Consider the following 72,089-nt stretch of genomic DNA (forward strand, 5'->3'; position numbering starts at 1 on the left):
ATTTAAAAATGACAAAACTACTTAATGATGAAAGGTCATCATGTTACCCATAAAGTAGCCATCTTATAAAGGTACACATCCACTTATACAATTCTCACTTTAAATTTACTTTGTCTTTTATCCATTTTCTATAGACATATCAACAATCGCATAATGTTTAGAACGTACATACACTACAAGAATTCTTTGCAGACAAGTTCCACTACTTATCGTAGCTAAAAAGTCGCCGGAATCAACCTTTAGTGACGAGATACCGTCGCTACAGGGTCGTTGTGAAAAATTGAACTTGAAAATAATTCAAAAATAAATATTAAATATTATTTTCCCCACGACATGTTGTTGCTAAAGATTTGTTTCCAGAAAAATCTTTTAAACCTTTAGTGACGACGAGTTGTCGCTAAAGGGTTAGTTATGACAAAGTTTAGGTTTCCTTAGCGACAACATGCTGTCGCTAAAAGGGTTGTTTTCAAACATCATTTACACACTGTGTTCCTGAGTTAAGTTAATGATAGAAAAGAAAAGATTCTCTCATTTTCTTTTCTTTTCTCTCCGTTTCTTTCCAAATTGGAAAGATTAATTTTAGACAAAAAATCTATCTTTTTCTCTTATTTTCTCTCCTTTAATGAAACTCTGGAACACAATTAAAAATTATTTCGTTTCAAATCTCTTCTTTTCTCTTATTTATTTAATGAAACTCGGGAACATAGCGTTAAGGTTTCAAGTCGTCGCTAAAGGTAAGTTTATTTCTAAATGGTCCCCATATTTTCTCATTAATTCACAAAAATATCAAATCGCATGTACCTAACCATTAATACAAACACAAATAACAATCAACCATCATAAATTATATATGTTGGTTCTAATAAAACCATAAATTCAAGTTATGATAACAAACTAACAATTGTTTTCATCTTCATCTTCGTCTTCATCTAGGGCCTGCGACAACGACCCGAGCTTTTCCATCTTCGTGACATTGGCAAATAAGTTTGCTTGCTGAGAGAAGTTTTCTTTCAACGCATTGTATTCCACTTGTGATGGTGAGCTGAATGTGTACGACACATTGGGGCGTATATTTCGCACCTTTCACCGCATTCCCCAGATCCAACCATTCTTTTCACCATGAATGCACCTGAGAAACTCTTCCTCGTCAATTAGTGCATCACCTGCTTCCTTTTTCATTTTGGCGTGCTCGCTTTCAATGCGATCCTGTAGTAAACAATAATAAAATACATGAGTAAATTGTCTTTTTAGTCGCTGAGGTTCGACCCAAAATGGATCTAGTCAGTAAAGTCCTCGGTCAGAACAACTCCATCGATGTCCAAAATTTTTACCTTCTAACCCAAACTACTTACAACATGTCATCTGTAGGAGGGACCCTTGCATTTTGAAGTAACAACCCGAAAGGGTTCTCGTCATCCAACTCCTTTTCAACAATAGTTTTGGTTTCGGTATCCCCTCTTGATGTTGGTTCAGCTCTAACTTCCTTACCCCCCGGTAGTCGTGTGATATCTTCGTCGAGTGAATCATGCTCAATGATAGCGTTGCCTCCATCAGCGTTTATACGCAAGGAAATTGCACCTCTTCTAAGCCTAACCGTAGCTATGACACCACTTGATGCAAATGGAAGCTCAATCAAATGGTAACCCAGAATGTACATATAATCAAATGATTTTGAGTCAGAAGCTTCATAGCCGAAAGCTTTGATCGATAATTTTTCAATAGTAAACTTAATCAAGTCTGGAAAACAAAGTAAACTCTAAAACCCTATTAAATATTTCGACCACACATGCATCAAAATAAGAAACAAATTAATTAAAAATTAAGAAAAGATAGTTATATATTCTTGATTCTGTTGTGCCATCAATTATACATATATTTCATGAATAATTACCCCCATTTTATGATAATTTTTACGGCTTTATTATTAGAAACACTACCTAATTCTTACGTGATAAATGCAGGTTTTTGGGCACTCCAAATGAAATGAATAGAAGCGAAAGAGACCCAAAAAGACATGGAAAAACCCGAAATTTTCGATATTTAGCAAATGAACTAGCAATCACGTCTGTGCCAGGCTATAGTCATGATCGTGCATTAACAAGAAGTAAACATTAAGTCAAAACGTCAACCCAATATGGTCAACAAAAGTCAACAAATGTGCCGAGGCATGATCGTGCATACTTAGGCTCGTGGAGGAAAAGGAAAAACTATCGAAGCTTCGAGATCCGACAAAGCTAAAAAGACTTAAGACCATGTCCAGACACCTGTTCACGCACGGTCACGCACAAGTACAAGCAAGATTGTGGGTGTAACGACCAATGACAATTTTCTGCCAAGACGTACAAGTTCAGAGATTGTGTTGGGATGGCTGACAGGCCACGATCGTGTGCAAGTACACGTACACACGTGCTAGTACAAAAGGACGATTCTATGTCAGTAGAAAGTACTACGCACGACTGTGCACTGTAGGGCATGACCACGCACTACAGGGCCGACCAAGCACACCCACTAGACAATAATGACCTAGAAATAGTAGCCCTTGCAGCCCATTTCAACCGTCCCTTTGTTTTCCACCCTCCCTAATTTCACTCGCACATACTCTCTGATTTTAGAGAGACTTCCACTTCCACCCTTAGAGTTTGGATCACTCCAAAATTCATCTAAAATAGCTAAAATAGAGAGATATCGAAACTTGTAATCATGTATATTTGAGAAGTTCTTTGTTATTACACTTGTTCAACATGATCCCTTACATGATCCTTGCTTGTGAATAAGCTTGTATGGCCATTCTTGGCTAAACTTCTTGTATTGCTTGGGTAAAGATGAAGTTTGGTATGAATTAGATTTTTATCTTTAGCAGAGTCATGTGTTTATGTCTTTGATAATTCTTTCTACCAATTTTCTTTGTTAATGGGGCTTTGTTCTTCTATATTAGTCTTTGATCTTGTGAGTTCTCTTGATAAATTAGTGGTATGAAGCTCATCAATACACTCATGGTGTGTTGCAACCCATATATTGGTGAGGGGATCCATTTTCATAGTGGTTAATCTATTTGTAGGTTGAAAAATCCATATCTTGAGACTAACCCTTGATTATAAAGTCTTCATTGGAGCATGTACGATTTATATACTAGGCTTCAATGTTAAGTCAAAACTTGGTCTGCTAACATTACCTACGGGGTCTTTATGCTACGCTTTGGCGCAGACCAAGAGTTGGTGAAAAATTATACGTCTTTATATACATTCTTTTATTATAATGCCTCCCGTTATTTAAAGATATATCACCTTCATTAGCAAGAACAAGTGTCCCGAAGAGGTAGCACGACCCCAGGTAGGGCGAATACATCGTCATATCACCTAGGGCTAACGTGTTGGGTTACGGTTGGCCTAATGGGCGGCGAGAAGAGGAGATCGGTCATTTCCATGTCTCCAGCAGGGGATATGATGACATGCATCGGTTGTGTAGGATTTCGTGGTGGTGCAACGGCATACACCACCACAGCCACATTTTTTACTCAGCGATGGAGGTGGTGTTCTTTGTTTAGATTTTCAAGATTCTTTTCTTTGGTACAGCAGGAATGTTAGATCCAGTTCAATAGTCAAAACCCAGGCGAAGAACACAAAGCAAAAAAGAAAAGCGGAAAAATGGTCGTTGCGACTGTAGCAGCGATCTTGACGGAGTCCTGGTCACTGGAGGTCGTCTTCCTTCTTTGAAGGCTTTCTGTCTCTGATTTGCTGGGTGTCATGTGTGGGGTGGAAATGGAAATCAAAAGTAAACTGTGCTTTGAGAAGCACCGTCGATCAGAAAATTAACGGCTCAGATTTCTTACTATAGCTAAGAAGCCACGTTAAATGTTATATATAGATAATGTTTAACTAGTAATTATAAAGTGCCTTGCATTTTACATAATCATAAAACACATTAGACAATGTGAAAGGTGAAGCCATGTTTTCCTACATGGCGGTGACGTGACAACATTTCTTTCATCTTTCACAATAGAGCATGCGTTCTAGGTTTGGAAATTGGATGTGGAAACAAACCATGTCGAATGGCTCGGAATGTCACACCCCCAAAATCCACATGCGGAGTGCCACCGCCTGGGGGCGTGACTGACAAGGATCCAGCCACCAATTATACTGAGCAATTTAATTAATAACATAAGTGGTATTCACCAACCAAAGTTCAAAAGTTTTAGATTCAAATAGTAGTTTAGGTAAGTAGCGGAAGCATGGACAAAATAGTTTAAAACAAAGTTCATAGTTCAAGTTAGTTTAGAACCCAACACATGGGTTAGACGACCACTACACATCCACAAGCTGCAAGCTCCTGAGTCACTGGGTACCTGCAAAGCATGCAGTAGGGTATCAACATAATGTTGGCGAGTCCACGAGGTGTCAAGTTTTAGTTTTCGAAAACGTAAGTTGTTTAGATAAAGCATTTATAATCACGTTATGGGGAGCTACCCCATCTGTAAGCTCACTAAACTGTAGATACCGAAACTGTTGACGGAAAGTTGTTGTGCCCCGAGTCAATGTCTATCGTCATTGACCAAGATGCAAGGTCTACTAGTTCACGCCCGATCTCCCCGGTCACGGTGTGAGGTTGTCAAACCTAATAGCGCTATCAACTAATAACCCGTTCGCCCCCGGCAATTAATCGGTACTGTAAGCAGGGACTTAATGTGATAAAGTTTCGTTTAGTTTTGCTAGTTGTGATTTATAAATAATATCCAAATGTATCTCCCCCGGAGATAGTAATTTAAAAGTACCCATTCGTATTTCCCCCGGAAATAACAGTTCGAAAGTGTTTTTCTCAAAGTTGGCAGTTTGTCCGTGTCCCTCCCTGGGACGCATGCTTTTAGTGTGTGAACTCACCTTGGGTTGCTCGGCAGATTAGGTTACTTGGTCAAGCACGCTGGTCACCACGTCCTAGCATGGTTACCAGTATAGGTCAGGTTTGGGTACAGAGAAGTCACGTATATTCTACACGTATCTATCACACAGTACCTATAACATATACGGTTATTAGGCTAGTCCTACCACTTGATCAGTTAATAGTAACACATAGTCCAGTTAAACAGTAGCAAGCATGAACAGTCCATACAATTCGGCCCAATAACGAAGACAAGCAGCCCAGTCGAGACCAGGCGGTCTTGACTCGAGAACATGCGGTCTCGAGTCGCATCCAGGAGATCTCGAGTTGTAAATGGCTGGTCTCGAGTGGTGCAGGCATGAGTCGCAACCTCAGAGGTCTCGAGTCCCATCTCGAGCCGAGACTATGTGATCTCGAGTCGAGACCTTGATGGTCTTGAGTCCCTGCAGTCTGTTTTGGGTTGCTTGGTCCAGGTCTCGAGTCGCAATCACTGAGGTCTCGAGTTGTAACTCAATGGTCTCGAGTCGAGACCAAGGGTTTCGACTCCACCACCTGCTGTTTCCTGCATGTCTGCACAAGTCGTACTATCCAATAGAATTCCCATGTCATGCTCCCATGTACTATCCAATGAAAATGCACAAACATGTTTTCTTGTCTAAACTTCATTCAAAACGGATCAAAACACACAAATTCAAATCTTCATATCATATTCAACACATATTCACCTAGTTCATCATTAGGGTTTTCATCCTAAACAAACATGTTCATTTAAACCGATTTATGCTAGCATAATACACCTAGTTTAATGTACTATCAATCATCATCATTCACACACACAACCGAGAACATGATAGCACCATATTCAAAACATTTTTCTACTTATTCATATGTCAAGTTAGCATGATAATTAACATATCACTCTATTCTTCCTAACCATAACTTTATCTAGAAATCAAGCATCTACATCATAGATAAACAACAATCTTCATGTATTTCATCATTTTTTTTACTCACTAAATCAATCAAGATCATGCGAAAGAGGCTAAGCATATATTTCATCAATCAAGCACACATGACATCTAGTACACATATAACACCTAGTACACATTAGAACACTAACCGGTAGAGACTCGAAGTGTGAGGGTATGAAGGGTCGATGAGTGAGCTTCCGAATGATGATCCCGAGCTTAAACCGAGGGTCCTTGTTGTCACTGGTTTGGTCCGAGAGAAAGGAGAGGAGGTTTTGTGGTTCTAGGGTTTTAGTGAGGGAGAGTGTGTGTGTAGGATGATATGTGAGAGTGTAAGGGAAAAGGTGGATGATGGGTTTTTATACTTGGTTTGGGTGGTGCACCCTACAAGGGTTTCGAGTGGGGCTCAAAGGGTTTGCGGCCCAACCGGCCCAATTATTTACGGTTCACTCGAGACCGAGTGGTCTCTAGTCGTGGTCTCGGTTCACTAGTTCTTATGCACATATATATATATATATATATTTATTACATACACGTTATCAACACATAGTACATCAAGATAATTCACATCTTTCATTTAATAATTCATATGTACACACTGTTAATACAAGAGGGTTATTCGGGAAAACCTAGAGTGTCACACGGAAGATAGGGAGTGAACACCATTATGGCTCCATGGTGAAAGGGGCGCAATCATACCGAAGGTGGAGCTCGTAGTAGGCATGAGGGCACCCGACTCTCTCAGATATTCCATATCATATATTTAACTGGTCAGTCAAAAATATATATCTTACTCTCTCACATTTTACCTCTTCATAACACACCTAGGTGAAAGCTGAAACTATCTCTACCCATGTAGCATGTTTTTAGCTTTCGCCCTCCAAAACACACAGGCATACCATCACATCCACCCTCATTTATTTCATTTCGGATATTCAATATTGACACACATATTTTGATGGTGTTTTGTTTTTTTCTTTTAAAATGACAATGGGGACACATAAAAATATGTCATAAATTCTATCGATTTTTGTAAACAAATATGTTTTTTTAATACACACGCTTTTATATGTCATACATAGTTCACATGTCATTAATACCCTTAGTTTCTAGTAATGTTTAACGTTTTACCTAAGCATAACACACGCTTAGATCAAAAATGAAACAAGCTCTACTCACATGGAAGCATTTTGTTTTCAACTTTCACTCTCCAAAATACATAACCTTACCATAACATATATATATTGTCACATTTATACTGATAAACACGATTAATGATCATTTATCAATTAGAAAGTGATCTTTTATCCAATTGGGAATAGCCCGATAATATTCTTGAGTCAAATAGAGTTTAGGATAAAAGAGCTTAGGGGCTCAATCACCCTGATATGCAAGTTTTAGCTGTTAAAAAAATGATATTTGTGTTTAATCTATACTATATTATAAAGCAATTCATAAGGGTGACTGTAAAATTTAAGTAAATACAAGTTTTGATGCTTATAGTACAACACTGAATGAGATTAGTTTAGGGATAAAATTGACTTTCTACATGACTATTAAATTAATCATAAAATATCAAATTAAAGTAAGTTAATAAATCCTATAGTATTAAACTAAATTGGCTTAAATGAAACCATAATTTATATCTTTTGCACTTCCGTAACCTGTGACTACATCATATTCCCTTAAATTTTAGTTGAATGAATATGAATGCAACCATTATCACTGCCCCCTTCTCACCTTCCTGTCAATGAATTTGTTGTGAAATCCGGACAACGAACCGTTCAATAACTCTCTTCAAAACCCAAACATGGCAGATGTGAGATGGTTGCTCGGATGGAATCGTTCCCTGGCCGCTTGTACTCGGTTCGTCTCCTCCGTTGCTCAACTATTTGATTGTTTTCTGCAGATCATATTGTTAAAGAAACCCAAGAACCGAATTGCACGGTGAGTGACTTTAATGTTTGACGGATGCTCATATATCTTTTGACATAATTTTCATTCTGAACACGTCGATCAATTGTGTTTTATGGGGGTAAATCAAGTTATGGTTCTGTGTGTTTTCATCTGAGTTTTTTTTTGTTTTCTCGCGCAGTGTGTTCACATTCCTTTGGCTTTTTTTGTGTAACTGATCATACGCATAGAAACTGTTTGTTAAAAGTCTTCAGTGAAATTATCTTTACTATTACTACTTGTTAAACACAAGCATTGCAAATATAAGCATGGTGATGTTGAATAAGATGCAAAATTCAACTTTGTATTTGAAATCTACTACAATTGACATCAAATTCTGAAAGGTAGATGTTCTTTGGAAAGCAAGGAGTATTGTATATGTGTCCGATGTTAGCCTTAATTGTGTGATCAAAGTTTGATAGAAATGCAAGGGTTGATTATGCATTAGTTTAAAGTTATTTAGATGGCGGTTACAAGGTAGTTATAAAATATGGGGACTAAAGTTGACAATATGGAAGTTGGCAACTTCTCCTCTAATCGAAAGGGTATGTCCCTAAGGACATGTTTGTTCGCGACTGGCTGCATACAAGGGATCAAGGGATGCGACTTGTGGATGTAAGGACACACCTCTTCAAGTTTCATTCTCATCCACATATTCTAGAGACGTGACTATTCGTGAAAGGACACGACTCTACACTCGCACCCATTGAAGTCTATAAATAGTTTAGGATTTTCATTTGTTATTGTAATTTGGAATATTGTATCTTGCATCTTGTAACAATCAGGTTCTATTATTCTGTTTATTAATACAATTGCATATTAGGGTTTATCCCTCTCTTCTTATTCTTTGTTCGATTATTATTTTGTTCTTGATTGATGGGTTGAATTCATGGTCTTCTGGGATCTATATTGGTATCAGAGCCAAGGCTCAAAGAATCAAGATCATGGGTTCAATTCTTTAAACAAGGCAAGGGTTATGCGGTTCGGAAGAATCATCTGAGGGAAAAGGGAAATCGGTTGGTGTCGGTTTCAGTGATGAAAGGACGAGCGGTGGAAAGTGCGGACGAGGCTGCAACAAAGGGAAGAATGTTGCACAGGGGAAACCATCCACAAGTTCGTGAAAATCATCCATTAAGAAATTTCCCAAGAAGTTGATCACGAAGTCGCATACAGTTAAAAAATATTGGGTTCAGAGATTGCCCAAGAAAAAGATACAGAGAAGGAATAGAGGATGTCATCACAAAGATCAATCGCAAGAGATGATGTTCGGGTCAGAGAATTCCCTAAGGACTTGCAAAGTTGAAGATTGTTGATGGAATCATTGCGGGAACATAGTGGTTTGCACAGTTATATGTAGACATGGATGAGGCCGCAAAGGTTTTGGTGTTGTGTGTGACGCATACACAGGATTAAAGTTTGCCCAGGAAGAAGCATGCAAAGTTCAAGAATCAAACTTGGATCAACAATTAGGGGGGTGAATATTGGCCTTTGTGTGATCAAAGTTTGATAGAAATGCAAGGGTTGATTATGCATTAGTTTAAAGTTATTTAGATGGCGGTTACAAGGTAGTTATAAAATATGGGGACTAAAGTTGACAATCTGGAAGTTGGCAACTTCTCCTCTAATCGAAAGGGTATGTCCCTAAGGACATGTTTGTTCGCGACTGGCTGCATACAAGGGATGAAGGGATGCGACTTGTGGATGTAAGGACACACCTCTTCAAGTTTCATTCTCATCCACATATTCTAGAGACGAGACTATTCGTGAAAGGACACGACTCTACACTCGCACCCATTGAAGTTTTTAAATAGTTTAGGATTTTCATTTGTTATTGTAATCTGGAATATTGTATCTTGCATCTTGTAACAATCAGGTTCTATTATTCTGTTTATTAATACAATTGCATAAATTACAAGTTTTGTCCTTTATGTTTGTCCCAAATTTCAAGCGCTGTCCTTTACCTTTAAAATTGATGACTTATATACTTAATGTTTGCAAATGTTGCACGTTATGTCCTTTAGGGCAAACCCAGTTATAATTTTCAGTTAAGTTATGTCATGTGCACTGCACATGAGGGTAGAACGGTCATTTCACCTCCCCACTTGTCTTCAACATCAATCATACACATAATAAAATTCAGATCTTGATTTCAAAGAACAATACCCTTCCCCTTTTCTCCAAATTTCTGCCATTAACGGCGTCGATCACAACCTCTAGCTCCACACTCATCCTCTTCACAACCATTGTCTCCCAACAACACCACCATCTTCCTCACCATTAATAACCATCTCCATCATTTGCCCCAATTCTTAGGGTTTCAACTGATGTCAAAGTCTCGAATTAATCTAGTCTGTTTGTCACGTCGGTTGGGACTGGGGTCTCGATTACAACCGATTCGGCCATTAATCCAGGTACTAATCATCAAAACCCCTCCAATTTACATGGTGTTTCTATGCCTCTTGCTTCACATGGTGCTTCTTTGGAAGGATCTACGAGGAAGAGAAAGGTCACCAATTGTGTGGGACAGATTTGATGAGAAACAAGTGAAGATTTGTTCAAAGATCAGAAGTTCAAATGTTCATCAAGAAGATATCACTGTATTGTGTTAGCACCGAGAATTTGTAGGTCTCCTTGTCTGCTAAGTTTGAGCATGCCTGATCTATCTGTGATTGGTGTCTCCCTGTTAGCAACCCATACGACTGTACCCGTGGATATCTTCTTGTACCAGATCCCTAGGTACCGATTCATGGATTTTCCCGGGCTAAAGAACCCAATTTCAAACATATTATCTTCTGAAACTATTGTGTCTCCATCTTTGAATACTTGATTTGTAGAGATGGTGTCTACTGTTGCACAAGATGACAGAAGCAAGACTAAGACACATGAGAATAGTATTATCATGAAACCAAATTCCATTGATGTTAGTGTGGGTGTGAGATTTGAATGATGGTTTTGATATATAGCAAAATTTGACTCATCTGCCGTTAATGGCAGAAATTTGCAGAAAGGGGAAGTGTTTTTTTTTTAAATCAAGATCTGAAGGTTATTATGTTTATGATTGGTGTTGAAGACAAGTGGGGAGGTGAAATGACTGTTCTACCCTCATGCGCAGTGCACATGACATAACTTAACTGAAAATTATAACCAGGTTTGCCCTAAAGGACATAACGTGCAACATTTGCAAACATTAAGTACAAAAGTCATCAATTTTAAAGGTAAAGGACAACGCCTGAAATTTGGGACAAACATAAAGGACAAAACTTGTAATTTACTCTTAATACAATTGCATATTAGGGTTTATCCCTCTCTTCTTGTTCTTTGTTCGATTATTATTTTGTTCTTGATTGATGGGTTGAATTCATGGTCTCCTGGGATCTATATCCGGGTTATCACTTCGTTCTATAGAAGCGTTTGGTTCCTCTCTTTCTTGATATTTTGCAGTTGCTGAAGATTGACTGTGCTTAGCCATTTTTAGCTTTCATTTCTCTCTAACTTCCCGCTAATTATACATGGTGGTAAGTTTATCTTCTTAATTGTTTTTCTACTCCCTTTCTATCTCTATAAATTGCGCATCTTTTAAGCCTATTAAAAATACGTTCTATTGCATTTTTAATCTATTTGTTCTTTAGTCGATGAAGGGGTTTGGCGTATTGACGTGTCACATAGAAAAAAGTTACATTTTGCTTTAGAGAAGAATAAATGGCAACTGTGGATGGGAAAATTTGTAATTTTGATTTGCAGGTCCAACGTAGGATCACTTGAGATATTTGTGTTTGCGCAGCCACCAGCTAACGATTCTAATGACGACAACACCCTTCAAGCGGTTATAGGTAATGGGCTTTGTTTTTTTTTTTCTTATGGGCATTTTGTCAAATGGGTTGGTTAATGGTGGACAATCCGATGTATTAAAGCTTTAGGAACTGGGGTAAATTGGATTTGAGGTATTTAAGTAGAGCTTCATATACGAATTAAGAATTAGGTGATTAAATTATGATGAAAAGCTACATATGGATACCACAATTTCTTCATCACTGGTCTCAGCAACATCAAATTGATATGTATTTTTGTTATCAAATAATGCCTGATATTTTATACTAGCAGGCCATCATCAAGCTGGTTCACCAACATCAAATATTAAATTTTCTTTACAAACCTTTGTACAGGATATATATCATTCAATTATAAGACAATATTAAAAAGTGAATAATGGTTTATACATAAAGCCATCATTATGTTATATGAAATCATGTGTCATCAGAGAGTAGTTTCATTGTGACAACCCTCACCAAATCAGGTATCCGTACGAATTAATTAATATTTAATTAATGCTTAAATATTGTGCTTGCTTACAGTTGTGATTAAACTGCTTCTTGATTTCTGATACATACATGTTCATGCATCATACTTTATTGTTGTCACTCCATTATTTACACACAAAACTATAGTGACAAACTTGATGCACAAAAGCACAGTTAGCACAATAAACGGATAACCCAGTAAATATGTTAACATTGCCAGCACTAGACAGACACTGTCTCTGAGGCCAGTATGAGCCGGAAATAGATTACTACACTAGTAGGGAGTGTAGGGAGGCGAGGATGGTAAAACTACGTCACTAGGTGATAGTTATAGTGACCGGATGTGCCTAAAACATGCTCTAACTACAAAATTCTGCACTCTATTACAAAATTCAGCATTTAACTTAACTAGTGAAGTGCAAAAACACGGAAAAATAATACTAGACACTTTCCAAAGTGTCGGGAATTAATTGTGTCACTAAAAACACTATAAAAGGGCACTTTAAAGCTTTACTTGACACTTTAACGGATCAATATCCAACCGAACAACCGTACTTTACCCGGAACATAAAAATATTGTCAATGACATTGTTTTTGCTTTTCTGAGCTAGTTAGGGTCCCCGAACACCCTAATACCCGCTATATTACATAACACACTAACAACCCACTTGAAGTCCTAACTAAACTAACTAACACTTAACTATATCATCCAAATCCATCCAATAACCCCCCCCCCCCTAATCCGATCGGTCCCCATGTGGGACACACTCCACAAATTTTTGATTATTTTATTTGAGGTTGTCTAGTATCTTGATGACACTTTATATATTGGGTAAACACATATGATGGTTTATAAATAAGGTTAAGGGATAAAGACTTTCATTTACATCAACACTTCACAAAAACTTGTTCTCTCTTCCCCCTTGATATCCTCGGCCGAGATCACAACCATAGCCACCACCATCATCAAGTTTTGATCTTGCTATTTCACATACACACAAAGGTGAAGGGTGACGAACGAGGAGACCCAGTGCTTTCGGAATCTCAAGAACCTCTCTACGTTGCTTTTATTAACCTTGTTTACGTTTTGATTCTTCCCTAGCCACGAGCTAGTAGTAAGTGCTTCTAGACACTCTCTTGATCTTGTTTAAAGTGGTTAATAAGAGATTTAACGCTTAAACATCAAGAACATACAAGATCATAACTAAAAGTCTTGAATGAAAGATAAACTAGTTGGTTAATGGGTAACAAATGGTGTAAATCTTGTGAATCTTGTTTAGATATCATTATTTTATGTTGTTAGTTGCTAGTAGTGGAACGGATCGTCATCTAACCATGCTAGATCATGTTCATGGAACATGAACTAGCAATATGTTAAGTGTAAAAGATGCAAGATGATGAACCCTTCCATACATAAACATGAACTTGTGTAAAAGTGATTTCTCTTGTAAAATAGAGTTCTAAACTAGTAGATCTAAAGATCTACAAGTGGTTTTTCGGAAGAACCAATTGAAAGATACAAGACTTGTTTTAAACCCGGATCTTACATAAACTACAAGCTTTTTAGTGAAAAAAGTGTGAACACTTGTGTGACAAAAGATTTAACAAAGAAATATTTTCGTAAATATTGACTAGAAGTTGTAAAATCACATATCCTTTAAAAATAAAGTTTTCAAGAAACTAATTTTATTTTTAAAGATGACAAGATCCACTAAATATGCTAGAAGATTACTACATATTTTTATAAAACTTACAAGTTCATGAGTTTGCGATTTATACTTGTTTTGACTAGTTTGACGTTTGAATATTGTATATTGATGATTGGAAAATTGTTTGATTGAATTTTTAAAAGAAAATGATACGCTAGTAAGTGTGGCCACCTCCAGTTACAGAGGAAACTCTGGCCTCTGGCGAAATTTTTCCAGAAAATAACACTTAGAAATATTTTGTGACAAGTGTTATGAATATATTTTTAACTTGTTTTTCCAAACAAAATTCGCCATAATTTTTGTTACAAAATAACCAAGTGTCGGAGGTGGATTTTCGTAAATAAAACTTGTTAAATATATATTTGGAATATATATTTCATAGTAAAACGCTTGTGTGATTTTATGATTATTTTGTGAACTATATATATATATATATATTATTTTTAGGATAAAAATAATATTACTTGAAATATCATGAAGTTACGACCTCCAAAATAATACCAACGCCCTCACAGATAAATATTTAAGTTACACCGGTATTATTACTACCACGCGAACCTTAAAATGTAACTTATATATTTTCAGAAAATACCCTTAAATGCGTATTTTGATGAAGTATTATTATTTTGGAAATTGTATGGAATAAAATATAATATTTTTGGGAAAAATATGTATATTTTGGAGATAGACATTTTAGACAAGTGATTTAAAATATATTTCTTTAAGTGAGACTTAAAAATATATTTTTGGAATTATAAAAACGCACATGTATTAAAACCCCCATCCTTGGGAAGGAATATATTTATAAATAATTAAGAAGTGTAAATACGAAATAGTTTCCTAACTATTTCCCAAAGACGTTAAACCTTAAGCCAAGGCACGGCCGTCCGTCTAATAGAAGTTAGTATGTGTAGGTCGTCACGCAGCAGGTTGATTGGGATTTACTATTTCGAGACGTACTTCTGTGAGTTCATGTCCCCCTTTTCTCTTAACTGTTTTCAGTTTTTATACTTCGGGGGTGAAATACATGTTACTATGATTACGAATACTTTTTACATGGTATGGTTAGCGTAAGGAGGGTTACTATTTAGATCATGTGAGTGGGTAGGCGGAAACTGGAGGCCATTAATCCTTGTTGTAGGACCGAGGGTCATTAGTGGTAGATCTATCTGGGTGTAGCGAGCCCAACTCCAGGCCCAACAGAACGGACCTCGGGGTGACTTTGAGCCCGACGCAAAAATCTGCTAGGTTTGAGTCTTCCTACTGCACTTCACCATATCAATGGCCTTGCAAACTATTGGTGATCTCTTTATTTCCTTATTTGCTACATACCAGGGTTTTTTATATTACAAAGGTTTTTACATACTCACTTACACATGAACTCGCTCAACTTTTTGTTGATTTTTTTCAACTTACATGTATTTCAAGGAATTAGGGATCTGGCGAGGTATGCTACGTTTTCATGCCGCGTAAGAGAAATGAGGTCATCCAAGTTTAGGGATTGTGGCTTTTGCCTGGACGAGTCACAAGTCTTAAACTGTGTTTGTTTCATGTTTGTGGTTGTGTCTTATGAACAATGTTTTTATTTTGTAGTGTTGTAAACTCGTTGCATGTGTCGACGTTTGAAAACATTGATGTGGTACTTTTTTTTTAAACATGAATCTATGGATGATCATCATGGTTTTACTTTCATATAGCTTTGTTGTGATTAGGCTATGGTATTAAGAAGTCACACCAAATAAACCCACGGTTCCGCAAAGCCAGGGTGTGACAGCTTGGTATCAGAGCTTTGATCATAGCGAACTAGGATTCCTTCTCGAGTCTAGACTATGATCAATAGGCTCTCACGAAAACATTTTTACCTTGCATACACTTTACTTCCAGATCCCGGATACAAAACATTTTTACAAACAAAAAGTATGAACACTTTTTCCACATTTAAGGTTCAGTCATATAGACTGAGGGGTCAATCTGAGAGATTGGGGAGGTTCTAGTCTGAGAGGCCAGAGAGTCAGTCTGAGAGACTGGGAGGGTAGTCTGGGAGACTAGAAGGTTCAGTCTGAGAGGCTGGAAGTTAGTCTGAGAGACTAGGAAGTTCAGTCTGAGAGACTGGGAGGGTAGTCTGGGAGACTAGGATGTTCAGTCTGAGAGGCTGGGAAGGTAGTCTGGGAGACTAGGAGGTTCAGTCTGGGAGGCTGGGAGGTTAGACTAGTGGACTAGGAGAACTATTTGATTGCTTATTGGTGACTAACATGTTTATTTGATTATATGATTGATTGTTTGTGCATGTGTGTGTTTGTGTTACAGGCGTCATGCCTTCATTAGGTACTGGAGAGTCGGACACTACAGATCCCATGGCTATAGTATCAGACGACATAGTTTCATCGGAGCACGAGGTGTACACTTCCGATACTACCAGCACATACGATGACGACTTCCAGCCCTTTGCGCTGCCTGATGTCGTAGCAGAGCCTGCTGATGGCCATCTCGTTGGGGACTAACCACTCGCGGTGATCCCTGCTTCTGTGCCCCTCGCTGCTTACCCCGTTGTTGATATGCCCCTCGACATTGTCTCTGATGACGATGTCGATCTATTTGAGGAGGACCCACTTGAGGGCGAGGCCCATATTGTTGCTGATGATATCCTACTTCTTGCTGATGCTCCTGCAGAGGAGGCTCCCATTCATTCACCTGTTCCAGACTCATTTGAGTCGGTGGCATCTGCACCTTCGCACGCGTAGGGAGTGCAGCACCACTCACACGACGCCGACCCGGACATGGCGTCATCAGCTGCACCGGTTCCTGCACACAGCTTTGAGTTTGATCATGATGCTGATGATGATTCAGATCCTGTTTTTCCACCTAGTTTTGATCCAGACCATGACATTGAGTTTATCCATTTAGACCAGCCGCTGGAGGATCCTGTAGCCCTGTCGATCCCTTGTTTGATGACCCAGCTGATTTTGACATGGAGTTTGTTGATCCGGAGCCTGCTGTGGCCCCTCAGCCAGTTGTTTCTCCTGACCCCGCATTAGAGCATGACCCTGTTCATGTCAATGCACCTGTTGTTGCTCCTTTCATTGATGATATACCTGTTGATGATCATCCTGCTGTTGTTCCACCATTAGTGGATGATCATGTTGCTGATGCTCATGTTGATGCTCCACTTTTGTTAGAGGATCCTGTTGTCGCCCCACTTCCTGATCCTATGCCGGTGATGTTAGACCATGCACCTTTTGCGACCTATATTGATCCACGATACGCTCACACCCATAATGGGTGGATAGATGATGACGATGATTTCCCACCTTTCGTGGTACCTGTTACACCCCCTGTAGCCCCCGTTTCAGCCCCTGTTTCAGTTCCTATTGATGTTCCCTTGCTTCCCACACATACCACAGATGTTCACCGCACTGACTTACCTGTCACATTTCTTCAGGACATAACCCCACCACGTCCTGGAGAGGGTTCATCACGATATCCTTTTGGTCATACACCTTTCATGACAGGAGGAGATCAGTTTGTACCTCAGATTTCTCATCATACTGTTGTTCCCACTGTTGCACCATTTACTGTACCATCCTTCGCTCCATCTGGTGAGCCATTCCTTTGGACTACACCCCCCATTATGCCACCATCTGATCCGTATCACCCATACCACGTGGGGTATTCTACGGAGGATATTCTCAGATCTTTCATCATACAGCAGGAGGCGCTGACCTGTCGCGTACAGGAGCAGGAGAGAGCTCAGCGACCCCCGTGCCAGTGCCAGACTCCACCTGCAGTATCACACCCTCCGCGTCCACTTTCACCCGATTCTACCGCTCGCTTTTGGACTCCTGAGCAGCAGATAGCATACTTGTTGCGCTCTCATCGTGCTATGGAGGAGGAATGGTTACATATGCGACGTTTACTCTTTTCTCGTTTTCCCCCTCCTCCACCGCCATCAGCATAGGCCTTTTTGTACGACGCAGGTAGACTTTTGATGAGAGGACCGCGATTGTGCAGACTATACAGCCTTTTTGAAGACCACATTTTGATGATCATGATTTTTGATGTTTTGTATATGGGTTGTTGATGTCACTGATTAGATAGTTTGGACTAGGGCAATGTGGCCCTTAGTCATTGATGATGTACGATACAGTTGTGAACTTGTAAACCTTACATTGTGGTCTTGATTTATGACAGCACAATCGCAGTATTCTCATTATATGTGATGTTGATTGATTATTTATGTTCTATAACATGGGATGTTATGTGGTTGATTTATTTATAACATGAGATGCTATGTGTTAATATTATTGTTACATACGTATAATTTACGTACTATGACCTGACCAACGTGAAACATCTTTTAGAAGATGCCTCCAAGACGCCAGACGCGTATGCCTGCCAACGAGGCAGAACTTCAAGGAATCATTGCTGCCGCCATAGCGCAGTATGCAGCCTCACAAGGAGGAACCAGTGGAAGCAATTCGAACAACAACGGCAATAACAATCCACCTCATGGTAATGTTTAGTCGTTGAGACATACTACGATACAATTGGATATTTTAGCATGATTCGCTAATACCATTTGTATATTCTAACGTATGTGAAGGGTGCACTTACAAGTAGTTCCTCGACTGCAAGCCCGTGAACTTCGACGGCACCGGAGGTGCTGTTGCTTTTGTAAGATGGGCCGAAAGACGGAATCTGTTCTCAGAATGAGCAAGTGCGCCCCAGACCAACAGGTGACCTACATTTCAAGGCTATTCCTGGACGGAGCCCTATCCTGGTGGAACTTACAAGTACAAACACTTGGTGAAGCCGCCGCTTATGCGATGACATGGAACGAGCTGAAGGAGCTCATGCGAAGAAAGTACTGCTCATGTGTGGAGATTCAGAAGCTGGAAACGGAATTCTGGCACTTGAAAATGGAAGGTCACAAAATCGCGGAATATGTTCAGAGATTCCACGATCTGTCTCATGTGGTACCTTATATGGTTACACCAGAATTTAAGCAAATCGAGCGCTTTATTTGGGGTTTAGCTCCTCAGATCATGAGTATGGTCACTACTTCCAAGCCAGCGACAATCACAGAGGCCATCGATCTGAGCGTAGCTCTTACTGAGGAAGTCATCCGCTTAAACAAGTTTTTGAATGTTGAGCAAAAGAAGAAAGAGACTCACGTAGAGTCATCTGGCGAGAACAAAAGGAAGTTCTCGAACTTCAAGCAGGGTACAAGTAGTGTTGGCAAGAAAAGAGAACCAAGCGCACCGGTCCAAGCTGCAACCGGTTTTGGGAAGAAAGGAAAAGGTTATATGGGTACACAGCCTAAGTGTAACACCTGCCAGCGTCATCATTCTGGCTGGTGTGGGCCAAAAATTTGTGAAGCTTGTGGAAAAGTTGGCCACTTGAAGGATTCTTGCTGGACTAATGCTGGCCGGGGAGGCCAAGGAGGTTTTGGTAATAGGAACAATAATCGTGGTGGTAATGGAAATCGTTCACATGGGAATAATGGAGGCAATGGAAACCGAGGAAACAATGCAAATCAAGCCGTAATGCGAATCGAAATCAAAACAACAATCAAGCTGGGAACTGAGGAGGTAATGGTCAAAAATTGGGTTGTTTTAACTGCGGTGACATTGGGCACTTTAAGAGGGACTGCCCAGGATTGAACCAAGCATGGGGAAGAGTCTTTAACATCGAGGCGAGGAAAGCGCGCCAGGATCCCAATGTTGTTACTGGTACGTTCCCTATAAACCAACGCTTTGCATCCGTTTTGTTTGATACTGGTGCCGATTATAGCTTCGTGTCGTTAGAATTTAAGAATATGCTTGGGTTAGCCGCTAGTAAATTATATATCCCGTACTCAATTGAACTGGCTAATGGAAAGCTTGTTGAAGTTAATGAAGTTGTCAGAGGTTGTGTAATCGAGTTGGGAGAGCGTGAGTTTACTTTGGATCTACTACCAGTCAAGTTGGGAAGCTTTGACGTGGTAGTAGGGATGGATTAGTTATCGAGCAACAAGGCTGAGATTGTCTGCCACGAAAAGATCATTCGCATCCCAACAGAAGATGGAGAAACGATCGTAGTTCATGGAGAAAAGCGCGATACCCCTCTAAGAATCATCAGCTGCCTGAAAGCTCGAAAGTGTTTACAGAAGGGATGTGCTACCTTCTTGGCACACATCGTGGATAAGAAGGCTGCTGAGCCAAAGATCGAAGACATCCCTGTCGTAAAGGAGTATCCTGAAGTCTTTCCAGACGACTTGCCAGGATTGCCACCCCAAAGGCAAGTGGAGTTCCGTATTGACTTAGTTCCAGGCGCCGCGCCTGTGGCTAAGGCACCTTATCGACTTGCCCCGTCTGAGATGCAGGAATTCTCGACACAAATTCAAGAGTTGTTAGACAAGGGATTTATCAGACCAAGCTTCTCACCTTGGGGAGCTCCAGTTCTGTTTGTCAAGAAGAAAGACGGTAGTTTCCGTATGCGCATTGACTACCGGGAGTTGAACAAGTTGACTATCAAGAATAGATATCCTCTGCCAAGGATTGATGACCTATTCGATCAACTGCAAGGTTCAAGCTTTTATTCAAAGATCGATTTGCGATCAGGTTACCATCAGCTGAGGATATAAGAGGAAAGTATCCCGAAGACAGCCTTTAGGACTCGCTATGGATATTACGAGTTCCTAGTTATGCCGTTCGGATTGACGAACGCACCTGCAGTTTTCATGGACCTAATGAACCGAGTCTGCAAGCCATATCTCGACAAGTTCATGATTGTGTTTATCGACGACATTTTGATTTATTCGAAGACGAAGAATGAACACGAACAACATTTAAGAGCTATTTTGGAGTTGCTGAAAAAGGAACAGTTGTATGCCAAATTCTCGAAGTGCGAGTTTTGGCTATGCGAAGTCCAATTTCTTGGACACGTGGTTAATGGAGATGGGACTCATGTGGACCCCACCAAGATTGAAGCGATAAAGAATTGGGAGACTCCAAAGACGCCAACCGAGATTCGACAATTCTTAGGTTTGGCAGGTTACTATCGAAGGTTCATTGAGGATTTTTCAAAGATCTCTCAACCATTGACTTACCACACACAGAAGGATATTAAGTTTGATTGGGGAATCAAACAGGGAGAAGCGTTTCAGCTATTGAAAGACAAGCTCTGCAATGCGTCGATCTTAGCGCTACCAGAGGGAACTGATGATTTTGTGGTATACTATGACGCCTCACGTCAAGGTTTGGGTTGCGTGTTGATGCAACGCCAGAAAGTTATAGCTTACGCTTCGCGCCAATTGATGGTTCATGAAAAGAACTATACCACGCATGATTTGGAGCTAGCCGCAGTGGTATTTGCGCTAAAAATCTAGAGACACTATTTGTATGGTACGAAATTTACAATCTTTACGGATCATAAAAGTCTGCAGCACATATTCGACCAGAAAGAGCTGAATATGAGGCAAAGACGCTGGGTCGAATTGTTGAACGATTACGACTGCGAGATCAAGTATCATCCAGGGAAGGAGAATGTGGTCGCCGATGCCCTAAGTCGAAAAGAAAGAATCAAGCCCATAAGGGTTAGGGCTTTAGAGATGATTATCCAGACAGATCTTTCCCTTCGTATTCGTGCCGCGCAGAAAGAGGCTCTGAAGGAAAGAAACATTGAAGAGGAATATCTCCGTGGGATGGAGAAGCAATTAGTGCCAAACGAGGTAGGAAAGTTATGTTTTATGAGACGAATTTGGGTTCCTCTGTTTGGTGGTTTGAGAAAGGCTATTTTTGATGAAGCTCACAAATCACGGTACTCTATCCATCCAGGAGCGGATAAGATGTACCAAGATCTTAAGGATTACTATTGGTGGCCAAGGATGAAAGGCGACGTTGCTGTTTATGTCAGCAAGTGTTTGACATGCGCCAAGGTAAATGCTGAATACCAGAAGCCTTCAGGACTTCTGTAACAACCTGAGATTCCTAAGTGGAAATGGGAACAGATCTCAATGGATTTTATGACAAAGTTGCCAATATTGCCAAGAGGTCATGACACTATTTGGGTAATAGTGGACCGATTAACGAAATTAGCGCACTTCTTACCCATCAGAGAGAAGGATAACACGAGCAAGTTGGCCGAGATATATATGAGAGAAATCGTTGCATGCCTTGGAGTGCCTCTCTCGATTATCTCTGATAGAGACGGAAGGTTTGTGTCAAGTATTTGGCAGTCCTTCAAGGAAGCATTCGGATCCTAGTTGAATCTGAGCACTGCGTTTCACCCACAGACCGATGGACAGAGCGAAAGGACGATACAAACATTGGAAGATATGCTGAGAGCATGTGTTATGGATTTGGGTGGTAGCTGGGATAAGCATTTACCATTGGTTGAATTTTCGTATAACAACAGCTACCACACCAGTATTGGAGCCACACCATTTGAAGCTCTATATGGCCGCAAGTGCAGATCACCACTTTGTTGGTCTGATGCAGGGGATAGACAATTGGTTGGTCCTGATGTGGTCCAGGAAACCACAGATAAGATTGCACAGATCCGAGATCGCATCAAGGCGGCTCGTGATTGACAAAAATCCTATGCAGACCGAAGAAGGAAACCTCTGGACTTTGAGGTAAGTGAGATGGTATTGTTGAAGGTATCACCCTGGAAGGGTGTGGCACGCTTCGGGAAGCGTGGAAAGTTGAATCCACGATATATTGGTCCATTCAAGATTCTGGAAAGAATTGGGTTAGTAGCATACAAGCTGGACTTACCTGCCGAACTGAATGGTGTTCACGATACATTTCATGTATCAAATCTGAAGAAAAGTCCAACGCAAGAAACTGTTGTCATTCTCGCAGACGAGATTCATATTGACGACACGCTCCATTTTGTCGAAGAACCAGTTGAGGTCACAGATTGGAAGATAAACAAAACCCGCAGGAGCAGTGTCAAACTCATCAAGGTTCGTTGGAATGCAAGACATGGTCCAGAATACACCTGGGAACGTGAGGACCGAATGAAAGAGAAACACCCCCACTTATTTCCCAAGACCCCTGCAACCAGAAGCAGAGCCTAAAATTTCGGGACGAAATTTTCTTAACGGGGGGAGAATGTGACAACCCTCACCAAATCAGGTATCCATACGAATTAATTAATATTTAATTAATGCTTAAATACTGTGCTTGCTTACAGTTGTGATTAAACTGCTTCTTGATTTCTGATACATACATGTTCATGCATCATACTTTATTGTTGTCACTCCATTATTTACACACAAAACTATAGTGACAAACTTGATGCACAAAAGCACAGTTAGCACAATAAACGGATAACCCAGTAAATATGCTGACATTGCCAGCACTAGACAGACACTGTCTCTGAGGCCAGTATGAGCCGGGAATAGATTACTACACTAGTAGGGAGTGTAGGGAGGCGAGGATGGTAAAACTACGTCACTAGGTGATAGTTATAGTGAACGGATGTTCCTAAAACATGCTCTAACTACAAAATTCTGCACTCTATTACAAAATTCAGCATTTAACTTAACTAGTGAAGTGCAAAAACACGGGAAAATAATACTAGACACTTTCCAAAGTGTCGGGAATTAATTGTGTCACTAAAAACACTATAAAAGGGCACTTTAAAGCTTTACTTGACACTTTAACGGATCAATATCCAACCGAACAACCGGACTTTACCCGGAACATAAAAATATTGTCAATGACATTGTTTTTGCTTTTCTGAGCTAGTTAAGGTCCCCGAACACCCTAATACCCGCTATATTACATAACACACTAACAACCCACTTGAAGTCCTAACTAAACTAACTAACACTTAACTATATCATCCAAATCCAACCAATAACCCCCCCCCCCCTCTAATCCGATCGGTCCCCATGTGGGACACACTCCACAAATTTTTGATTATTTTATTTGAGGTTGTCTAGTATCTTGATGACACTTTATATATTGGGTAAACACATATGATGGTTTATAGATAAGGTTAAGGGATAAAGACTTTCATTTACATCAACACTTCACAAAAACTTGTTCTCTCTTCCCCCTTGATATCCTCGGCCGAGATCACAACCATAGCCACCACCATCATCAAGTTTAGATCTTGCTATTTCACATACACACAAAGGTGAAGGGTGACGAACGAGGAGACCCGGTGCTTTCGGAATCTCAAGAACCTCTCCACGTTGCTTTTATCCACCTTGTTTACTCTTTGATTCTTCCCTAGCCACGAGCTAGTAGTAAGTGCTTCTAGACACTCTCTTGATCTTGTTTAAAGTGGTTAATAAGAGATTTAACGGTTAAACATCAAGAACATACAAGATCATAACTAAAAGTCTTGAATGAAAGATAAACTAGTTGGTTAAAGGGTAACAAATGGTGCAAATCTTGTGAATCTTGTTTAGATATGATTATTTTATGTTGTTAGTTGCTAGTAGTGGAACGGATCGTCATCTAACCACGCTAGATCATGTTCATGGAACATGAACTAGCAATATGTTAAGTGTAAAAGATGCAAGATGATGAACCCTTCCATACATAAACATGAACTTGTGTAAAAGTGATTTCTCTTGTAAAATAGAGTTCTAAACTAGTAGATCTAAAGATCTACAAGTGGTTTTTCGGAAGAACCAATTGAAAGATACAAGACTTGTTTGAAACCCGGATCTTACCTACACTACAAGCTTTTTAGTGAAAAAGCAAGTGTGTGAACACTTGTGTGACAAAAGATTTAACAAAGAAATATTTTCGTAAATATTGACTAGAAGTTGTAAAATCACATATCCTTTAAAAATAAAGTTTTCAAGAAACTGATTTTATTTTTAAAGATGACAAGATCCACTAAATATGCTAGAAGATTACTACATATTTTTATAAAACTTACAAGTTCATGAGTTTGCGATTTATACTTGTTTTGACTAGTTTGACGTTTGAATATTGTATATTGATTATTGGAAAATTGTTTGATTGAATTTTTAAAAGAAAATGATACGCTAGTAAGCGTGGCCACCTCCAGTTACAGAGGAAACTCTGGCGAAATTTTTTCCAGAAAATAACACTTAGAAATATTTTGTGACAAGTGTTATGAATATATTTTTAACTTGTTTTTCCAAACAAAATTCGCCATAATTTTTATTACAAAATAACCAAGTGTCGGAGGTGGATTTTTGTAAATAAAACTTGTTAAATATATATTTGGAATATATATTTCATAGTAAAACGCTTGTGTGATTTTATGATTATTTTGTGAACTATATATATATATATATATATATATATATATATTATTTTTAGGATAAAAATGATATTACTTGAAATATGATGAAGTTACGACCTCCAAAATAATACCAACGCCCTCACAGATAAATATTTAAGTTACACCGGTATTATTACTACCACACGAACCTTAAAATGTAACTTATATATTTTCAGAAAATACCCTTAAATGCGTATTTTGATGAAGTATTATTATTTTGGAATTGTATGGAATAAAATATAATATTTTTGGGAAAAATATGTATATTTTGGAGATAGACATTTTAGACAAGTGATTTAAAATATATTTCTTTAAGTGAGACTTAAAAATATATTTTTGGAATTATAAAAACGCACATGTATTAAAACCCCCATCCTTGGGAAGGAATATATTTATAAATAATTAAGAAGTGTAAATACGAAATAGTTGTCTAACTATTTCCCAAAGACGTTAAACCTTAAGCCAAGGCACGGTCGTCCGTCTTATAGAAGTTAGTACGTGTAGGTCGTCACGCAACAGGTTGATTGGGATTTACTATTTCGAGACGCACTTCTGTGAGTTCATGTCCCCCTTTTCTCTTAACTGTTTTCAGTTTTTATACTTCGGGGGTGAAATACATGTTACTATGATTACGAATACTTTTTACATGGTATGGTTAGCGTAAGGAGGGTTAATACTTAGATCATGTGAATGGGTAGGCGGAAACTGGAGGCCATTAATCCTCATTGTAGGACCGAGGGTCATTAGCGGTAGATCTATCTGGGTGTAGCGAGCCCAACTCCAGGCCCAACAAAACGGACCTCGGGGTGACTTTGAGCCCGACGCAAAAATCTGCTAGGTTTGAGTCTTCCTACTGCACTTCACACATATCAATGGCCTTGCAAACCATTGGTGATCTCTTTATTTCCTTATTTGCTACATACCAGGGTTTTTCATATTACAAAGGTTTTTACATACTCACTTACACTTGAACTCGCTCAACTTTTTGTTGATTTTTTTCAACTTACATGTATTTCAGGGAATTAGGGATCTGGCGAGGTATGCTACGTTTTCATGCTGCGTATGAGAAATGAGGTCATCCAAGTTTAGGGGTTGTGGCTTTTGCCTAGACGAGTCACAAGTCTTAAACTGTGTTTGTTTCATGTTTGTGGTTGTGTCTTATGAACAATGTTTTTATTTTGTAGTGTTGTAAACTCGTTGCATGTGTCGACATTTGAAAACAATGATGTGGTACTTTTTTTTAAACATGAATCTATGGATGATCATCATGGTTTTACTTTCATATAGCTTTGTTGTGATTAAGCTATGGTATTAAGAAGTCACACCAAATAAACCCACGCTTCCGCAAAGGCAGGGTGTGACATTCATGACATGAAAATTTTGATTATAGATTTTGCTTATTCCAAACATTGATCGGTTTACATAAAAGGGTAAATCTATAATTCTCTTTTGAAGTGTTTAATAACCGAATGATCGGTTTCTTAAGTTTTTTTTATATCACTTGACCGTCTAGAAAAAACTATAATTATATGAGATCGTTATCTGTTCTCTAAATCACAGCTCATTGCAGAAGAATATAATTATTTGGTCGACACATTATAGGACAGACCACCAGCCTAAGCGTGTATTGTTAGTAATTCAAGAACTACAAAACTAATAGACCACATATTTTTCCAATATAATTTGGTGGTTGTGGATTTAGATGAACCATAAATCCTTTGATGGAATTTGTTTGAACAGGACACTGTATTTGATTCAGTATCTGTTACTTGTGGGCATATCTTCTGCTACGTGTGTGCTTGCAAATCTGGATCGGTGACAATTGTTCATGGATTACAAGCAGCAAAATCGACAGCAAAATGCCCTCTTTGGCGAGAGGTATGCCTCTTGGGTTTTTTTTCCAAATTTTACCAACATCTACATACAGTATTCCACTGAAATATAACTTGTTTTTATCTGTTATCATGTAGATATTTCCTAAGTGTTTTTGGTTCCCGCTGCAACGCGCCGACTCCCCACTAGTGTTTTATTATCATCCCCTCTACTTTTCACATGGTATGATTATAATTTATGAGTTAATTACGTTTTTCGTCCCTGTAGTTTGTCAAAAATCATTATTTTATTCCATTAGTTTAATAATTTTTAAAACAAAATCTATGTGGTTTCATTTTCGTAACTAGTACAGTTCACCCTCACTAACGCCATCCAATTATTTTGTTATTTTATTTGACTTGACCATAATGCCCCTTTTATTAAAAAATAAAATTAAAATAAATATTTTCGTCCCTGTGGTTTGTCAAAAATCACTATTTTATTCCATTAGTTTAATAATTTCTAAAACAATCCATGTGGTTTCATTTTCGTAACTATTACAGTCCACCCTCACTAACGCCATCCAATTATTCTGGTATTTTATTTGAAATGACCATAATGCCCCTTTATTAAAAATAAAATTAAAATAAATTAAGTGTTAGTTATGTTTTCCGTCGCTATGGTTTGTCAAAAATAAACATTACAGTCCATGAGTTTTAGATATTGCCAAAACACCTCATTGTAATGTTTTGACAATTTTTAGAACTAATAGATTGTAATGGTTAATTTTAATAAACTACGGGGACGAAAAACGTAACTAACTCTTTATTATTTTAATTTTAAGCAATAATGGAATTTAATAATCCCAACTTTCACCAGTTGGCCGGCAACGGACCCAACTTTAAAAATAACCACTGACAGTCCCACCTTTTTACATTTTGTAAAACATTGGACCTTTGCTAACAGTGTTATAACGTTGATGACGTGGCATGATGTCATGTCATAAATTTTAAATTGGGATGATTACATGGCAAGTTGGCTGATTATGTGGGCCTGAACTTGAATATGTGGCATTTATAATAACATTTTTATTTTATATCTTTCCTGCCATCATATATAATCCAATTAAACCTTAAAATCTATAACAAACATAAGATGGAACTCAGCTGCTCATCGTCTTGAACCTCTGGTACCCAGAAAAACCCTAGAAAGTTCAAAGTCGATAGAGACAGAAATGTGTACTGCAATCACGATATCCTAGCCATATCTAGGGTTGTTGAACGAAGAAGTGCTCGAAGTGGGGAAGCATTTTATGGTTGTGCTTTATGGCCTGTAAGTTAGCATGTTAAATTAGGATTTTTGGTTGTAATTCACGTTTAACTTGGTTATTTATCTTCTGATAGAAACAAGACTGCAAATTTTTCATTTGGAAATCTGACATCGAAGCATTCTGTATTGAACATGGAAGAAATGAACAAGAATTGGTGATTGAGAATCTCAAATTGCAGGAAGAGAACAAGATGTTGAAACAGCAACTTGCAAATAAAAAATCGACTTGGAAGAATCTGCTTTGTTTGGCCATTGTTGTGATAGGAAGTTATCCGATAAACGGTTGGCAATTGTTAGTATTTTCTGTTAGGAAATGGGAATCCCTGGTAATGTATGCACTGTTTGTATTATGTGGCTGTTGCCTAATGATTTTGTAATGCTAGTTATTTTGGCTGTTGCCACTAGTATTTTGTGGCTGTTCGGAACACATTCAAACCAACATTACAAATGTTCATACACACTACATATTGACCATATTTAAACTAACACTAAAAAATGACCAAAACATCCCACTGCATATACAATACATATTGACAAGCAACACCTGCAAATGACCAAAACTAACAATAATTGACCAAACTCACCACTGACCATACATATTGACACACAAAAAAATGACCAAAACTGGACCAAAGGTAGATAGTAAGGCTGCAACATAACAGCTATTAACATTAAAGCCACATAATGATCTGATAAGTTTGTTGTTCACAAGATACATGATGCATCTAGTAGAAGTTGTTTAAAGGGGACACATCAAAATAGTTACATAGTTAATGCATACAAAAGCATGAACATCATAAGCATATAAGATTCACTGATCAAACTATGCAAAATAGCATGACATCTTCAGCAACTAAGCATCCTTCCCCTGCAGCCTTCCCCTGCATGCCCTTTTTGAACCAGTTGATTGCTGAGATGGTTGGCTTGATTGTGTAGGATTCTGTGATGCTTGACTTGATCTAACCTTTGACTTTGACTTAGCCCTTTTCCTTTTAGAACCAACAACAACTTTCACCTTAACGTCTTTCCGCTTTGGCCTACCCCTTGATTGTTTAGGCCCACCTTCTTCTCCATCAACTGCACCAACCTTAGCCTTACCCTTTGAACTGCATTTCCTTACATTGTGGCCTTTTTCATTGCAGTTGCTACATGTCATTTGTATCCCATGCTTTGTCAATTTTCCAGGTTTCTTAGGGTCTTCATGTGGAGCTCTCTTCCAGTTTTTTTGGGTCTTCTAGGAGCAATTTTAATTGGTGGTGGGTCTAGAGGATAATCAACCTTAGGCCAGTATTTTTCACTAGGTAGTGGTGGGATAGTGTTTTCATAAGACATTAGGTACTGGTCTTTATGATACCATCCATGCACAAAGTTCTCAGCATTCTTTCCTAGAAAACCTGCCATAACACACACATGCTTACAGGGTATCCTGTTAGGTCCCACTTTCTACAAGTACAGGTTTTCTGTGATAAATCAACTGATACATCATCTATATCCCTCACTTGGAACACATGCAAAGATGATGGGTACACTTCACTTTTGTAAGCCCAAAACTTCTCTTGATCAAGTATCTCTTGTATCCTAGGACACACAACCCCATCAAAGGCAGCCATCTCAGAATACTTTGTAGTTATCCTTGTCATCATTGAAACCCTTATATCGTCTAACATATGGATAATGTGCTTTGCCCTAGACAGAACTATGGTACCATTAAAGGTCTCAGCCATGTTGTTGACTATGACACAACACTTGGTATCATTTTGAAGATAGCACCTCACAAAGCCTTTAGGATTTTGCATCATAAACGCATCAACTGCTTCAGGTTCCAGGTTGTTCATTTCCTTTATAACTTCAAGAAAGTCAGCCTCATTATAAGATCTACATGCTTGCCAATAAACCTCCTTCAATTCATCACCTTTGAATTTCTTATGCCAGTTAGCATAAATATGCCTTGCACAGTTTTTGTGCTCAGCACTACCCCACACCAAAGCAACTGCATTTAGTATTCCCTGTTATGACAAACAAGACCAACCAATTATGCAATTGTAGTAATCATGGATTTTAATAATTATAGTAAAGTATAGCTGCTAGATTTACGTTTTGTTGGTCAGAAACAAAGGTCCAACCTTTTCCACCATCATGCACAACTAGACATTTCCTTTGTTCCTCCATAAACCATTCCCAGCTATCATTGTTTTCACCCTCAACTACAGCCCAGGCTAGAGGATACATTTGGTCATTTGCATCTCTTCCTATAGCAGCGAACAACATACCCCCTAGAAAAGTTTTAAGGAAACAACCGTCCAGGCATAACAACTTCCTACAACCTGCCAAGAACCCCTATTTCAATGCGTCAAAACACACAAATATCCTAAAAAAAGTCTCCAAGTCTGAGTCTAGATCCTTGTTAAGAAAGCCTGGTGGGGTAGTTAACATTTCAAAGGTTGAAGTACGGTTTGCTGTAATGCTCCCTCATTGAACCATGAAGCTTATTATGTGCAGAAGTTTTAGCCTTGTATGCCAACCATTTTGTCACACCCCCAAAATGCCACATGCGGGAACCCCCGCGAGGCGTCTGACGTACCAGGATCTAGCCACCAATCACATTGAAATCATAACAATATTTGAAATAAAACTTTCATTTATTAACATAAACGTTCCAAAACATTATTTACTGTTCAACGGAAGCATACTACAATAGTTAAGAATTTCATAACTCAAATGTATAAAAGCCATTAGACGTGTCTCGTGATTCCATGCAACTCGACCCACGACCACTCCAGCATCCCAGACAGCAAGATCCAACGACATGTACCTATAGGCCTGCAAGCATGCAGAAAAGTGTATCAGACAACGCTGGTGAGTTCACAGTTTGTTTAACCGTTTGTTACCATGTATTGATTTATGTTATGTTGATAATAACTCGATACCGCAGACGGCTCCTTTTTGCCCTTCTCCAATGCTCTATCAAACATTGGTCATGATTTTAAAGTTATTAGTTCACGCCCGTCCTATCCAGGTACGTCGTGAGGGTGCCAAACCTAATAGCGCTATCAACTAATAACCCCGTTGCCCTACAAGCAACTAACCCGGTAGTATGATGGGACTTAAGTGATAGAAAGTGAGTGTATTATGCAACATCAACATTTACTAAAAACTGCCTCATATCCCCTGAAAGGATATGGGTTTGTTGTAACACCCCGAAATTTAAAAGCTTTATATTACCATTATATAAAGTACAAAATAAACGAGAATAAGCTAACTAGGAAATAAATAACCCAGTTAGTTGGTTGTCTTGTTTTAAAGCATGAATGATGTCACACCCCCAAAATACCACATGCGGAAACCCCCGCGAGGCATGTGACGTACCAGGATCCAAGCCACCAATCACATTGAACTCGTAAATATATTAAATAAAGCTTTCATTCATTAACATAAAGTGTTACAAACGTTTCATGTCATTCATTGTATACAGCGGAAGCATAATTCATCTATTAAGTGTTTCGTAAAACATGTATACATAAACCATTAAGCTTGTATTGAGATTCCATGTATCTCGACCCATGACCACTCCAGCCTCCCAGACAGCAAGTTCCAAATGATATAAGCCTATAGACCTGCACGCATGCAGACAAGTGTATCAGACGACGCTGGTGAGTTCAAAGTTTTATTAACGCGTTTAGTTACCAGATGTGTGTTTAAAATAGTTCAACGTTATGTTTTGATGTTGTTATTACTCGATTACCGTATGTGGCGACTAGATGTGAATGCCCAACCCCAATGCCTCCATTTAGGCATTGGTCATGATGTCAAGGTATCAAACAACCTTGAATAGATGTAAGGGGTCTTATATGTACACGATGTGAATGCCCAACCCCAATGCCTCTAACTAGGCATTGGTCATGAAGTCCAGGTAATTAGTTCACGCCCGTCCTTTCGGCCCGGTGTGAGGGTGCCAAACCTAATAGCGCTATCAACTAAATACCTTGTTGCTTCTTCAGCAACACGGTAGATGTATGGGGTCTTACATGATTTATACTGTGTTCAATAACCAACATCCCAAATAAACAATTTACCCAGTATTCCCTTCAGAAACGTTTACCAGATGTCCCAAACCACAGGGACGCATGCTTAGAAAAGTGCAGTGAACTCACCTTAGATTTGCTCGGTAAGAATAGGTATTCATTTATGTTCACAATTGGTCAAACCAGTCCTAGTACGGTTACCAATAGTAGTCAGTTTTGCATACAACTACTTCACGTGTTCAATTAGATTGCATGTAGTAAACATTATCAACACACATCACATAACAATCATTTAGATTATATGCAAGTTCTCATCATACGTTCCTATGTCATAATCACATCTAACAGTTACTCCTTCATTTACCCCGGGTGTGCGGCCCATTGTTTTTCTGGCCCAACAAGTGTGTGGCCATCACAACATGTTATATGGTAGGCGTGTAAGTATGTGGTCCATTGCAGCCCATTACGTTCTCACAACCCGACCAGCTTTGAACCCGAAGGAACCAACTGATTCATCAGGGCCCAGCCCAATTCCGGGTATGGCTTGTTTAGTTTAGATGCCCCGATTACTAAGTGAGGCCCAAATACTTCCCTAATTTATTCCAATACACTTTATTTTGAACCACTTCATTATAAGTTATCTTATAATATTAGCAACAACTATATGTAATCAGCAACAACACGTTGACACCACATTAACCATTAACATAACAAACAAATCGAGCAACGTGATCATGCACACTAACCCTTGAACTCGTCCGTATTAACAATTTTCCTACGTATATACATTCAATACATACAATCCATGCGTGATATTAGCATAGGTTAATCCATCTATACAATCCGTACATACACAATTCGACCCACTGTGGTTGCCCTCATTCCATACACACATGTTAATATGAACTAATCAATTATATATCAATTAACAATAACCATCAAGATTTTTCCATAGCCAAAGTAATCACACTTTCATCATAACTTGTACTCGGATTTAACCTACCACTATAATCGTTCTAATAATTCATCACAACCACACCAAGAACCCTTACCAATCAATCATGTTATTTGCTATCTAACAGCTTAATGATCGGTCCAATTCTAATGTGCGGCCCAGTGTCATCATATAGTTACTTAGCATGCAGACCAATCAAGTTCTAGTAACAATATTTAATGTGTGGTCACGTGATATTCAAGAACATCGGTCCAATTGAAATATTAAATGACAAATTGAGAGTAGCCAACATTCAATAAAGTGTATCATAAAATCACATGTATATGTCAGTTAATAGATAATTCAGAATTCCAGGTCCAATAAAATTTCATGCACATTTAATGAAAAACTAATCTTGTCAGATTCACATCACTTCTTGGTCAACAATACTCACATGAAGAAGTTTTGGTTAAAGAAAAGTCATTACATATTATCACAATTAATCAATCATATATGAGTGTCACACCTTCAATACCACATATGAACAATACCATTCAATTATGAATATCGCAGGTAAGAATCACTAACCAATAGTTTAACCGAACAAGATGCTATCTCGGAAGGGGGGGGGGGTCTACCTCTGTCGTCGCACTATAAGGGAGTCTAGGGCTTGGGGTGTGATTGGGTTATCATGATACGTAAATCATGTGTATAAAAGCTAAGCCAAAGGCCGACCCCTAATCAAATATCCACTTGGGCTCTACCAAGCCCAATCATAAATCTAATGTATAAGGTGTGTTCGGTTTTATTTATTTATTTATTTATTTATTTTTTTTGGTTATAGATTGGGCTCATGTAACCCAGTCTAGGATATCCTGTTGCAAACCCCTTTCGACCCAATTATAAATTAAACGTGTGTGTCAAGACGCGGCCCAATATCGGTGGCCCAAACACACAAACAACAGTTCGTTTATAATTAACAAATTTATAATAACACAAGGCGTTTAACAAGTTTAATCCTAAAAAGAACGTAACAGAGGAACGATGGGGGAAAAAAAGTAGGACCGCGAGTCCAAAAGATAATAACCTCAAAGTTCGGGTTGTCACATCATCCCCAACTTGAAAGAAATTTCGTCCCGAAATTTGACAAGTAAGCACAGAAGAGTGAAGCGATAGAAACTCTAATTAAACTATATGTAATACTACATAAATAATAATCACAAATAATAATCAAGCATTACACGCAATCACTAAGCATCCAGATAACTGCACAGACACCACGTAAACCAAATTGTAAAAACAGGATTGCGAGGTCAGTTGGGTGCCACATCATCCCCAACTTGAAAGGGAATTTCATCCCGAAATTCGCCTATGATATCGAAAGTTGGTCCCACCGTTTGAACAATCGGGGATAACAGAGCTTCACCTGATCTTTGCGTTCTCACAGGAACTTCGGTCCACGTCTTGGGTTCCAACGAACACTCATGATTGGAATTCGACTAAGTTAACGAACCTTGACTTCCTGGTCCATGTGCTCGATAAATTCCTCCAGTAAAGGTATCGCACGTGTTTCATCAGACAACCACTGCCTTAGATCCGAAACATAATTGACATCGCGTACGTTACCCGATTCGTCGGGTAACTCGAGTTTGTAGGTTACGCTACCGATTCTTCCCAGACCGTTGAATAACTCAACGTAACGTAAGTTAAGCTTGCCACGCTTCCCAAGCGTACCACACCCTCCCAGGGTTTTCAACATGATTCGTCCGCCTACAATGAACTTCCAGTGTTATCCGATCCCAGCAATCTTCCCAAGAGTTTCGAGTATAAGTCCTAGACCTGTGATTAGGTTGTCATCCATCCCAGTCTATCAAGAAGGTTGGCATTATTGTCTTATGTAATGCCTCAACAGAGCTGTCTGGTTACCAAGATGATAACTGCCACAGTAGTACTCAACCATAGGTAAGAGTCCTTCCAATTTACACCAAAGCCAGTCACACACATGCTCGCAGCATGTCTTCGGGTGACAGGCTAGTTCGTTTTCTCTGATCGTTTGCCCAACGGCGATAAGCAATGCTCTGGTCCTGACGTGAGCCAAGGGTGTTGTGTATTGCCTGCATAGATCAAATTCAGAGGTAACAGGAGTTGGCACCTCGTGCCTAGAAGCCGCCTCTCTCAGAGGAACATTCACAACTGTGAAGACTCGTCAGTTTTCTTGATTGCAAAAGTGTGCTGGTAACGTGTGTCCATCAACGATCATCCAGGTGATAATATTTCTGTTTCAAGTTGTAAGTAGACTAGTGATAAAATCCATAGCAGTCCGTTCCCATTTCTTGCGTTTCTGGTTGCCAATATCCCACCTTGACTTTCCCACAAGTCAAACATCGTTCTCATGCGTTGCTATGTGGGCCTTCAGGCCCGGTCATCCGTACATGGTCTTCAGGTTTTAATTCATCCTATAAACTCAGATGAATATGATATCGAGGCCCGTGTGCTTCGCCTGCACCAGTTCCCTAAGGTTGCTGTATAGTGAGGTCCATATTCGTTCCATGAAGTAGCAAATATCGTTCGACTTGCCAAAGATTGCTTCCACATGCCCCGCATGGGTCAATCTTGAGACCTCTCTACCTTCAGTTCTTCAGTTCAAGCAAGGCGAGTCTGATCAGGTATGTTAGAGTCAATAGCAAGTTGCAAGGCTCGTGCACGTCCAGGTTTCACGGTCGTATTCATTCAAAAGTTCCATCCAGCGATGCCATCACATGTTTAGCTTTCTTGAAACAAGGGTACACGGGAGGCTCTTGTGATCGGTCTAAGTGGTGCATTCGGTACCGTCCAAGTAATGCCTCCAATTTAAACCCAAAATCTACGGCTTACACCGCAGGTCGTGACTCGTGCAGTTCTTCCTGCAGGTCTATTACGTAAGTCATCACTTTCTCGTGTTGCGTCGGTGTGTAAAAATTACAGAGTTGGGATTCGAAAGCTGAAAAGACGTCCTCCTGTTTTGTCCTCACGAACACAGCACCCTACTGTGCTAAAGAGATTTAAGCTGCGCGATCTTCGAAAATCCTGTGGTGAATCTGCGATAGTGTCTAGTGTGACCAAGAAATGGCTGCATCCTCGAAGGGATCTTTGGTGCTGAACAATATCTAACGAAATGGGTCTTTAGCGAGATCCACGTGTATTCCCACTTCGTTGATCATATGACCAAAAAGGTATCTCTCGAATCCAGAAGTTACCTTTAACATGACTTCGCGCGGAGTGGCTCTTCCCTCAGGAGCCCTAAAATAAGATACAATGCCGCCCATGATGTTCCTTCCTCTTGGAAATGATCCAGAACGTCATCCATAAATACAGTCGATTCATGTGGTCCATAAAGCTGCTGGTGTGTTGATTAACTCAATGGTCATGGTGTGCAAAGTCGCAATGGCCGTATTGCGTTCGATATGCCGTTTCAGGAACATTCTCCTCTTGGTCTTCCGTCAATACATGGTCGAGGCAAACAGTTCTTGATTGTCACCTTGCTGAGTTATGGATAATCGGTACACATACGAAAAGGCTTTATCTTCCCGAATATAGCTGGGGCTTCCCAAAGCGAACAAAAACTATGTCCAATAAAACTCCTGTCCAACAGTTCCTGTAGATAGTCCTTGCAACCCTCCTGGTGCAAGACGGTATGTAGCACGAGTAATCAGGGCTGCCCCTGTCGTGAGATCAAACTGAGATTCTGCCTAACAGTGGTGGAAGTAAATCTGTAAGCTCTTCGGGTAGCACACTGAGAGGAATCACGAACAATTGGTGGATCCTCGATCCTCTTTTCCTTAGCCTCAACATCAGTAACGGTTGCTAACGGAGCGGGGTGATCCCTCCGTAGACACTTCTGGGCCTTCATAGCTGATATGACGCTAACCTTTGGACCACTCTGTTGCTTTAGAACAAATAACGATTCTCCACACAAAATTTTCTCCTCACAAGGTATGTCTGCGCAATTTCTGAATAACCAATCCACACTAACTACTGCATTGTAACCATCAGGGGTAGTAGAAGGAAGGTCGATGTCGAACACCTGTCCCCCAAGGTCGAGTTTGCATCTCAGCGAACATATAAGGCTTCAATTGTCTTGCATCAGCCGACTCCACAACAGGTTCGGTTTCAAGAAGCATCAGGGTTAAACAGAACAGAAACGAAGCGAATAGCTACCCATCCAAGCTATCGTGTTGCTATTACGCCTGGTATAGCCTATGCCAATATTAAATGTCCTTCCATGAGCTTCATTTCCAGTGTTGTTTTTGTCATGAGAATTTCCAGTACTGCCGTCGTTCCCTTGGTTGTCGTCACCTTGACTTAACACAGTCAATCCTTGTCGAGGTCACCTTCGTTTCCATACTGTAAGCTACGATTACGAGTACCTTGATGTTGTCGCGACTGTTGCGTCTAATATTGTTGCCTGTAACGGTGTCCTGCGTCCTTTCACCAACAAGGTCCATCTTTTCACATTCCGTGCCACGTCCAAAGGCACTACTCATGGTGTGGGCAGTTACACAGTCCGCTCTACAGTCAATCGTCATCGATTCTGTCCCGATTGGTTCGTGAGAGTCGACTCTCATGAGTCGCTGGCTGGGGTTAAGGATTCGATTGGAGTAAAATCGCTGTTGTTCGTTACGGTAACTAGGGTCGTTCAAATGCTGAACTCGGTAAGGTACTACGTTTACCCTATTGTCCGTCGTTCTTGCAAGTTGACTGAGTAATACACGGTATGTCGCGAGAGTGTTGCAAAAGTGATCGCACTTCAGGATCTAAGGCGTCAACACGCTAAGTTCCAACAAACAAAGATAAGTGAGGAAAGTATAGCCCAATCATTTGACACTGAGCCATCCAACTCAGGGACGTTCGTACTAGCACCTAACATTCTACACAGTTCGCTAGGCGTTCAGATGTGTGATCAGGTGATACTCGATAGCATCGAGATTCATAAGGATTTAGAAAGGGGTGAAAAGATCATGTTTGAGTAGGAGACAATCACTGCTATGACTCCTCTAGACTGCTGAGTTCTAACATAACATCAATTAACAGAGCGGAACCCCTCTCACACTCGTTAAGCCTCACTGGGACTCACATGCACCCCACATTATTATTATGTGTGCACCCATAATAATAAGGCAATTTGCATGCTTATCCCAGTGCCTCTTAACTCGCGCTAAAAGGTTCCCCGAATTCGAGTAATAAGACAGATGACGCAACAACATAGATCATGAAAGTTCATGAAGATTCGCACTCTTAAAACACGTAACATGGGTTGGTAACATAGAAGTTCATACTGCAGTGCTAAGTGTGCATTCACGTGTGATGTTATTCATAAGCAAACACTAGATATACTATGCAATAGTAAACGAGAAACGAACCTTGCAGTCTGGAGCTGAGTGTCATGGTCGATTTTGGATCTGTTCGATTATAGTCTGGTTTTATAAAAACGTTTTAAAACCAAGTTCACTATAACTAGTGGCTCTGATACCAAACTGTCACACCCCCAAAATACCACATGCGGAAACCCCCGCGAGGCATGTGACGTACCAGGATCCAAGCCACCAATCACATTGAACTCATAAATATATTAAATAAAGCTTTCATTCATTAACATAAAGTGTTACAAACGTTTCATGTCATTCATTGTATACAGCGGAAGCATAATTCATCTGTTAAGTGTTTCGTAAAACATGTATACATAAACCATTAAGCTTGTATTGAGATTCCATGTATCTCGACCCATGACCACTCCAGCCTCCCAGACAGCAAGTTCCAAATGATATAAGCCTATAGACCTGCACGCATGCAGACAAGTGTATCAGACGACGCTGGTGAGTTCAAAGTTTTATTAACGCGTTTAGTTACCAGATGTGTGTTTAAAATAGTTCAACGTTCTGTTTTGATGTTGTTATTACTCGATTACCGTATGTGGCGACTAGATGTGAATGCCCAACCCCAATGCCTCCATTTAGGCATTGGTCATGATGTCAAGGTATCAAACAACCTTGAATAGATGTAAGGGGTCTTATATGTACACGATGTGAATGCCCAACCCCAATGCCTCTAACTAGGCATTGGTCATGAAGTCCAGGTAATTAGTTCACGCCCGTCCTTTCGACCCGGTGTGAGGGTGCCAAACCTAATAGCGCTATCAACTAAATACCTCGTTGCTTCTTCAGCAACACGGTAGATATATGGGGTCTTACATGATTTATACTGTGTTCAATAACCAACATCCCAAATAAACAGTTTACCCAGTATTCCCTTCAGAAACGTTTACCAGATGTCCCAAACCACAGGGACGCATGCTTAGAAAAGTGCAGTGAACTCACCTTAGATTTGCTCGGTAAGAATAGGTATTCGTTTATGTCCACAGTTGGTCAAACCAGTCCTAGTACGGTTACCAATAGTAGTCAGTTTTGCATACAACTACTTCACGTGTTCAATTAGATTGCATGTAGTAAACATTATCAACACACATCACATAACAATCATTTAGATTATATGCAAGTTCTCATCATACGTTCCTATGTCATAATCACATCTAACAGTTACTCCTTCATTTACCCCGGGTGTGCGGCCCATTGTTTTTCTGGCCCAACAAGTGTGTGGCCATCACAACATGTTATATGGTAGGTGTGTAAGTATGTGGTCCATTGCAGCCCATTACGTTCTCACAACCCGACCAGCTTTGAACCTGAAGGAACCAACTGATTCATCAGGGCCCAGCCCAATTCCGGGTATGGCTTGTTTAGTTTAGATGCCCCGATTACTAAGTGAGGCCCAAATACTTCCCTAATTTATTCCAATACACTTTATTTTGAACCACTTCATTATAAGTTATCTTATAATATTAGCAACAACTATATGTAATCAGCAACAACACGTTGACACCACATTAACCATTAACATAACAAACAAATCGAGCAACGTGATCATGCACACTAACCCTTGAACTCGTCCGTATTAACAATTTTCCTACGTATATACATTCAATACATACAATCCATGCGTGATATTAGCATAGGTTAATCCATCTATACAATCCGTACATACACAACTCGACCCACTGTGGTTGCCCTCATTCCATACACACATGTTAATATGAATTAATCAATTATATATCAATTAACAATAACCATCAAGATTTTTCCATAGCCAAAGTAATCACACTTTCATCATAACTTGTACTCGGATTTAACCTACCACTATAATCGTTCTAATAATTCATCACAACCACACCAAGAACCCTTACCAATCAATCATGTTATTTGCTATCTAACAGCTTAATGATCGGTCCAATTCTAATGTGCGGCCCAGTGTCATCATATAGTTACTTAGCATGCAGACCAATCAAGTTCTAGTAACAATATTTAATGTGTGGTCACGTGATATTCAAGAACATCGGTCCAATTGAAATATTAAATGACAAATTGAGAGTAGCCAACATTCAATAAAGTGTATCATAAAATCACATGTATATGTCAGTTAATAGATAATTCAGAATTCCAGGTCCAATAAAATTTCATGCACATTTAATGAAAACCTAATCTTGTCAGATTCACATCAGTTCTTGGTCAACAATACTCACATGAAGAAGTTTTGGTTAAAGAAAAGTCATTACATATTATCACAATTAATCAATCATATATGAGTGTCACACCTTCAATACCACATATGAACAATACCATTCAATTATGAATATCGCAGGTAAGAATCACTAACCAATAGTTTAACCGAACAAGATGCTATCTCGGAAGGGGGGGGGGGGGTCTACCTCTGCCGTCGCACTATAAGGGAGTCTAGGGCTTGGGGTGTGATTGGGTTATCATGATACGTAAATCATGTGTATAAAAGCTAAGCCAAAGGCCGACCCCTAATCAAATATTCACTTGGGCTCTACCAAGCCCAATCATAAATCTAATGTATAAGGTGTGTTCGGTTTTATTTATTTATTTATTTATTTATTTTTTTTGGTTATAGATTGGGCTCATGTAACCCCGTCTAGAATATCCTGTTGCAAACCCCTTTCGACCCAATTATAAATTAAACGTGTGTGTCAAGACGCGGCCCAATATCGGTGGCCCAAACACACAAACAACAGTTCGTTTATAATTAACAAATTTATAATAACACAAGGCGTTTAACAAGTTTAATCCTAAAAAGAACGTAACAGAGGAACGATGGGGGAAAAAAAGTAGGACCGCGAGTCCAAAAGATAATAACCTCAAAGTTCGGGTTGTCACAAATGAACTTTTATTGCCAAAGATATAAACTAAATAAAAGTGGAGGGGCCTATGTTGTTAAAATTGAATCTTAATTTCATAAAACAAAATTAAAAACAAACCAAACACACTCAAAAGGTATGTCTGGTCGATCAAGAAGCAGGGGGCGACAAGGGTTCTTCACCAAACCCTAATTCTCACAAAAAACTACAAATTGAGGGTCTAAGCAAGTTAAAATCGAAATCTAAACATAGATTCGTGATCACCTCGTCAAGGGGATCATAAGGTATGTCAAATTAGGTTGTTTTGATTCAACCCAAATTCCTTGCATATGATAGAAATCGAATGTTGAGCTTGATTATGTGTTGTAAATATGAAATTGGAAATGATATGAGGTTTAGGGACAAACCCTAGATGATTTCTTGTCAAAATTCTTGCATGATATTTGTAAGGTTCATAATCACTATAGTGGGTGATTAATAAGTTAGTAGAACTTGAAAAACACTAGGATTAAGACTCTTGTTTTAGTATAAACTGAGTTTATGAGATAATCTCTGAAATATTGATGTTGAAATATGTGTATATTTGCCTAATTAAAGTTGATTTAGGTAAGTTAACAAGTCGTGAACTTGGTAATGATTATGTGAAAATTTGACCCGCTAGGTGTTTGTTGTAATGCCTAAGTGGGGGATTAATATGTTGAAAATCGGATAAAAACGCATAATTGACTATTGTGACAATTTATGAGTTAATAATTGCAAAAAGGGTTTTAAATGTAACTAAACTTGAACTCTTTAGGTAAAGAATCCGGATCGTCAAGCGGACAAGCCGGAGGAGGAGATACGCGCTTGAAGGGTGTGCTCTAAAGATACGTGACTTTAGTCTTGTTAAAATGATGCATATATGTTTGGGTTTGATGTATAAATGGAGTCGTAGTGTAATAGATGCGTTTGATGTGTCTTTAAAGTGGCGAAGTTCACTCGACCATCAAACGGGTCAAAATAAAGATTTGGAATTAGGTTTGGCTTGTTAATAAAGAGATGGTTTTCACTATATAGTCAAACGGGTCAAAATAAAGATTTGGAATTGTGTTTGGCTTGTTAATAAAGTGATGGTTTTCACTATATAGTCATACGGGTCAAAATAAAGATTTGGAATTGGGTTTGGCTTGTTAATAAAGTGATGGTTTTAACTATATAGTCAAACGGGTCAAAATAAAGATTTGGAATTGGGTTTGGCTTGTTAATAAAGTGATGGTTTTCACTATATAGTCAAACGGGTCGAATTGATTCCATAAAGAGAATTATGATAGTAGCGACTTGAAAGTCTCGTATGTTGTTAAGTGTTGGATTGCACTACGCTTATGAAGTTAGCTAGAATACCTTAAGTTTGTGAATCCAGGATATTGGATCAAACAATATGAAGTAAGTTGCAAATGTTGCTTGAAACGGAATGTTTGAATTTCGAGGAAACAAGCTTTTAATTCTAAGGAAACACAAGCCATGAATGGCGCAAATACACCAAGATGTATAAGCCCGGGAACTTGGGTAATTGCATCTAAAAGGTTTTAGAATGAGAAATTGGAATTATGCACATATAGCTAACGGGTCGAATAATTAAAACAAGGATTTTGTAAACCGTTTATTTGTAATTTGGTTTCTATAATACGAAATTTACATGGTTGGCTCTGTAATTTTATTACGGACTCATAGGAAAAAAAATCACCTAAAACGGATAACCGAGTAAAAAGTTATAAAGATTTAAAGGTGGAATTTTATGAATTTTCGGAGCTGGGAATAATGCAGGTCCAGTTTCTGGACCTGCTGGAAAATGTACTCCCCCGCGCCACGCTGGGGAAGCCTAAGAATCTGGTGCGACACGCGGGGCCTCCAGCGCCACGCGAAGACCTGTCGTGACACGCGACAGGAGCAAAGCTGAAATTTTATTTTTTATTTCGATGGTTTCATATGCATTATAATCATGTCAATACTAACTTTCTAAGTGGTTTTGACTCTAGGTAAAAGTGTGGACATTCCGGATGGTGATCAAGCATGCTTTCAAGAACCGAACACTAATTTTTGAAGCTTTCGCGTTAAACTTAACTTTGTCTAGACAATGACTATGTTGTAAATGAATTGTTAACCATGTTTTGAATGTTTAAACTAGTTGATAGTTGACTAGTTGGTGTTACTTTAAAACTTGTTTTGTACACATCATGAATGTGCTTGGTCTACAAACAGGAAAACTTTTTGTAAACTCAGATTTAGTATGAAATTCATGTAATTTATTATTAAATCTCGTCCTTTTAACAAGGGTCTTACAAGTTGGTAATCAGAGCTTAAGGTTGTTAACAAAGTGTGTTCGGTTCAAGCTTGATCAAGCATCCGGTAAGAGTTAATTGTTCTAAGTAGAATTACTAAGTATAAAAAGGAAATGATGAATAGACATGCATGGGAAGAGCGTGTTAACACACTCAAACCCGGAGAGTGCATTAAATAAGAGCGGTGAAAACAAGTTATGAACTTGAACCGAAGCAAATAAACCATATGCTATAGATGAAATGTTTAACGTTTGATGTAAACATTTCAGTTAAAGATGACGGATAAAGGTAACGATGATGCGGTGCCGAGAGTCACCGAACAGATGAGAGAAGTGATTGCTGGGGAGGTAGGAAAGGCAATCGAAAACAGTTTGTCGGGTTTTATCGACAAAATTCAAAACACGGTATTATCAGTGGTGGATGAAATAATCAAGAAATTGGAGGATAATACCAATTTAGCAAAGGAAAAGCCGGGAGGACGAAAGCCTTGTTCATATAAAGAGTTTATGGCGTGTAAACCACCAATTTACAATGGGGAGGTTGACCCGATAATATGCCAACGGTGGCTAAGTGATATGGAGGGAGTATTCGAAAGGACCCATTGTGACACAGATGACTACGTAGCCTATGGCACGGGTCAGGTAAGGGGTCAGGCGAAAGATTGGTGGGATAACAAGAAGAAGGAAATTCGAAGTGAAGCGGCTAAGGCTATGACATGGGATGAGTTTAAGACGCCGTTTCTTAAACATCATAGTCCCAAGGCAGTCATTAACAAAATCAAGGAAGAATTCATGCAGCTTCGACACAAGGGTGAATCCATCGATAAGATCACGGGAACATTCATGGATAAAATGAAGTTTTGTGATGAACTGATAACGAATGAAGAGCAGAAAATATATTATTATTATTATAATATGTTGAGCGCCGAGTATATGAGACTCTCACCGAGATTATAAACGTTGCTCGGGAACGGGAGATAGAGTTGAAGAAACAGATTGAAAGAGGCGAAAGAAGGGCGCAGGTAGTCAATCCAAGCCCAACGAAAAAGGCGCGCATGACCGAATCCTCATAGAAACAAGAAGGAAAAGGCGGGTCATCAAACTGCAAGATATGCGGGAAAGGGCACAAGGGTGAGTGCCGGTTTAAGGACAAACCGTGTTCTATCTGTGGGAAGACAGGGCACACTGCTGCGTTGTGCCCGGGGAAAGTGTCGGTATGTTATTAATGTTATCAGCCGGGTCACAAGAAATCTGAGTGCCCGGAGTTGACTGGAAAGAAAGGAAGCAACGATACACCTACAGAGACACCAAGAGCAAAAGCTAGATCTTTCCAATTAACAGCAGCAGAGGCAAAAAGGGAACCTGATGTTGTTTAAGGTATATTTGCTATAAACTCAATTCCCGCACATGTGTTATTTGATACGGGTGCGAATAAAACCTTTGTTTCACATGGATTTATTCGACATCCTTCTTTTGTACTAACAAAATTGCCTATGCCATTAGAGGTAGAAATAGGTGATAACAAAAGTTTCCTTGTGTGTGATGTATGTCGAGATTGTAAGATAAGCATTGACGATGAGGAATATTCAATAGACTTGATTCCTATGTCGATGGGAGAATTTCAAGTAGTGGTCGGGATGGATTGGCTATCCCGACATCATGCGAAAGTCGTATGTTTCCGCAAGGAGATAAAATTAACATCTCCAAGTGGAAAATCGGTTACCATATACGGCGAAAAGGGGGTAATCCTGTTATGTGCTCAATGCTAAAAGCTCATAAGCTCTTGAGGTGCGTTTGTAGGACATTCATGATATACGCAAACGAACCAGACAAAGGATCGGTAAAGATTGAAGACGTACCGGTGGTACGCGAATATGCCGACGTATTTCCGGAAGACCTACCGGGAATACCGCCAGAACGGGAGGTAGAGTTCGGAATTGAATTGATTCCGGGCGCGAAACATGTGGCCAAGGCGCCGTGTCGGCTCGCGCCATCAGAATTACAAGAATTGATGTCTCAAATCCAAGATCTGCTAGACAAAGGGCTTATTCGGCCAAGTGTGTCTCCGTGGGGCGCACCGGTGCTATTTGTGAAAAAGAAGGATGGAAGCATGCGAATGTGTATCGATAACCGAGAGTTAAATAAACTCACGGTGAAGAATCGATACCCACTCCCAAGAATCGACGACTTATTTGACCGATTGCAAGGCGCAAATTGGTTCACCAAGATCGACCTTGGATCGGGGTACCATCAGTTGAAAGTCAAAGAGGAAGATATACCGAAGACGGCTTTCCGTACTCGGTACGGACATTACGAGTTTCTTGTAATGTCCTTCGGGTTAACTAATGCACCCGCGGCATTCATAGACCTCATGAACCGGGTTTGCAAGCCTATGCTAGACAAGTCGGTAATAGTGTTCATTGACGAGATATATTCGAAGAATGAAGCGGAACACGCAAGTCATTTGCGTGAAGTATTAGAGATGCTCAGAAAAGAGAAATTGTATGCAAAATTTTCAAAATGTGCCTTCTGGTTACGAGAGGTGCAGTTCCTGGGGCACGTCATTAGTGCAAATGGGGTGTTAGTAGACCCATTGAAAATAGAAGAAGTGGCGAGTTGGAATCCCCCAAAGAACCCTTCGGAGATCAGAAGCTTCTTGGGGCTTGCGGGTTATTATCGGAGATTCATACAGGATTTCTCCAAAATTGCTATGCCATGAACCAAATTAACCCGTAAGGACGAAAAGTTTATCTGGGGCGAAGATCAAGAAAGGGCGTTCCAAACGCTTAAGGAAAAACTGACCCACGCACCGTTATTGTCATTACCGGATGGAACGGACGATATGGTAGTTTACTCGGATGCATCGCATTCAGGGCTTGGCTGCGTTTTGATGCAACGAGGCAAGGTTATAGCCTATGCCTCGAGTTGGCAGCGGTGGTGTTCGCCTTGAAAATATGGAGGCATTATTTGTATGGGGTAAAATGCACTATCTTTACCGACCATAAAAACTTGAAGTATTTCTTCGATCAGAAGGAATTAAATATGAGGCAGAGGCGGTGGTTAGAAACTGTCAAAGACTTTGATTGTGATATACATTACCACCCCGGGAAGGCTAATGTAGTGGCGGACGCGTTGAGCCGAAAGACAGATTATACGCCTATCCGAGTGTGATCGATGCAACTAATTGTGACATCGGGTTTGCTTGACCAAATCCGGAAATCTCAAACTGAAGCAATAAAGGAAGAAAATGTGAAAAAGGAAAGAATAGTTGGGCAGTTAAAAGACTTGGTGGACGGTAACCAAGGATTGAAAACTCGATTTGGGAGGATTTGGGTTACAAATTCATGTGGGGCCAAGGCACTTCTACTTGACGAAGCCCATAAATCCCGCTATTCGATACATCCGGGGGCCACCAAGATGTATAATGATTTAAAACAAAATTATTGGTGGCCCAGAATGAAAAGAGATATTGTGAAATATGTGGAGAAGTGTCTGACCTGTTTGCAAGTCAAAGCAGAGCACCAGAAGCCATATGGTAAGCTGCAACCGTTGGACATCCCAGTTTGGAAATGGGAACAAATCACAATGGACTTGCTGACCAAACTGCCCAAGACCAACCGCGGGTTTGATGCTATATGGGTAGTTGGGGATAGGTTGACGAAAAGTGCTCACTTCATCCCGATTCGTGAGACTTATACATCCGAGAAAATGTCAGAGGTATACACCAATGAAATCGTGGCACGTCATGGAGTACCGATATCCATTGTGTCTGACAGAGATACTCGGTTTACCTCAAACTTTTGGCGTGAATTCCAAAAACAAATGGGAACTAAGCTGTTCATTAGCACTGCTTACCATCCACAAATGGATGGGCAAAGCGAAAGAACAATTCAAACGTTGGAAGATATGTTGCGGGCTTGCATCATCGACTTCGGAGGTAGCTGGGATGTCTATCTACCCCTGGTCGAATTTTCATATAACAATAGTTATCACGCAAGCATAGGAATGGCCCCGTATGAGATGTTATATGGTAGAAAGTGCCGAACCCCGGTGTGTTGGGGAGAAGTGGGTCCACGTGAACTAGCACATACGGATATAATCCGAACTACGAATGAGAAAATCGATTTGGTCCGAACTCACTTGAAAGTAGCACAGGATCGACAAAAGTCGAATGCGGATAAACGAAGGAGGTCGATTGAATTTCAAGTGGGCGATAGGATAATGTTGAAAGTATCGCCGTGGAAAGGAATAATTCGGTTTAGAAAGAGAGGAAAGCTGAGCCCAAGGTTTATTGGGCCATTCAGGATCTTAGAACGGGTTGGTAAGGTAGCTTACCGACTTGAACTCCCTGAGGAGCTGAGTGGGATACATAGCACATTCCACGTGTCACATCTCCGAAAATGTCTAGCCAACGAAACTGCTCATATCCACTACGAGGACATCGAGGTGGATAATAGTCTTAATTACGCGGTAAAGCCGATTGTGATTCTAGATCGTAAGGTGAAAAGTTTGAGGAACAAAGTGATTAACCAAGTGAAGGTTAAATGGGAACGCAGGAAAGGTTCGGATACCACATGGGAGTCCGAAGAAGAGATGCAACGGCTCCACCCTACATTATTTGGTACGTATTCTGGTTTCAGGGACGAAACCCTTTTAAGGGGGGGTGGACTTGTGACACCCCAAAATTTAAAGGCTTTATATTAGCGTTATATAAAGTACAAAATAAACGAGAATGAGCTAACTAGGAAATAAATAACCCAGTTAGTTGATTGTCTTGTTTTAAAGCATGAATGAACTTTAATTGCCAAAGATAAAACTAAATAAAAGTGGAGGGGCCTATGTTGTTAAAATTGAATCTTAATTTCATAAAACAAAATTAAAAACAAACCAAACACACTCAAAAGGTGTGTCTGGTCGATCAAGAAGCAGGGGGCGACAAGGGTTCTTCACCAAACCCTAATTCTCACAAAAAAACTACAAATTGAGGGTCTAAATCAAGTTAAAATCGAAATCTAAACATAGATTCGTGATCACCTCGTCAAGGGGATCATAAGGTATGTCAAATTAGGTTGTTTTGATTCAACCCAAATTCCTTGCATATGATAGAAATCGAATGTTGAGCTTGATTATGTGTTGTAAATATGAAATTGGAAGTGATATGAGGTTTAGGGACAAACCCTAGATGATTTCTTGTCAAAATTCTTGCATGATATTTGTAAGGTTCATAATCACTATAGTGGGTGATTAATAAGTTAGTAGAACTTGATAAACACTAGGATTAAGACTCTTGTTTTAGTATAAACTGAGTTTATAAGATAATCTCTGAAATATTGATGTTGAAATATGTGTATATTTGCCTAATTAAAGTTGATTTAGGTAAGTTAACAAGTCGTGAACTTGGTAATGATTATGTGAAAATTTGACCCGTTAGGTGTTTGTTGTAATGCCTAAGTGGGGGATTAATATGTTGAAAATCGGATAAAAACGCATAATTGACTAATGTGACAATTTATCTGTTAATAATTGCAAAAAGGGTTCTAAATGTAAGTTGACTTGAACTCTTTAGGCAAAGAATCCGGATCGTCAAGCGGACAAGCCGGAGGAGGAGATACGCGCTTGAAGGGTGTGCTCTAAAGGTACGTGAATTTAGTCTCGTTAAAATTATGCATATATGTTTGGGTTTGATGTATAAATGTAGTCGTAGTGTAATAGATGCATTTGATGTGTCTTTAAAGTGACGAAGTTCACTCGACCATCAAACGGGTCAAAATAAAGATTTGGAATTAGGTTTGGCTTGTTAATAAAGTGATGGTTTTCAGTATATAGTCAAACGGGTCAAAATAAAGATTTGGAGTTGGGTTTGGCTTGTTAATAAAGTGATGGTTTTCACTATATAGTCAAACGGGTCAAAATAAAAATTTGGAAATTGGGTTTAGCTTGTTAATAAAGTGATGGTTTTCACTATATAGTCAAACGGGTCGAATTGATGCCATAAAGAGAATTATGATAGCAGCGACTTGAATGTCTCGTAGGTTGTTAAGTGTTGGATTGACTACGCTTATGAAGTTAGCTATAATACCTTAAGTTTGTGAATCCGGGATATTGGATCAAACAATATGAAGTAAGTTGCAAATGTCGCTTGAAACGGAAAATTTGAATTCCGAGGAAACAAGCTTGTAATTCTAAGGAAACACAAGCCATGAATGGCGCAAATACACCAAGATGTATAAGCCCGGGAACTTGGGTAATTGCATCTAAAAGGTTTTAGAATGAGAAATTGGAATTATGCACATATAGTTAATGGGTCGAATAACTAAAACAAGGATTTTGTAAACCGTTTATTTGTAATTCGGTTTCTATAATATGAAATTTACATGGTTGGCTCCGTAATTTTATTACGGACTCCTAGGAAAAAGAATCACTTAAAACGGATAACCGAGTAAAAAGCTATGAGGATTTAAAGTTGGAATTTTATGAATTTTCGGAGCTGGGAATAATGCAGGTCCAGTTTCTGGACCTGCTGGAAAACGTACTCCCCTGCGCCACGCGGGGGAACCTAAGAATCTGGCGCGACACGCGGGGACTTCAGCGCCACGCAAAGACCTGTCGCGACACGCGACAGGAGCAAAGCTGAAATTTTATTTTTTATTTCGATGGTTTGATACTAGGACTTGTTCATATGCATTATAATCATGTCAATACTAACTTTCTAAGTGGTTTGAGTCTAGGTAAAAGTGTGGACATTCCGGATGGTGATCAAGCATGCTTTCAAGAACCGAACACTAATTTTTGAAGCTTCCGCGTTAAACTTAACTTTGTCTAGACATTGATTATGTTGTAAATGAATTGTTAACCATGTTTTGAATGTTTAAACTAGTCGATAGTTGACTAGTGGGTGTTACTTTAAAACTTGTTTTGTACATATCATGAATGTGCTTGGTCTACAAACATGAAAACTTCTTGTAAACTCAGATTTAGTATGAAATTCATGTAATTTATTATTAAATCCCGTCCTTTTAACAAGGGTCTTACATTTGTGAAATCTGCCTCACATCCCCTACAAGGGTGTGGGTTTACGAAAATCCGTTTATTTGTTTGTCTGTTTGATTGTCCCCACCGGACGCGTGCTTGTTTTGAGAGAAGTGAACTCAGCTTAGATTTGCTCGGTCTGTTACGTTACATTACCCGTTCCAAGTTGGTCAACCAAACCCTACCGTGGTTACCAAAGATGATCAGTTTCGTAAACACATATCTAAACACGTATTCAACGAGTCACATGTAATACTATTGTCACGTAACACATAGCAAATGTTTAGATTTCATACACGTTTATAACACAAGTTCATGTTCCCAACAGTAGTTACCAGTAACATCAATTTCATAATAATTAAATCACGTATTTTACACAGTTTGCATTCATCACAAGATCACAGTATATTGCATAGCAGGTACGTAGTTCTCATGTAAATCCACATTTCATGTGCAAGTCTCATAATAACATTTAACAGATGAAATGGGCTACTCCCACTAATCAAGTCATGGTCCTCATTTCTAGTTAACTTCGTTATCATGCAACAAATAGAATTCTACAAACACAAGTGTCTAACGGCAAAGAATCCCGACGGCGAAGGACTATCCTTCGTCGGGATTGAGTACGGCGAAGAATCCCAACGGCAAAGATCCATTCTTCGTCGAGAATGGATGTGACGAAGAACCTTAGAGGTTTGTCAAGGCCAGCCAACGAAGAATCACACTCTTCGTCAACTTAAGTTCGTTGTGGGGAACCTTTGTCGCAGTATATCAACAGACGGTTATGGTTTTCCTACAAACCCTAATCATCGATTAACAGTTTAATCATCATCAATAACTAGTCATCATCATAAGCTTGTTTACCATTAATTCATTACTAATCATTCGCATCATTCGACAACTTCATACCACAATTATCAGATTGATCATTTAAGAAATTCACAAGCATTGTTCCAATCTAACATGTAAACAAATCTAGATCTTGACGTCAATACCATTCGTAACAGTTTGAGCATGCATTGTACCCTAGATCATCGATCATCAATATGGAGGCTTATGTTCAGTTTCATGTCATTCATTTAACATAATACTAGTCATCGAGGCCCTCACTACTCACAACAACTTGATTACAGATATTGTTCATGATCTCGGCTCATGATTATTAGGTCATATACATGCTCTCATATGTGTACCAATCATAAATTCACATTCAAGCACATAATCAAATCAACAGGGAATGCAATACAACTAAATGAAGGACATACTAACCACAGAAGTGTAGGTTGCATGCTAGAATGGTTTCGCTAAGGAGTTGGGCAGCCGTCGATACCAAGAGGAGAGAAGGAGGGTGCTAGGGTTTGTTATATGGTCAGTAATGTGAGATAATAAAACCCATTGCGTATATATTCTCAAATAAATGAATCGGGCTTAATCTGGGCTTCGAAGAAGTTGGGCCGGCGACGAACCTTCCCGGTGAAGTCTCTTCGACGAAGAATCTTCTTCGTCATGAGAACTTAGTGGTGACGAACCTTAGTGGTTCGTCGACTTGTGCCTGAGACGAAGGACCCTAGTTCTTCGTCGACTTAGGCTTTTGTGATTCAAGTGTGGTGCTAAGTTGTGTTATGTCTAGACATAAAACACTAAACAACTCCTAAAATTTCATGCAATCAACCAAACAACAACACTTTAATCATTCCAACATCCTGCACCTGATACAATGTAAAACGAATTGTGAAGCAAGGTTATGAAACAAGTGATGTGTAGAGGAAAGAACTTGAAATCTCAGGTTTTCACACATTTACCAATCAACACCTTGTACTATTCTTTAATTGCCAATTGGATCTATTTAGCTGACCACTGAGGATTGGACTTGAAAATTTGTAGGAACTCATTTGCTATAAAGTGAGCTATCAATTGTCTGTATTTTTAACATATTCCTTTGCCAGTTATGCTTATCCTTTACCCTTTTAACCATGTAACAACCCTTTCCCTCGTGAAATGAACAAAACAGTTCGAATAGGCACCCAGTCACACAACTAACACCTTATCTACCAACTCTCTTCTTGTTACTAATAGAAATGTACAAGTTTCTACCATTTAACACATCATACCTTCTCACAGCATCTTTGAAGGCATCCCTAGTAGGGAACCTTATCCCAACTACCCATTTAAAAGTACTCCAATTTGTCTGCTCATTCACAACAGGAACATTTTGTCTATGCTTCTTACATCTTATGTCATCTTCTTTACTTTCACCTGGTGTTGGAACATCAGCATCGGATTCTTCATAACTGCTGTATGTTTCTACATGAGAACACTCTACATCATTCAACTTACCTGGTACATCATCATTTTGTTTTAAACATTCAGCAACCAGCTTCTGTTTGGACAGAACTTCTTCTTTATTCGCCTTTTTTATTGTAGCAACTGACCCTAACCACTCTTCATCATCTTTTTCTGTCCCGTCATCAGCCAAATCATGTTCATAGTTCACATCATCAGAATCAGAATCTTCTGACCTTCCCTCTTCATCCAAACTTTCCTCAGCTGTTACACCATATGTTGAAGCAGGTGGTTCAGTTTCAATTGGTTCAAGTGTTACAGGAGGTTCAACAAACCTAACACTCTTGCTTGGTGATGCAATTGGAGATGCAACTGGAGATGTAAGTCTGCTTGCAGTAGACTTCCTATAACCACTTATAGGTTTACTAGGGCTCATGCTTATCCTAGAAGAACCAGGTTGTGAACTGGGCTTCATAATGAGCTGGTTATTGGGCTGGGCTTCAGAATTAGTGGGCTGGCTATTGGATTGTGCCTGATGATTTGTTATTGGCCCCATTTGAACATAAACATCAACTATTTCATCATCCGTTACAAACAATGCCATGTCCATGACATCTTTGTCACTAACTAACCTGCTCAATCTACCATTACCACCAGGTACACAACTATAAAGATGAAAATCCTTGGAATCGTATGAACCATACTCCATTGCATAGTCTACTAGCTCAAAAAACGACAACTTGTCTACATCTAAGCTTAAAAGTGTGGATTTACCACCAACATACCTCATATTCGGAGTTGCAACTTCGAATGTCCCACTAGTCCATACGTTGATCTTGATGATTTCTACCATTGATTATGATCGCTTCTTCGTTTGTTTGATCGATAGTGAGAGAGACTAGGGTTTGTTCTTCGTAGCGAGAGAGGATGAAATTAGGGTTTGAATTTTATGTTGTCTGAATGATTGTGAGAGTAGTGAAGTGTTTTAAGTATCGATTGTAGTGGGTTGATATTATTTAGATAGTGTTAATTAATTGTAAATGGCACATATTCAAGTCCAGGCCCACATAATCAGTCAACTTGCCATGTAATCATCTCAGTTAAAAATTTATGCCACGTCATCAACGTTATAACGCTATTAGCAAAGGTCCAATGTTTTACAAAATGTCAAAAGATTGGACTCACAGTGGTTATTTTTGAATTTGGATCCGTTGCGGGCCAAGTGAAAGTTAGGATTATTAAATTCCATTATTCCTAATTTTAGTTATAATAATAGGGCATTTTGGTCATTTGAAATAAACTAATAGAATAACTGGATGGTGTTAGTGTAGGTGACCTATAATAGTTTCGAAAGTGAAACTATAAGGACTGTTTTCACAATGTTAAAATTAATGGACTAAAATACTAATTTTTGACGAATCACATAGAAAAGAAAATAACTAACTCATCATTTATTTGAAAAAAGTTCAAACATTCGTCTATGGAGGCTGGCCTGTGCAGCAGTAGGTTTGTATGGTTTCTAATATATATGAAAATAAAATATTGATTCATTTATACTTCAATAAACCTGTTATCGTAAAACTTATTAAATGTACGAATAAATTTTGCATCTTATTTCTGCCTACCATCATATTCTCTTCAGATGTATAATATTGACTCAGTTTTTGTGGTTCTTACAAATTTAATTTTCATTAATCTGTTATCTTTCCTTAATAGCGGATTTGTTTCTTCACATTTTATAGATATTATTTATAACACGTCAAGTAAAACTCATACTTAAAATATTTTTAGAGTGTCTCGTGTTTTTTTTTTTTCGAATATCTAAATTTGTATACCATGATTATTGAATCTATAACCTCATACTATCTTATACTTTATCTAACTCACTAACATCATTGAGCTATTCCCAATGGATTGTCTCGTGGTTATTTAGGAATAAACTTGTCTTTAAAAATATATGAAGAAGCTAATCATATATGATTTGCTGAATTATTTTTCTTTATTCTTATTTTTGTTATAATTCTTTTAAATATTCTTATTTATGTTATAATTCTATTAAATAAACGGAAAATTAAGTTTAAGCAACTATATGGTTTTGAAATACTGATATCAATGGCAACTCATATAGTTTATAAATTCAAGCAACTATATTCTTGTAGAATTTCATATTTTAAGGATAAAGTGGTCACTTTATGCGTGTCTCTTTTACCTTTTAATAATGCAATTTTTTTTTAAAAACTCTAGTAATAATCACAATCTAAATGTTATTAATTCTTTATACATTTTGTCTTCAATAAATGAATATTAAATCAACATATATAACTTTATTACATGGTCGTAATTATAACTAGAGAAATTAATATGATGAATATTATATTAAAATAACAAGATTTTAGATTTACAAATATAACTCGTTTATCTAATGGATTAACAACGGAATAACTTGGATATAACTCCTTAAATAAACGGGTTACCCATTAACTCGTTTAAGTGTTTAAGTTTGAGAGATTTTAGAAAGGTTAAAATTTAGATTTTTAAACATATTATTGAAAACATTCACATTTCTTTTGATAGGTGAGCACCCAAAAATTAACTCTTAAAATTCAATTATTAGTCACCTTATAAGATTTGAACTTGTAACACAGATATACAAACTCATACTACCATGAGGTATGTATACATAATATTAAAAGATTTCAGATATGTTAGAATTAGGGTTAATATATGTTTCACACTAATTTTAAGTTGGTGCTATGTATTGTCCCGTCAACTCGGCGGAACCACCGGCTGGCCCTACTTATCTATACTATATAATAAAAGAAAACACTTTAGGGACACTTGTCATCATATTAGCCAATCTCTTATAGATAATTATAATTTTAATTTAATCTCTTCTAATTAGTTATAGATAACCCTTCAAGAAATATTATTTATTTTAATATCTTATATTATAGATAATCCTCCAACTAAATATTATTAGTTTAATATCTTATAGATAATTATTATTTAGTTTAATCTCCTTCTCATTTATAATATTATTTATTTGAATTAATTATATTTAAATGTTTTGTTTGGTTTGGTATCAAATAGGTTTTACGAAACTTAAAACAAAATTAACTAATATTATTTATCATTTATACTTTTACGGAGTTTTAAATAAAAGGTTAAATTTATTGAGACTTCGTTAACAAATTTTGCAACAACAGAATAATCTATTTTTATCACGAAAACCAAACTTTGTATTAATATATTAAATATTTTTATTTTCTCTATACAAAATTACATTTACTCAACCCATGTAATACATGAGTTTTTTAAGATATAACTTTTTATTATTTGATATATGAAATTAGATTTATTCAATTCGTACAATACATGGGTTTTTTAAGGATATATATTTTTTATTATTTAGTACAGAAAATTACATTTATTCAAACCGTGTAATGCACATATTTTTAAAGATTTATTTTTTTATTATTTGGTATATAAAATTACATTTATTCAACCCGTGTTATAAATGAGGTTTTTTAAAGATGTATTATTTAATTATTTGGTAAAAAATATTACATTTGTTCAACCCGTGTAATACACATGGTTTTAAAGATATAACTTTTTTATTTTTTGTATAAAATTAAATTCATTCAACCCGTACAATATGATTCTTATAGATATAACTTTTTATTATTTAATATATAAAATTATATTTGTTCAACCCGTACAATAAATGAGGTTTTTAAAGATATATTATTTTTATTGTTTAGTATATAAAATTTATTTATTCAACCCCGTGTAACACACGGGGTTCTAACCTAGTAATCATATAAAAGTGTATCCACAATGTTACATTTTTCTATAAATAGACATGCTCTTATCCCATAGTTGTCACCACTCACCAATTAGCATGGCTGCTTATTCTTCTTTCCTTTCATTTATCTTCTTCTCCTTCCTCTTGGGTTCATTCTCCATCTCTAAAGCCATTGTTCCTGCCAACGAAACCTTCCGTTATGTCAACGAAGGTGAATTAAGATTGGGTTCCGATTACTTAACCTTTGTTTCTGAATACGCACCAACATACCGTCCACTTCCGCCCTTTACCTTTCCTTTCCAGCTCTGTTTCTACAACACCACCCCAAATGCGTATACTCTAAGTCTTCGCATGGGGGCAGTCCGTACACAAACGGTCCTGCCGTGGGTCTGGGAAGCCAATCGGGGTAAACCAGTCCGCGAAAACGCCACTTTCTCATTAGGCTCTGATGGAAACCTCATACTAGCTGAAGCTAATGGTCAGATTGTGTGGCAGACCAACACCGCCAATAAGGGTGTTGTCGGTTTCGCTATACTATCCGATGGTAACATGGTGCTTCGTGACTCGAAGGGTAACTTTGTATGGCAAAGTTTTGATTCCCCAACTGATACTCTCTTGATCGGACAAACTCTCCGGGTTAGAGGAGGCCCGTACAAGCTTGTCAGCAGGGAGTCGGTCACCAACAACGTTGATGGGGTTTATAGCTTCGTAATAGAGCCTAAAAGACTGGCTTTGTATTACAAGAACATGCCCTACTGGTCATCCACGTTCCCAGAATTAAACAGAAAAAATGTGACTATTGTAAATGCAACGTTGGTAATTCAAGAAACTGAATACGAAGAGAACAACTTTAACGCACTCAGGTGTAACATTCTAAACGGTCAGTCATGGGAATTTCCTTCTATAGATATGGGTGATGTTCTGTATAATAGCTCGTTATCATATCTCCGATTGGGCATCGATGGGAACCTACGACTCTACACTTACCGGGCAAATGTGCAGGGAGGCGCAACGTGGAAGTTGTTGTACACTATGTTTGATAAGAGCGAGGATGATAATGGGATGATTTTTGAAGACGAGTGTCACTTACCAAATCGGTGTGGGAAGTTTGGGCTTTGCAAGGATAGCCAATGTGTCGGATGCCCGACGCCAAACGGGGTGGTTGAGTGGAGTGAAGATTGCAACACCAAGTCACCGGGTTGTAAGGCGAGTGGATTTAAATATTATGAGCTCAAAGGAGTCGACCATTTCACGGTTAAGTATATGGGCGGGACTGGACCAGTGAAACGGAGCGATTGCGAGAGCAAATGCACGAAGGATTGCAAGTGCATGGGATATTTCTATCATACGGATAGGTCGAGGTGTTGGACTGCTTACGAGTTGAAAACATTGTCTAGGGTCGGGAACTCAACTCACTATGCATACATCAAAACGCGCATCTCCTAGCCTTTCGGTTAGGTTTTATAACTTGTTTCTTGAGAATAACGAAGATCAAGATTTTAGACTGTTACCCTTTCTGAAATTTTAAGCTTCCATTGTGTATTTCCTTTTTGTTGAAATGATATGTATGTTTCAAATTATAAAAAAAGGGAACATGAATAATATAAATATATATTTATTATGAATTTATGTGTTTTTCCAGCGCGGCATATTAAACAATCTACTAAAAACAAATATATTATTAGAGTTTATCTTGTTTACTAGGTTATAACCCCGTGTATTACACGGGTTGAATAAATGAATTTTATATACCAAATAATAAAACATTATCTTTTTAAAAGCCTCCTTTATTGCACGGATTGAAGAAGTGTAATTTTATATATTAAATAATAAAATAAGTTATATCTATAAGAACCATATGTATTGTACGGGTTGAATAAATGTAACATTATATACCAAATAATAAAAATATATCCTTAAAACCATTGTATTATACACGGGTTGAATAAATGTAATATTGTTTACCAAATAATAAAAAAAGTTATATTTTAAAAAAAACCCCATGTATACATGGGTTGAATAAATATGATTTCATATACCAAATCATAAAGAATATATTTAAAAAAACTAACAGATTTTTTTATATTTAAAGTAGGATAAGATTTAATATTAATCTGAACTAACGGATTTTTTTATATTTAACGTAGGAAAAGATTGAATATTAATCTTTATTTATTTAGTTAATATAAGATTGAAAAATCATATGATTGAATAGGTGGGAGGTTGTATGATGATAAATCGGTTAACCGTACTGAATGATAAAGATAATAATGATTGTTGAACAAATTAATTAATCGAATTTAACAGAAACATTTGTGATGTTAGGTGGATGTTTTTTAATTATTTGAAAGTTAATATCAACTTTGGAATTCGTATGAATTCTTATTAGATTAGATTAAATATTATTGATAATAAAATTTTGTATTACATTAGATTTTAGATTTAATTAAATATTATTAATAATAAAAATTTGTATTAATTAAGATTAAATATTATTATTATTAGTATAATTAATAATTTTAATCAATTAAATGAAAGAATGATAAGTGTCACAAAACAGGTTTCTTTTATACTATATAGTATAGATAGATTTCATCTTAATTAAAACATTAAGAATTAATTCGAAAGATAACTTTGGGTACTTTTTTTTCTGACCTAATTAGACGATCCCTATACCCATGGTCAAGCTAATAATTATTATGCATTTTTAAGAAAATCATAAGAATAGTGTTTTCCTCTAGTTTCTTACACCATATATTCATGTTAAAATAAATCTATACCTCTAGTCATTTGACATGTAAATTCTCGGTTATATGTCTACGTTCGATTGCGTATTATAATTTATAGGTGCTAAAATGCATATTGAATATATAACAAATTGATAATACATCATTCAAATCACAATATATTTTAGATTTGATTAAATATTATTGATAATAAAAATTTGTATCAGATTAGATTTTAGATTTGATTAAATATTATTAATAATAAAAATTTGTATTAATTTAGATTAAATATTATTATTAGTATTATTAATAATTTTAATCAATTAAATGAGAGAATGACAAGTGTCTCAAAACAGGTTTCTTTTATTATATAGTATAGATTCTTTTTATGCCTTTAACTAAATATATAATCATATTTTTCTTTACAAGTTGGACCTCCTTTAACTAGATATATAATCATATTTGAGTAAACTGCTAAAATCGTCCCTGTGGTTTGACTCAAATTGCTAAATCAGTCCAAAATCAACTTTTTTTGCTAAAACAGTCCCTGAGCCTAGTTTCTGTTGCTATTTCAGTCCAATAAATTAACACCGTTAGAACCTCCGTTAATGAATGGGTAAAACTGCTAAATTCGTCCCTGAGGTTTGATTCAAGTTGCTAAATCAATCCAAAATCAAGTTTTTTGATTTTTGTTAATTATAAACTTATTTAGGTATATAATTTTCTAGACTTGCATTAATTTTTTGAATTTGTTAATTATAAACTTTTTTAGATTATAAACTTATTTAGGTATATAATTTTTCTAGACTTGCATTAATTTTTTGAATTTGTTAATTATAAACTTATTTAGATTATAAACTTATTTAGGTATATAAATCATTAATATCACAAGAGAAAAAAATCCTTTTGTTAGTTATTTTGAAAAATTATTTGTTAGTTATTTTGATTATTATTATTATTATTATTATTATTATTATTATTATTATTATTATTATAATTAAATGTTTACTAATTATATACTTAAGTATTTAAATAAGATAATACTTAATTTAATTTAAATAAAATTTGTTTTAAAAATATAAATGTAGCTTTTTTGAAGAGCGTAATTTACCGGTCCAGCCTTAAATACTGATTTTATTTTGATGTTGTTGTTGTTACCATGTAAATATTTAGTATTTATTTAAGGATTTAAATAAGACAACAGTTAATTTAAACAATATTTAGTTATGAAAAAAACAAACATTATATGTAAATTTAAATATTAAGAAATTAACATAATTTTTATTTTTTTTATTTAATTCGTAATATTTAATGTTTAATATTTATCAATTATTTTAATTTAATATTTGTATTATAAAGTTCTTTTATTCTTTTTTTCTACTTAATTAAGTGGTTTCTTATTTAATAATACTTATCATTCAGGTGAGGTCGGACAACATGTCGTGCCAGAACAAGTCTCATAAAAAGGATTATTTTGGTTTGAGTCAAAACGGGTTCGGGTCAAACTAGTGTTTAAGACAGGTCAAATAAAATTGCCCTCTCCAAAAGAGCTACATTCTGTTTATATTTTTATAACTAAACACAAATTTAAATTATATATTTAGGGTAGACTTGTAATTTATCTTAAATTTTAAGACATTTAAGAAAATATATAATGCATTTGGTACAAGTATTGATGCATTAAGAACCTGTCATTTACCATTTTTTTTTCTCTTGTGATATTAATGATTTATTCAACGAACATAAATATAACTGGACCCGCCTTAAATAAGTTTATAATCTTGTGATATTAATGAATTATATACCTAAATAAGTTTATAATCTACATAAGTTTATAATTAACAAATTCAAAAAATTAATGCAAGTCTAGAAAAATTATATACCTAAATAAGTTTATAATCTACATAAGTTTATAATTAACAAATTCAAAAAATTAAAGCAAGTCTAGAAAAATTATATACCTAAATAAGTTTATAATTAACAAATTCAAAAAACTTGATTTTGGACTGATTTAGCAACTTGAATCAAACCTTAGGGACGAATTTAGCAGTTTTACCCATTCATTAACGGAGATTCTAACAGTGTTAATTTATTGGACTGAAACAGCAACAGAAACTAGGCTCAGTGACTGTTTTAGCAAAAAAAGTTGATTTTGGACTGATCTAGCAATTTGAGTCAAACCTCAGGGATGATTTTAGCAGTTTACTCGTCATATTTTGCTTTACAAGTTGTTCCTCCTTCCCCACGTGGTAAATGGATTATGGAATCATCTCACGTGATTAGGTGTTCCTTTCAGGAGGCTATGGTACCAATTAATGATGAAGTTGGACAACATTGTGTTACATAGAACCGTATGTTGGTTTGGGAAGGAGGTGTGCCGGCTCAACCTATAACCTATTTGTAGATCCAAATTAAAATAAAAATTGACGCGCTTTGACTATACTTTAACTGCCTCATCACATGTGTTTAAAAAGATAAACTCAATATCAAAAAAAAAAAAATTCTAGGCATAACGTTGATTCTTTTTTGGACCTAGTGAGGCGTCTTCAGACAACTGCTCAGATTCGAACCCAAGTTTCCACCGAAACTGAATGGAATTCTTGTCACTAGACTATAACAACATTGTTTGTCTAGCCAATGGAATTACATATCCAAATTAAATTCATATATGATCTTTTATCTTAAATAGAGGCCACAAAATTATGAAGGCCCATAGTCCTTACTTCACTTAAATGGCCCGGCCGACCCTGAGGAGGAGAGAGTTAAGTTTTTAACTTGACATATATTAAAATTTAGAATAAATTGTCAAAATCGTTCGTGAGATTTATGCATTTTTGTCAGTTTCATCCAAAATGATTTTTTGGTGCTATATTCATTGGCGAAGCTCGGCCCCCCCCCCAATTTTTCCGAAACCGGGGGGGGGGGGGGGGGGGGGGCGGAAACGTATAGACCTAAAAATTTTCTATACGAAAGTACTATTCATAACACTACGCACCGAAAAGTTCGGAGGGTCGGGCGCCCCCTCGGAAAAACCCTAAGCTGCGCCACTGGCTATATTGCCCTTCACGTTTCACATTTTTTTGCCAGTTTCATCTAAGGGTGTAAACAAGCCCAGAGGCTCGATAGCTACTCGTTATCGGCTCGGCTAAAAGCTCGAACGAGCCGAGCTTTAACGAGCCCGAGCCCGAGCTCGAGCCTGAAATAGAGCTCGTTTAGTTATCGAGCCCGAGCTCGAGCCTGAAATACAAATCTCGTTTAGGTTCGCGGGCCTAAACGAGTCCAAACAAAAAAAAATTATTTTGTATATAATATAATAATAATGATCATATTTTTCTTTACAATTTTTAATGCCTTTAACTAGATATATAAACATATTTTTTCTTTACAAGTTGGTCCTCCTTCCCCACGCGGTAAATGGATTATGGAATCATCTCACGTGATTAGGTATTCCTTTCAGTTACACGCTATGGTACCAATTAATGTTGATGTTGAACAATAGTGTGTAACATAGAACCGTATGTTGGTTTGGGAAGTTGTTGGGCGGCTTAACCTATTTGTAGATCCAAATTAAAATAAAAATTGAGGCCCTTTGACTATACTTTAACTATCATCACATGTGTTTAAAAGATAAACTCAATATGAAAAAAAAAAAGTTTCAAACTAGACCCTCCTACACCAACCCAACAGACTTCAGATTATTTCATCTTTAACCAAACAATTCTACGCATAACATTGATTCTTTTGGGCCTAGTGAGCTGAGGCGTCTTCAGACAACTGCTCAGATTCAAACCGAAGTTTTCATGGAAACTGAATGGAATTCTTGTCACTAGACTACAACAACATTGTTTGTCTAGCCAATGGAATTACATATATTAAAATTTAGAGTAAATCGCCAAAATCGTCCGTGAGTTTTAGACATGTTTGTTAGTTTCATCCTAAACGATTTTTTGGTGCTATATTGCCCTTCACGTTTCACATTTTTTGCTAGTTTTATCCAAACGACTAACTTGGTTAAAAAGTTCCGTTTAATGAGGATTTTTTTTTAAAGTTTCATTCATGTTGTTTTAATTTATAATATGAGCCTAAAAGATTGGCTTTGTATTACAAGAACAACATGCGGTACTGGTCATCCACGTTCCCCGAATTAACTAGAGAAAATGTGACTATTGTAAATGCAACGTTGGTAATTCAAGAAACTGAATACGAAGAGAACTTTATCACACTCAGGTGTAATCTTCAAAACGGTCAATCTTTTGAATTTCTTACTTTAGAATTGGGTCAAGTTCAGTACAATAGCTCGTTATCATATCTCCGATTTGTGAGGACAACTAGTGTGTGGGGTGCCCGACGCCTAACGGGGTGTTCGCGTGGAGCAAAGATTGCAACACCAGGTCACCGGGATGTAACGCGGGTGGTTTTAAATATTATTAGCTCAAAGGCATTGATCATTTCACCGTTAAGTATACGGCTTGGACTGGGCCCGTGAAGCAGAGCGATTGCGAGAGCAATTGCACCAAGGATTGCAAATGTATGGGTTACTTTTATCACATGGATAATTCGAGGTGTTGGATCGCTTATGAGTTGAAAACATTGATGCGGGTTGGGAACTCGACTAGTTTGGCGTACACCAAAACACCTGTTACCTAGATCCGGGATGTTGTATAAACTGGAAATAAAGAAGGTTTAGATGAGCAGAAAAGTTACTGTTATGTTTCCAACCTTCCAATGTGTGTTTGTGTTGTATTAATAACTAGTGGATGACCCGCCCGCGTTGCGGGGCGATGGCCGAATAATGAGCGAGTGTTGGGCAGCTCATTAACACGAAGAACAATTAAATCAAGTCAACCAGTTAAAACAAAACACTTTTATAGTTTTGATTAAGAAAACTAAAACAATGGCAACATTGTAATTTTTAACCGAGGGAAAGTTATATTTTTTGACTGGGGTAAAATCGTAATTTGCCAAAAGCTAAAGTGATGGCAGTGTTGGTGCATACGTCTGTCGACTTCGTCTTGTATCGAGTCTTGTTTTAGAATAGATAGATCAGAGCACGTAGTACGAGAAAAATGTCAAACATGTGTTTGGTGGCTATTTCGCACGAAATAGCTATTTCGTGTGAAAGTGATTTCGTGCCAGCCATTTCGTGCGAAACCAAAACCTTATATATACTAGGTGTGCCTTGTCATTTGTAACTTACCGGTTTCAGTACCGAACTGCTGCCGAAGTGTCTACTCGCTGTAAAACGTTGTCAAATCAATCAAAAGACAGTTTAAAGTGAATATATAGCTGAATTGATTTGATACGTCTGTTTCTGCCTTTCATATCGAGCAAAAACTCTTCTGATCGACTCGTTCGGGTCAGAAAACGATCCTACAAGTGGTATCAGAGCTCAGGGGGAAGAGTTCATACCAATTCAGCTGCAAATTTCTGATTTCTACACCTTCTTTTCAAAATTAACAAATTTTCACGGTCAAAATGACTTGATTTTCTCACATTATGTGCGCAATAGTGTTTTAACAAACCCTAGAAAGTTTCAGACTTAAAATCGGACTAAAACCTGATCAATTTTGACAAAATCAGCTCGAGATGATGACATCAGCAGTATTTCGTACGAAATAAGAGTTTCATTTTGCACAAAATCACTTAGTATTGCTTCATTTCACACGAAAACAAGTTTCATTTCGTACGAAATCAGTTCGTCATTTCGCACGAAATCAGGATGTTATTTCGCACAAAAGCTGTCATTCCGCACCAAAGTGTATTTCGTTTGAGTTGTTCTATTTCGTTTGAAATCCAAAGTTTGTGAAAATTCAAAGTTTGTGAAATTTTGAAACCGAATCATGGAAGAGGAATTCTAAAACGCGTTTGCTACTCCGATTACCATTACTCAGCAAGCAATGTTGGAAAATGAAACGGGCACTATGCAGAAACCGCCAAAGCACATGAACATTGAAGAGTATAAGGGATGGGAAGAGCGATTTGAAAATTGGGTTCAAGCAAACTACTTGTATGCTTGGGAATGTGTTGAAACTAAATATGTTAGACCAATGAATGACGATGAAGAGGTTATTGCAATTAAAGGTCTTAGTGCTGAACAGAAAAAGAAATACAAAGATGAAAAGATGATGACAAGTTTATTGCATCAAGCTGTGAAAGAAGATATCTTGGTTTTATTGCAACACAATGGAACTGCGTACTCTATCTGGAAAGCATTAAAATCAAAGTTTGTTGGAAGTAAAGAAATGATAAAGAACAAAAAGTCACTTTTGAAGAAAGAGTTTGATTTATTTCGTGGTTTGAGAACTGAAAGCACCAAGCAGATCATTGAAAGATACTGCAATTTGTTAGTCAACATGAAAAGGGTGAGCATCACAAAGGATAATGAAGAATTGATTAAGAAATTGGCAGATGCTTTGCCACATGAAACTTGGGGCACATACCTCATGATGTTGAGAAACAAAAAGGATTTTAGTAATTTGACACTGAGTAAGTTCATTGAGAAACTTGAAGCTCAGGAAATGGAACAAAGAAAGATATCAAGAATGAAAGATTTTGATGGTGAACAAGATATCGGTCTTTATTACAAAGGAGGTATCAGTGATAAAACCAACATGTCACCAAAGGTTGAGACTGCATTCAATGCTAAGAGTTCATCTGGAGGATCTTCTAAAGGATCAAACTGCAAGACAAGCTTTTCTTCATATCCATCATTTGATCCAAACTTGTCAACAACAAAGAAGGGTAAAGTTCTTCAATGCAACATTGTACTGAATCTTGAGAATGATCAGGATTACTCGGAAGAGGTTGCAAAAAGTCACATGTCTTTGTTAGGGACTGTGTTAGAATCATACGGGAGTTTAGTAGCAGGAAGGATCGGGAATCCAATGTTGACAAAAGAGGATTACGATCAGATTGATGCTGAGGAGATGGAATTGATGGATATAAAGTGGTGTTTGGCAAGTGTGCTAAGAAGAGCTGAGAAATTCAAATAGATCACAGGAAGAGATGACTTCCGTGATGCAAATGTTTCTACTTTAGGATTTGATAGATCTAAAGTTACTTGTTTTCATTGCAGAGAAAAAGGACACTTCAAGAGAGAGTGCACGAACCGCGAAGCAAGTGGAGCTCAAAATCCGTTCAACAACAATGATTACTATAGGAAAGCAATTTATCATCAAGTTGCTCAACAACAACAAGAACCACAAATGGCACATGGTAAGAAAGCAATCGAGGAATCATCAAAGAGAGCTTGTATGGTGAATCAAGATGATAAAAAATCAACAAAAGGATCCAGTTGGGATAAATATATTTCAGCTGACAATAAAGCATTTCTGATAGATCAAGATGATGAAAGATTACCTGAAGGCTTTAGTTGGGAAAATTTTAGCTGGGATAATTATTGTCCGGATAAAGAGATTTTAAAAGCCAAAGCTTTTGTTGCTCGAGTTGCTGAAGACAGTGATAATGATGATGATTACTATGCAAGAAGAATGGAAGAGCACTTGAAAATGATGGAGGAGAGTGACAGTGATGATGAAAAAGCTCGAAAGAAAAAGAAGAAAGATAAAAAACCAGTCAGCAATGATGATGAAGAAGTTCCGGTGAAAAGGAAAAGGTAAAAGAAGGACCAGCTTTCACAGTTAAAGCAGAAGCCGATGCAAGAAATACTCCTGTGAAATGTGAAAACTATGAAGCAGTGAAGAAGCAAAACAGTACTTTGATTCATAACATGAACAGATTGAAAGAATCCTATGATGTTCTTAACAAAGCAATGAATCAGTACAATCAATCAAGCAGTGAACAAGCAACAGCCATGAAAACACTTCAAGGAGCTTTCATGACAAAGCAAAGAGTTGTTAACAATTACATTGAAAAATGTGTTGTTCTGGAGCAGAAACTGGAAACTCAAACGATTGAAACAGAAAGAGTAAACAGATTGTTAAAAAGTTACTCATGTACTTCTTATGTTATTAACAGGATTTATCTAACTGTTGAAGGCATGAAGGCATTTGAAGAAGTTACATCTGAAGAAAAGAATTCTGAAACAAAAGAAGAAACTGTAGTGAAAGATTCTAGTAAGAAACAAAGTGTCAGTTACAACAAGTGTCCACCCCCGCTTGAAAATGGATATTCGCCAAGAAATCCAAATTCTGAAAGAGTCGAAAAGGCAACCAACTTAGGGTGGGAGTCTGAACCATCAGTCAATTTGCCAGAAAACATTGATGTTACTTTCACTGCATCTGACACTGATCAACAATCTCAATTGATAAAGAAAGTGGTGGATCATGTGTTAGATAAAGATGATATGGAGGAGTCTAAGTCAGAGTCAAAATCTGAGTCCAGTACTCCAAGTTCAACAGTCAAAAAGGACAAACGGGTTTACAATAAAGAATTTCTATTATCAAAATCTAATTTGAATGATGAAACATTCAAAGTTGCATATACTTTGAATGACTCAGACAAATTATATTCTGATGAGGAATTTCCAATAAGAGGTGTCAAAACTGAAATGATTAAAAAGGTTTTCAAATTAACAGAAATTAATATTTCTGAAATAAAAGATGTAAATCTTTCTGAAAAAACCTAAAAAATACACCTCAAGAGTACAACAAAGAGAAAACAAGAAAAAGGGTTATAGTTCTGGTTCTGGTTATCGAAAGAAACCAAACCATAACGGTAATTTCAAAAAGAAAGGACTTGGTTTTATACCACCAGAAAATCATAAAAATGAAAAAACATATAAACCAAAAACTGTATTTATTTCAGGTGCAAGCTCGGAAGAAGAGGAGAAAAGCTCATTCTGGAAACAATCTAACAAAGAGTTTCTTACAAAGAAGCAAGAAGGAATGAAGAATGAAGCTGTTCAAAAGAAAGAGACAAGAACTTGTTTTCAGTGCAAAACTGTTGGTCATATTGCCAAGAATTGCCCCAAGGCAATACAAACAAAATAGGGAGTGCTTCTTAAAATGAAAGATAAGATGGTTGAAAATGAACCACCAACCACACCTTCTATAGTTTTCAAAAATTCGAAATTTGAGGCTGGTGAATGTTCAAAAAGGTTTTACAAGAGAAAAGCTAAACTTGACAACCAAAAGTGGGTTGTTAAGAAATCTGATGATAGTTCTAGCAATGATTCTGATTCGTCAAGATCAGATGAGCTATCTTCTGGCGATGAATCAGATTCCACAAAGTCAGAGGAGCCACAATTTGAATCAAAAGGTGAAAAATCAGTACCTCGAATGGATGATGCAAATTTTCCACCATTGAGGGCTGAAAATTTTAATCAAAAAGTTGGAAAAGTTGAGATTTCAAATCAATTCTTTTCTGAAAAGAAAGAATTTGATGTTGAAAAAGCTTTTAACCCCAAAGTGAAACATATTTTTGGAAAAATGATTGATGGTAAATCAAAAGGGGTAAAAGAATTTTATAAGAAGAAAATGAAAGGAAAGAAACCGAGTGTTGATAACTTGGAATCTCCTAAGGACTGCCAGGCTTGGGAGAATTTCTTTAACTAAAAAACCTGACTTGTCGGAACTCCCAGGTTGGTAATGGGGGAGTAGGAATCGGCATCTTTCTTGAGAAATTCACAGGTTGGTAACTGTGATATTTCGATTTACAAGTGGATAATTAGGGACATTAAGTTGTACTTGATTTTCTACAATTGCTATTTGTTGGTAAAATCTAAAATTGTTAAATTTTTCAAGTGTTTGAAAAGAACAATGTCATGAACCCGTAACCTACAAGTGGTTTATGAAAATCAACAAAACTAACTTTCCGGAAAAACCATTTTGATTAAAACAAACTTAAGTGTTTTGAAATCATAATGGGAAAATAGTTTATTGTAAGGGGGAGTTCTGATTGTTTATACCAAGTGGATGGCGAATTGAAACAATTCATAACAGTTGTCATTTTATTTGTATAGTTTGTTTTCAAATTTTTCTTTACATTGTTTTGAATTTTCGGGGGAGTAAGTGTCATGACCCCCGACCCCACCCTGGACGGAATCGGGAGCCGCGAGCAGCCAAGTGGTACCGGTGGTTATTTTTTTATTTTTTTTGAAAACATTGCAGCGGAAATTTCATCAGGACCGTGAGTTAGGAAAAATATCAGATTTTAGAAACACCGGATTTTTATTTATTAAATAGATCGGGATAAACCCATGTTTTACAAAGGTAGCTTTTAATATGGGATAAACTTGAATACATAAAATGATAATTCTTAATTTAATTTAATTGATAAAATGAGCCACTTCTGTAAGTCTTGTTGGTGCCATATCCAACTCTTACTCCAATATACTATAATTACCTGAACGCGTTTTAAAAAGGTTTTGTCAACAGGAAATACTGAGTGAGTTCATTCAGGTTTTATAAAAATATATTTCTTATAATTCACAGCATTAAGAGTTTTTACATTTGCTTCTTTAAGATTGGCAAAGACTCAATAACCGCAAAGTATAACTAGAAAATAGTGTAATAAGTTACAGTATTAAGAGCGATTACAATGTTTATATATATCAACCATCTACCCACGGTATTTGTCACTCGACCACCTATTGGCTATCTCGTTGTCCAATGGTGTCTGTGACTATGGTCATATCACCCCTTGGCTAACCCGTTGTCCAATGGTGACGGTTATCAAGTAATGTATACAAAACCCCATATACCAGCTGTAAATGAAGATTACAAATACTTAATCCCTGTAATTATAACTTCGAAAACAAACATGATTTTGAAAGCAAGTTTGGTAAAAAGAGAATGACTCACAGTATAAGCATGTTTTAGCAAGCTTCTTGATTCTATTCCTTCTGATAATTAAGCGTATACTTTATTGTTCTGAATCTTCTGATGATTTAACAGCTTGTTTGATTGTAAGTGTGTAGTTGGGAGTATTCTGGTAGTTAAACTTATAGTTTAACAGAATGGAATACGTATTTGTGTAAAACCCAAATCAAACCTAACGGTAGTCATGAGATTCGAACCTTAACAAAATTCACAAAGTGTAACATTTTGGATTCCGTTTATCGAAATTCACAAAGTACAGCACTTTGGCATTTATTAGATGGTTCCTGAATCGATCGGACATAACATCGCATCGGTGATTATTGGTTAGAACACCAACGTAGAGAGAGAAGAATAGAAGAAATGAACAAAGGGAATGAATTCCTAAGCTTTCTATTTATAGGTAAGAAGTATGAAACTTCTAGGAAATTTCCTATAGTTTTTCTAGGAAGCTAGCTATACATTTTCTAGGAAGCTTCCTACTCACATATATCTATCATCTTTCACCTTCCTAGCACCTTCCTTTGATATTATCATGTATATCTATTTAGGTGTTTAATAAATCTTACTTAGCTGATTAATTAATCTTAGTTGGCTTAATTAATCTTGCTTACTCTTAATTAATCGCACTTAGCTTAATTAATCTAGCTTAGCTTAATTAATCCCGTTTAACTAATTAATCATATTTAACTTAATTAACATATTAATTAATCTACTCAGCTAACTTAACTGCTAAGTTTATTTAAGTTTACTTAGCTATTAAGTATTCTAGCAGTTCCCTGCTTACGAGTTCTAATTTCTAGATACAAAGGAACTCGTATTAGTGTATTAACTCAATTCAACTTTAACAATAATCACGAGATAGAAACCCTCACAACGAATGACAAAGTGCGATACTTAAACATCCATCGAATTCACGACGAATGACAAAGTATAACCCGAGTTTGAGCAGCACTTAAACATCCATCAGATAGTTTCAATCGATCGGACATTGAATCGTAGCAGCGATTAGAGTTATTACCCTAATAACGGGCAGAGTTTCGGGATTTAGAAGGTATAATCCCGAGCTACTATTTTCCATAATAGAAGCGGAAGGAAAGAAAAGAATTGAACAGTTTGAAACGTAGCAGTGATCGAGTTAATACCCTGTATCGTAGCAGCGCCTCCCTAATGAAATTTATGATTTTATGCAGTGTATATTCGTTTTTGTGAAAAGGTTTCGACACCACCGAATTGTTCCTGATCCAACCTATTTATAGCTGAAAAATGGGTCTCACGCGGCCCGCGTGAACCTCCAGCCGATCCTTACGCGGCCCGCGTAGCCGCCTAGTCTACGTATAGGTTTGCTGGGTCACGTGTAGGGTTGCCAGGTGGATGCCACGTGGCCTGGGAACGCTTATCCGGTCAAACACATGTTGACGCGGCCCGCGTGACCTTCTGCCTATTCTTTACGCGGCCTGCCTGAGCACCAGAAATCTTGATTTCTTGATTTTTGATATGGATTGGGGTTTCAGGGGTCCGGGTTTCCACTTATGGAGCGTTTTTAGGACATTTTTGTGCGAGTCGTTACATCCTCCCCACCTTGTTTTAAATCTCGTCCTCGAGATTTGGGCTACGATATTTCTTTTAGAGTTATGTCACGTCTTGGTCAATAAGAATAATATTAAGGTAAATGATACAGAATCGAAACATCAGATTTTGTGAATATAAGTTATACAATAAATAGGACTCAATGGTTCAACTGAATTAT

General features: G+C 37.6%; 2 protein-coding genes and 1 long non-coding RNA gene across 5 annotated transcripts; 2 read left to right on the plus strand and 1 right to left on the minus strand.

The window, feature by feature from the left end:
• Positions 1-26,715: 26,715 nt before the first annotated feature.
• On the plus strand, positions 26,716-28,660 carry LOC118483903. 3 transcript variants are annotated; one of them, XR_004872189.1, is made up of 3 exons: positions 26,716-26,934; positions 27,027-28,200; positions 28,272-28,660. It is a non-coding gene; the product is annotated as an uncharacterized LOC118483903 (long non-coding RNA). The 3 variants fall into 3 exon arrangements; XR_004872190.1 differs by having other exon boundaries at positions 26,721-26,934; positions 27,027-27,111; positions 28,066-28,660; XR_004872188.1 differs by having other exon boundaries at positions 26,721-26,934; positions 27,027-28,660.
• A 710-nt stretch (positions 28,661-29,370) lies between these two features.
• LOC110944350 lies at positions 29,371-31,005 on the minus strand. The gene is made up of 4 exons (XM_022186011.1): positions 30,870-31,005; positions 30,292-30,521; positions 29,651-30,203; positions 29,371-29,591 (listed from the first exon to the last, which is right to left on the minus strand). Exons 1-4 carry the CDS (start codon positions 31,003-31,005, stop codon positions 29,371-29,373), a joined length of 1,140 nt encoding a protein of 379 aa, XP_022041703.1.
• Positions 31,006-56,901: 25,896 nt separating this feature from the next.
• Positions 56,902-58,460, plus strand: LOC110864586 (epidermis-specific secreted glycoprotein EP1-like). The gene has a single exon (XM_022113687.2). The coding sequence runs from the start codon at positions 56,932-56,934 to the stop codon at positions 58,279-58,281; it is 1,350 nt and encodes a 449-aa protein (XP_021969379.1). The 5' UTR covers positions 56,902-56,931; the 3' UTR covers positions 58,282-58,460.
• The last annotated feature ends 13,629 nt before the right edge of the window (positions 58,461-72,089 follow it).

This window comes from Helianthus annuus, chromosome 11 (assembly GCF_002127325.2).
Source record: "Helianthus annuus cultivar XRQ/B chromosome 11, HanXRQr2.0-SUNRISE, whole genome shotgun sequence".
Lineage (NCBI taxonomy): Eukaryota > Viridiplantae > Streptophyta > Magnoliopsida > Asterales > Asteraceae > Helianthus > Helianthus annuus.

Bases quoted from the DNA above. Each gene is read 5' to 3' on its own strand.
- LOC110864586 (XM_022113687.2), top strand. From the start codon at position 56,932: ATGGCTGCTTATTCTTCTTTCCTTTCATTTATCTTCTTCTCCTTCCTC.
- LOC110944350 (XM_022186011.1), bottom strand. From the start codon at position 31,005: ATGTCGTTGGATCTTGCTGTCTGGGATGCTGGAGTGGTCGTGGGTCGA. The intron at 30,522-30,869 runs GTAAATAATGTT...GGTTCTTGGCAG, and splicing joins TAGTATGCTTCCGTTGAACA to GTTGTAGGAAGTTGTTATGC. The intron at 29,592-29,650 runs GTACTTGTAGAA...GTGTTATGGCAG, and splicing joins TGATTTATCACAGAAAACCT to GTTTTCTAGGAAAGAATGCT.